The sequence below is a fragment of the Nicotiana tabacum genome, chromosome 24 (assembly GCF_000715075.1).
Source record: "Nicotiana tabacum cultivar K326 chromosome 24, ASM71507v2, whole genome shotgun sequence".
Classification (NCBI taxonomy): domain Eukaryota; kingdom Viridiplantae; phylum Streptophyta; class Magnoliopsida; order Solanales; family Solanaceae; genus Nicotiana; species Nicotiana tabacum.
The window spans coordinates 22878770-22950858 of NC_134103.1; the positions used below are offsets into that span (position 1 = coordinate 22878770).

Here is a 72089-nt window from a genome sequence, read left to right on the forward strand (position 1 = left end):
AGCTAAATATGAAGGCTCCAGAGGTAATATAAGGAACAATTGAAATTTATTTATGATTTGGGACTACGAGGAGGTACCTCGGGAGTGCCCTTTGTTGATATTTCTCTGTGGTTGTACTTGCCTTTGGTTATTTTATTTTTTCGTGATGTGTAAATTCTTATGTTCTTCTATGATGTATTATTTGATTTTATTATGTGTTTTGTATTTTTTGTCGTATTGTATTGGCTTTGGCTTTTTGTACAAGACTCTGAGGATTTGTGTTTCTGGTTTTTACTGATTTTTTAGGTTTGAGTTATTTTGAATAAAAGAAATTGCTATTATGTTTTAATTTAATAAATTTTGCATCCAAATCAGTAGCTACCAGATGCTTCATTGTAATTGAAATGTCATTTTCTTTACCCAAACGAGTTCAAAAATAAACTCATTTCTTTGTTGATTTCTTACTTGGTTTAAAAAATTGTAAACTTACTTTATTGAAAATAAATTGATCAAGTGGTTCTTATATACATTGATATTTTAGTACATGAATTGTCCGTGTGATTGTAGTTGTAATAGAGATATTGGCACGAAGTGCCGTAAAAATAAGAAAGTGGGCTGAGACCCGTGTTTTATGATTATGAAATGAGGTGTCACAGAGTGACTTTTATTTGAAAGAATTATATTCAAAAGATTTTTATTTGAAGAACTTATATGTGAAAGATTTATATTTGAAGGAATTACATTTGAAAGATGTATATTTTGAAGGACTTGATTAATTGATTGTACTTGTGTTCATTATTCTCTTGAGCAATATTTATGGTGTTCTTGCTGCTTTGTTATTTATATCACTAGTTGATTATTATTTCTATAACTGCTATTTGTCTTTCTATTATTTTTGTACGCTATATTGCACATGTTATTTGACTAGTGAGTGTCTTGACTATACCTCGTCACTACTCCACCGAGGTTAGTCTTGATACTTACTAGGTACCGACTGGGGTGTACTCATACTACACTTCTGCACATTTTTGTACAGAGCTAGGTATTTGGAGATATCAGATTCAGAAAGAGGTAAGAGTGTGATCGCAAGGATTTAAGGTAGAGCTGCTTGGCCGTCGCAGTCCTTTGGAGTCTTTTCATTTTTATTGTACTGTCAACTCTTATCCAAACAGTATTGTATACTCGATCTTTGACATCATTGCATGTATTTAGTTAGAGTTCGTGACTCAGTATTACCAGTCTTGGGAGGTTTTTATATTGGTTTCCGCTTTTGGTTTCGACACTTGTATTAAATTATATGTTTCAAAAAAAAAATGGCTCGAGATGTAATTGTAATCGGCTTACCTAGTTTTAGAGACTAAGTGCCATCACGACGCTTGTGGTGGGATTTTAGGTCGTGACAAGATGGTATCAGAGCTCTAGGTTCATAGGTTCTACGAGTAACGAACGAGCCTAGTAGAGTCTTACGGATCGGTACGGAGACATCTACACTTATCTTTGAGAGGCTGCAGAACTGTTAGGAAATTTCCACTTCTTTCATTCTTGTCGTGCATAATTTTTTGGTTTTGGAATTTGTATTTCTTTAACTCTATTCTCTCATATATGGTGAGGACACGTGCTACCGGGTCAGTTGAGCAAACACTCGTGCAATTTGCTAAGGCCGCAAGAGGACGGGGCTGTGGTAGAGGCCGAGGAAGGGCACATGCGGCAGCTAGAGCACCTGTCAGAGCAGCAGTTTAGGAGCCGCCAGTAGCTCCAGTTGGGGGACAGGCACCAAAGACACCTGTTGTTACCCTCGGACTTCAGGAGACTTTAGCACAGTTCCTGAATATGTTTGGTGCATTAATTAACTCAGGCAGGATTGATCTCCGTTTCACCAAATATTTAACAGATTTGGGGAGGAGTTCAGACCCCTATCGCCCGTACTCCAGAGCAGCAGGTTCACATTGGTCAGGTTCACGGGTATAGTAACAGTACAACCTATTATTCCGGTTCAGCCTGAGGTCAGGCCAGGGACATCAGAAGAAGAACAAAAAGACTTGAAAGATTTAAGAGGTATAGTCCACCTACCTTCAGTGGCATAGCTACCGAGGATGCCCAGGGATTTCTAGGAAAAGTGTCATTGTATTCTCCGCACCATGGGTATTGTGGAAGTGAGCGGAGTTGCCTTTACTACATTTTAGCTATCAGGAGCAGCGTATCAATGGTGGAAAACTTATGAAGACAGTAGACCAGTCGATGTCACACCACCAACTTGGGATCAATTTTCGGAGATGTTTTTGAAAGAGTTTGTTCCCCAGACTCTCAGGGATGCATGGTGCATAGAGTTTGAACAGTTGCGTTAGGGCACCATGACAGTGTCAGAATAAGCCATCGGGTTCAGTGAGTTAGCCGTCATGCACCTATCTTGGTTCCTATAGTTAGAGAGCGAGTCCGCAAATTCATTGAAGGGCTCGATTATGATTTTAAAATATGTATGGCTCCATATTTGCATATTGACATTCCATTTCAGCAAGTAGTGGAGATTACCAGGATGTTAGAACGTGTTCGAAGTGAGGAAAAAGAGTCTAAGGAGGTCAAAAGGTCTTGGAACTCTAGAGGATTCATTGGATTCTACTCTGCAGCTATGACTCATCATGGTAGAGGCTCGGGCAATCGGTCAGCCCAATCTGCAATTCAGAATTCCCGTAGTGCTCCAGTTAATACTCCAAGTGCACATCCAGTTAGGGGTGGAGGACAGGCGGGTAGAGGGCGCCCTAGAGGGGGAGGCCTAGCCCATTGATATAATTGCTATGAATTGGCTGAGGCAGATACACCAGATGTTGTCGTTATTGTTACGATCTGGATTTGTTATAAAGGAATATTTTCCTTAATTTGATCTGGTTCTATGTATCGAGGTGAGTCCTCCTATCATGCTCCACTTATGGGCGAGCTTCGTAATTCTGTAATCTACTTTTGTGTTTACCCATGCTGGGAGATTCTATGGCGATAGCAGGATCTATCATTCGGTTTTGATCACTATTGAGAGCTATGAGGCTAAAAGTGACTTTTTGTTACTCATTACGGTGAGTTTTGATGTGATTTTGATATAATTGATTTCAATTTTATGAATTATATGCCCTACCGATATGGGGGTTCATTATGGGTTGTGAAATTATTTCACGGAAATTATTGAATAGAAGAAAGAAAAGATATGAAAAATTTTAGTTTGGCACAATGTGCAAAGTACTTATGATTCAGAGCTGAGGACGAGATCCTCCCATTTTAATGTGATGTGAAATTTTTAAATTGGGATATAAGTTGCGGTAGAAGTTATATAAGGACTAGATCCTTGTGATGAAATTTATGTGTTTAAATTCTCCATTGTGAAATTAAATTTGTACTATAGTACTAATAGGAAGTCATGCCTATTAGGCTTATTTGATAATTCTTGTATGTATTTTTCTATGCATATTTAGCCATTTTGTGGTGTAATTATTGAGTTTTAACCCACGAGGTGAGTGCCTAGGCGGCGTTAAATGTGACTTGTTAAGTCGGGTAAATAATTATGAAGTCTTCAAGCCTCATATTTTGCTGTTAGTGTTGTGGAAATTCGAAACGAGATTTTGGTTAATATGAGGTTAATTGACGATGTTGAAATTGATTATGAACAATTATTATAACCGGTGATGTAGTTATGGGCATACATATGACGTGTGCGTAGGCACGAGTTGCTGCAACCGGTTGAGACTACTACCGTGTGTTGATGTAAAAAATTAAGCCTTTTGGAAATGTTTGGAGTGTAAGAAACTGGTTTTAAAGTTTATAAATGTGGATAAAAAAATAATCACAACTGAGATGGTGTTGTCGGACCGTGTTAAAATTTTGGTGATGTAGACTCACTGCGAGTAGGTGTGTAATAGTACACTCAGTAATTTAATGTCCTCAGAATAATTCTTGGCACGTTCGAGGATGGACGTATGATTTAAGAGGGGAAGAATGTAACGACCCAACATGTCGTTTTGAGAATTTACGTTTTGCTTAGTGACTTAAGGTCCCAAGCAACTTCGTAATATGTATTATGACCCGCGTGTGGGGTCGAGTTGGTTTTCGGAAGATTCGAAATTTAATTGAAAGAGCTTGAATTTCTAAAGTTTGACCGAAGATTTGACTTTTGAGGAAATGACTCTGTAATGAAATTTTGATGATTCCAATAGCTTCGTATGGTGATTTCGGATTTAGAGGCATATCCGGATTTGGATTTGGATGTCTGTAAGATAATTTGACACATTTTGGCGAAAATTAGAAAATGGAAGATTTTTAGAAAGTTTGACCGGGAGTTGGCTTTATTGATATTAGGGTCGGAATTCAATTCTGGAAATTTGAACAACTCCATTATGTCATTTATGATTTGCATGCAAAATTTGAAGTCATTCCAGATTGATTTGATACGTTTCGGCACAAGATATATAATTTGGAAAATTTCATAAACTCATAAGTTCGATTCGAGGTGCGATTAGTTATTTCGGTGTTGTTTGATATGATTTGAGGACTTGACTAAGTTCTTAGTATGTTTTGAGACTTGTTGATATGTTCGGACGGGATCCCGAGGGGGCTCAGGTGAGTTTCGGAGTGGTTTCAGACCATTTCTAGGCCATTTTTAACAATTGGTTTTTGGCTACAGCGGTGTGCATCGCAGAGGTTTCTACTGCACAGAGCTACTTTTGAAAGCTTATATCTCGTAATCTGTAAGGAATTTGGAGATGATCCAAAAGTAAAAGTTGTAGCCCTTTGAGTCTAGTTTCTAGAAATGTAAACTATTCATCATTTGGACATTTGTACAGAAATTTATAATCGAATAACTGAAGCCTGGTACTACAGTTGTTTTGCCTAGCAGTGTGCATCGCAGAAATTTCTGCTGCATAGGACTGACTTTGGAAGCTTATATCTCGTAATATATAAGAAATTTGGCGATGATTCAAAAATGAAAGTTGTAACCCTTTGTATCTAGTTTTCAAATATTTAAACCATTTGGAAGTTGGAGTTGGGTATAAAAACTTATGGTTGATACACTACAGGCTATCTGAGAAGAGTTTGGTTTTTTGAGCATAAGCATGTAATGATCCAAATGTCCATTTTTAGTTCTAGATATCGAAATTTAATTTCGATACTTTCGGGAGTTTGATAATGAATTATAGGAATGATCTAGAATGTTTGGTCTAATTTCATCAAGTCGCGATTGGGTTTTTAGTGCGAAACATGAGTTAATTGTTTAACGAGTGAAATTGGTATCGCATTGAGCAAATGAGCTCCAAATTGAGTTTCGATTGAACGACAAAGTTCGTATTATTATTGTTGACTCATAGGAATAAGAATCGTCAAATTTTTAATTTATATGATGGTGTTAGAGACTTTTTAGTGAAATATTAAATTGCTGGTGCGGACCTTTAGTCACGAAAAATGGACTTTTAGTGACGGGGAATGGGAAAAGGGTTTTTATTGAGGAGTTTTGTTTTTTTAGCTCATTTCAACATTTTTAGAGCTAGGGAACTTAGATTTGGGCGATTTTTTAGGGGATTTTCACCAAATGGATTGGGGTAAGTGTTTCCTACTCGGTTTTCATTATATTTCATGATTCCATGATTATTTTCATCTTTTATTAGTGAATCAATTGGAAGAAAATGGGATTTCTGAAAAATCGTTCAAAAACGAAAATTTAAGATTTGGAAGTTGATTTGTTATCGAAATTTGATAAATTTAGTATGGTTGAACTCATATCGGAATGGGTATACGAATTTCGTAAAAATTCTGTCAGGTTCCAAGAGGCGGGCCCCACGTTGACTTTTTAGAATAAAATTTTAAGTCGACGTTTTATTATCTGAAATTATTTCCGATGAATTTTAATGAAGTTATACAATTAATTTGGATAGATTTGAGCTGTCCGGAGGTCAATTCAAGCAAGAAGGCTATTTTGAAATATCGGCCTAATTTCAAAAAGGTATGTATCTTGCCTAACCTTGAGTGGGGGAAATTACTCCTTAGGCATTGAGTCTTATGTGGAAATTGTGTAATTGGAAACTATGTACGCAAGGTGACGAGTATGTACTTGGTTTATATGTGAAAATTACATTGGTTGAAATTCGTAAACGTCCTTATGTATTAAATTAGAAAATTATTGGAACATAGTAAATCCTTGTTTGTTAAATTTATTTTTATATGATAATTTGGTGTGATTGCCAATTTGATTTTTATGTGAATCCCGTGTTTTTGTTGAGTAGATATATCCTGGAGATAATTTCATTATGGATTATTCATTTGCAAATAATTTATTAAGTAAATTTAAAAGGAGGCATTAATCTATTTGCCAAAAATTTTGATTAAAGAAGGCATTCTTCCTTGATGAATTACTTTCGAGTTCATGTTGTTGAAATTGGTATTGAGTTATAAAGGTCGTAAATCACATTGAGGCAAAGTGTTAAATTGTGAAATATTATTTTGTTGAGTTGTTCACTCCCGGATATCTTGTTAAGATTTTGTGCACATTATGGTCGAGCCATGGGCTCCTTATTGTGGATAATATTGTACTGTTAATTTCTGTGGCAAGTTGTAATATTTGAGCACTTGAGGTACAATTTGTGATATGTTTTGATATTTGAGCACTTGATGTGCAATTTTTGAGTTGTTATGTTTTTGGCATACGTGTGTTGTTGAGAAAATTGTTATGTGTTTGCACGAGATTTCTGTCGTGCGGTTGTTATGTGTTTGCACGAGGTTTTTGCCTTGTGGTTGTTATTGTGTTTGCACGAGGTTTCTATTGTGTTGTTGTTATTGTGTTGCACTATGTTTCTGTTGTGTTGTTGTTATTATTGATACACATGCGGTGGTATAAGGTCTGGGTGTTGAAACACATGCGGTGAGATAAAGTGGGCTTAAAACGCGTGGCTAGTAGGAGAACTACTAAAAGCCATGCGGTGTGATAAGGTGGGCTAAAATGCGGGAAGCTATTTCAAGAAAAAAAATAATTTTTAAAAACTAAATGTGAAGGCTCCCGCGGTGATATAAGAAAAGATTGAAATTTATTTATAATTTGGGACTATGAAGCGGTACCTCGAGAGTGCCCTTTGTTGAAATTTCTCTATGGTTGTACTTGCCTTTGGTTATTTTGTTTTTTCGTGATGTGTAAATTCTTATGTTCTTCTATGATGTATTATTTGATTTTATTATGTGTTTTGTATTCTTTGTTGTATTGTGTTGGCTTTGGCTCTTTTTACAAGACTCTGAGGATTTGTCTTTCTGGTTTTTGAGGTTTGAGTTGTTTTGAATAAAAGAAATTGCTATTATATTTTAATTTAATAAATTTTACATCCAAATCAGTAGCTATCGGATGCTTCATTTTAATTGAAATGTCATTTTCTTCACCTAAACGAGTTCAAAAATAAACTCATTTCTTTGTTGATTTCTTACTTGATTTTAAAAAATTGTAAACTTACTTTATTGAAAATAAATTGATCATATGGATCTTATATACATTGATATTTTAGTACGTCAGTTGTCCGTGCGGTTGTAATTGTAATAGAGATATGGGCACGAAGTGCCGTGAAAATATGAAAGTGGGCTAAGACCCGCATTTTATGATTATGAAATGAGGTGTCACAGAGTGACTTTTATTTGAAAGAATTATATTCGAAAGATTTTTATTTGAACAACTTATATGTGAAAGATTTATATTTGAAGGACATACATTTGAAAGATGTATATTTTGAAGGACTTGATTAATTGATTGTACTTGTGTTCATTATTATCTTGGGCAATATTTATGGTGTTCTTGCTACCTTGCTGTTTATATCACTAGTTGATTATTGTTGCTATAACTGTTATTTGTATTTCTATTATTTTTGTACGCTATATTGCACATGTTATTTGACTAGTGGGTGTCTTAATTTTACCACGTCACTACTCCATCGAGGTTAGTCTTGATACTTACTTGGTACCGATTGTGGTGTACTCATACTACACTTTTGCACATTTTTGTACAGAGCTAGATATTGGAGATATCGGATTTGGACAGAGGTTAGATTGTGATCGCAAGGATTTAAGGTAGAGCTGCTTGGCTGTCGCAGTCCCTTGGAGTCTTTCCATTTTTATTGTACTGTCAACTCTTATCCAAACAGTATTGTATACCCGATCTTTGAGATCATTGCATGTATTTAGTTAGAGTTCGTGACTCAGTATTACCAGTCTTGGGAGGTTTTTATATTTCTTATCGCTTTTGGTTTCGACACTTGTATTAAATTATATGTTTTAAAAAAAATGGCTCGAAATGTAATTATAATCGGCTTACCTAGTCTTAGAGATTAAGTGCCATCACGACGCATGTGGTGGGATTTTAGGCCATTTCAAGTTGGTATCAGAGCTCTAGGTTCATAGGTTCTACGAGTCACGAACGAGTCTAGTAGAGTCATACGGATCGGTACGGAGACGTATGTACTTATCTTCGAGAGGCTACAGAACTGTTAGGAAATTTCCACTTCTTTCATTCATGTCGTGTAGAATTTGTTGGTTTTGGAATTTGAGTCTTTGTATCTCTATTCTCTCACATATGGTAAGGACACGTGCTACCGGGTCAGCTGAGCAAACACCCGCGCAATTTGCTAAGGCCGCAAGAGGCCGGGGCCGAGGTAGAGGCCGAGGAAGGGCACGTGCCGCAGCTAGAGCACCTATCATAGCAGCAGTTCAGGAGCTGCCAGTAGCTCCAGTTGGGGGACAGGCACCAGAGACACCTATTGTTACCCCCGAACTTCAAGAGACTTTAGCACAGTTCCCGAATATGTTTGGTACATTAATTAACTCAGGCGGGATTGATCTCTGTTTCACCAACTATTTAACATATTGGGGGAGGAGTTCAGACCCATATGACCCGTACTCCAGAGCAGCAGGTTCACATTGGTCAGGTTCACGGGTATAGTATCGGTACAACCTGTTATTCCGGTTCAACCTGAGGTCAGGCCAGGGGCATCAGAAGAAGAACAAACAGACTTGAAAGATTTAAGAGGTATAATCGACCTACCTTTAGTGGTACAACTACCGAGGATGTCCAAGGATTTCTAGAAAAAGTGTCACTGTATTCTGCGCACCATGAGTATTGTGGAAGTGAGCGGAGTTGCCTTTACTACATTTCAGTTGTCAGGAGCAGTGTATCAATAGTGGCAAAGTTATGAAGAGGGTAGAGCAGCTGATGCCACACCACCAACTTGGGCTCAAATTTCGGAGATATTTTTGAAAGAATTTGTTCCCCAGACTCTCGGGGATGCATGGTGCACAGAGTTTGAACGGTTGCATCAAGGCACCATGACAGTGTCAGAATAAGCCATCAGGTTCAGTGAGTTGGCCGTCATGCACCTATCTTGGTTCCTATAGTTAGAGAGTGAGTCCACAGATTCAATTGCAAATAATTTATTAAATAAATTTAAAAGGATGCATTAATCTATTTGCCAAAAATTTGGATTAAACAAGGTGTTGTTCGTTGATGAATTACTTTCTAGTTCATGTTGCTGAAATTGGTATTGAGTTATAAAGGCCGTAAATCATATTGAGGTAAAGTGTTAAATTGTGAAATATTATTTTGTTGAGTTTTTCACTCCCGGATATTTTTTTAAGATTTTTGTGCGCATTATGGTCGAGCCGTGGGCTTTTTATTGTGAAAAAATAATGTATTGCTGATTTATGTGGCAAGTTGTAATATTCAAGCACATGAGATACTTAGTCTCTTTATTAGAAGCTTAGGTTGGAAAAGTCAACTGGATGTTGACTTATGTGTAAACGATCTCGGATTTGAATTTTGATGGTTTCGTTAGCTCCGTTAGGTAATTTTGGGACTTAGGAGTGCGTCCAGAATGTGATTTGGAGGTCCGTAGTGAAATTAGGCTTGAATTGGCGAAAGTTGGTAATTTGGCGATTATGGTCGGCAGTGGAAATTTGATATCGGGTTAGGAATGGATTTACGGAAATTGGAGTAGGTTCGTGGTGTCATTTGTGATGTGTGTGTAATATTTTAGGTCATTCGAATGTGGTTTGGTAAGTTTCGACATCATTTGTGGAATTCGGAAGTTAAGAAGTTCTTAGGCTTGAATCCGAGGGTAATTTGGTGTTTTGATGTTGTTTTGAGTGATTTGAAGCCTCGGCTAAGTTCGTATGATGTTATAGGACATGTTGGTATGTTTGGTTGAGGTCCCGAGGGCCTCAGGGTGGTTCTGGGTAGTTAACGGGAGGTTTGGAACTTGGAAAATACAGCTGAACTACTGCTGCTAGAGTTTTCCGCACCTGCGGAGAGGGAGCCGCAGGTGCACGACCACAAAAGCGCATGGGAGGTCGCAGATGCAAGCAATGTTGAGTTGGACTAGAACCGCAGGTGCGAGAAGGGTGTGTGCGAGCCCACTATGAGTCGTAGATGCGGTAGTGAGGAGTTGGTCGATTTCCGCAGAAGCGGAGGGAGACGCGCAGGTGCGCTATCGTAGGTGCGGTATTTGGCTGCAAATGCAGAACCTAGGATTTTAAGTGAGTTCCGCACCTGCGATGGAAATTCCACAGCTGCGGCATCACAGAAGCGGAAAAAGGGTCCACAGGTGCGGTTTCACTGGGCAGAAAGTATAAATAGAGGACTTCGAGATTTTTCCTCATTTCCACCATTTTTAGCTCGGACTTTGGAGCTTTTGAGGTGAACTTTGAAGGGGATTCAAGGAAATTCACTGAGGTAAGTCCCTTGATCCTAAGTACCCTTAGCTATGGCATTTTCTCGTTGATTTCTCATCTAATTAGTGGGATTTTGAAGTGAAAATTGGGGGTTAGGGCTTCGGATTTTGGAGAGTGTAATTTGGAGATTTGAATGATCAAATGAGGTCAGATTTTGATAAATTTGGTATGGTTAGACTCATGAGTGAATAGGATTCCAAGTTTTGTGATGTTTGTTGGATTTCGAGGCGTGGGCCCGGGGGCCGGGTTTGAGCCAATTTTGGATTTTTGGCTATAATTTGGTATTTTGCTTGTGGAATTGATTCCTTTAGCCTATATTGATCGTATTGTATTACTTATGACTAGATTCGAGATGTTCTGAGGCCGAATTGAGAGGCAAGGGCATTCCGACTTTACTTGGTTTGAGGTAAGTAACGCTTTCAAACTTGGTTCTGAGGGTTCGAAATCCCGAACTATGTGTTATACGATTGGTATTGAGGTGACGCACATGCCAAGTGACGGGCGTGCGAGCGTGCACCGTGAAAAGGTGGCCTGGTTGATTCCATGGCACTATATAGTGACTCTATTTTGTTGATATCAGTGTTTTCATCTTGTGATAAAGTAATTGAGCTGTCAATCATACTAGATATTATGTTTAGGCTTTATGCCGGTACTGCTGGGACCCCTAGTGGTCATTTTTTGCTGTCATCTCACTGATTTCATTGATATTATGTACTCAGTAATGTTCATGCATTCTATATCATATCTCCGTCTCAGTTGTTGTTTATTGATACATCATATCATTGTTTCGGGCTAGTTTTCATGATATTGTGAGCCCATGAGTGAGACTGGTGAGATTGATGACTGAGTGAGGCTGAGAGCCTGATTATGAATGACAGTTATGGGATCGGGCTACACGCCGCAGTGGTTATACTGATTTTGTGATAGTGCTTGGGCTGTAGGAGCCCCTCCGGAGTCTGTAACACACCCCCAGTGAGCGCGGTTGATATTATTGAGGGATGGATCTTTCCTGGACATGGATCTTGTCCAAAGTACTTGATACCCGTAGATGGATCTTCTCCACGATGCTAGATTGACCTTCTTCGGTACTAGGTGACTTATAGTCAGTGATGTATATATTCGTGGATGGATCTTCCCTGGGCTGTATGGGCCATATATAGTACCGAGTGGTTGAGCATTTGTGAGTGTGAGCACATGAGGCTAACAGCATGGTGCATCACATACAGCAGGTGCATTGGCATATAGAGATAGCAGAATTATATTCTTTACACTGTTCGGATCTTCCTCACTTTACTGTTTTGAGTTGCCTATCTAATTTGAAAGCATGCCTACATTTCTGTTTAGTTATTTCTATTTTATATGTATCAGTTGAGTTCGTCACTACCTTTCAGTCTAAAGTTTGGACTTGTTACTTACTGAGTTGGATGCACTCACATTACTCCCTGCACCTCGTTTGCAGATTCAGGCATTTTTGGTTGCAGCGGCGGTTGCTGATTGCAGCTTCAGAGTTTGGAGACTACCAAGGTAGTTGCACGGTGCTCGCAGGCCTTGATTCTCCTTCTTTATCACTAGTTGTATTTTCAGGTTATTTATGTAAACACTGTAGTGGACAGTATTCTGATTTAGACGCTCATGTACTCTGTGACACCCTGGTTTTGGGATGGATTGTCTCGTATTTTGGATATTTCTGTTTTCAAAAAGGATTTTCCTAAATTTCTAAATTCCTTCTGTCTTTATGTTCAAAGATTTTTCTGTGTTGGGATGTTGAGTTGTGGCTTGCCTAGTTCCATGATAAGCGCCATCACGACGGGGTAGGTTTTGGGTCGTTATAAGTTGGTATCAGAGCCCAGGTTACATAGGTCTCACGAGTCATGAGAAGGTTTAGTAGAGTCTTACGGAATCGGTACAGAGACATCTGTACTTATCTTCGAGAGGCTGTCGAACCATTAGGAAACTTCACATTCTTGAATTCTTGTCATACGAATCTTTTGATTGTGGTAACCAAATTTCTGTTGTTCTAATTCTCTCACAGATGGTGAGGATGCGTACTACGGGGCAGGATGGACAACCACCAGTACCACCAGTCAGAGCCGCAAGGGGCCGAGGTCGTGATAGAGGCCGCGATAGGGGCAGAGGTGCAGCCCGTACAACAGCTGGGGCAGTACCTGCAGATCCACCAGTTGCCCCAGGTCAGGACCAGATTCCAGTTGTTGATGCACCAGCTCAGGCATCACCTATGCCTATTAGGATTCCAGGCCTTCAGGAAGCCTTAGCTCAGATTTTGACCACATGTCAGTATTGCTTAGGCGGTCTCTATTTCGACCGCAGTAGGCACTTCTCAGACCGGGGGAGGTACTCAGACTCCCGTTGCCGCACACCAGAGCAGGTGGTACAGGTATTCCAGACACCGGGGGCACCACCAGCCCAGCCGGTTGCAGCTGCTCAGGACTACGTGGTTCCTGCTATGCCTGATGATGAGCAGTGTAGATTGGAGAGGTTTGGGAGACTCCAGCCGCCATCGTTCAGTGGTGCAGAGGGAGAGGATGCACAGGGTTTCTTGGACAGGTGTCAGAGGATACTCCATACAACAGGCATTCGGGAGACCAGTGGGGTAATCATTCGCTACCTTTCAGTTCTCTGGGGCTGCATTCAGTTGGTAGGAGGCTTATGAGAGGTGTAGGCCGGTCGGCGCAGCGCCCCTTACTTGGCAGCAGTTCTCTGTCATCTTTCTAGAGAAGCTCGTGCCTCAGTCCCGTAGAGAGGAGTTGCGCAGGCAGTTTGAGCAGCTTCGTCAGGGTGATATGTCTATGACACAGTATGAGATGCAATTCTCGGAGTTGGCCCGTCATGCTATCTAGTTGGTTCCCACATACAGGGAGAGGATTAGGAGGTTTATAGATGGCCTCACTTTTCAGCTGCGATTGCTTATGACTAGAGAGATAGTGTATGGTGCTACATTTGATGAGGTTGTCAATATTGCCCGTCAGATTGAGATAGTTCGCAGTTAGGAGGGGGTTGAGAGGGAGGCCAAGAGGCCTCGTGGACAGGGTGGATTCAGCGGTGTTCCTTCTGAGGGTCAGTTCCACCACAGTAGGTGTCGTCCTTTCGGACATGCTCAGAAGACTCGCACGGTACACCGTGGTGCACCATCTGACCATGGTGCACACAGCTATCAGCAGGGCCAGTCTTCATTCAGTGCACTACCAGCTCACAGTTCGTCTCATGCACCATCAGCTCAGGGTTCATCTGTGTCAGGACCATCTAACAGTTATTCCGGTGCTCAGGGTTCCCTTCAGTCCCCACCGCCATTTGTAGAGAAAGGTTGCTTTGAGTGCAGAGATTGGGGTCATATCTAGAGGCATTGTCCCCGTCTTTCAGGAGGTTCATCTCATCAGGGGAGTCAGCCTTCGACTTTGGCACCAGTTACTTCACCACCCGCCCAGCCAGATCGGGTTGGAGCTCGATCAGCTAGGGGTCGCCCTAGAGGGGGAGGCCGATCAGGTGGCGGTCAGGCCCGTTTCTATGCATTCCCTGCCAGACTAGATTCCATTGTTTCGGATGTTTTGATTACAAGTATTATCTTAGTTTTCCATAAAGGTGCCTATGTATTATTTGACCCTGGTTCCACTTATTCATATGTGTCCTCGTATTTCGCTCATTATCTGGATATGCCACGTGAGTCTCTAGTTTCACCTGTTCATGTGTTTATGCCGGCGGGCGATACTGTCATTGTGGACCATGTGTATCGGTCATGTGTGGTGACTATTGGGAGTCTGGAGACTAGAGTAGATCTCTTATTGCTTAGTATGGACAATTTAGAGGTTATCTTGGGTATGGTGAGTTATCAGATGTTTTGTTATATGGTTTTGAGCCAAGTCGGGGAGTCTTCTATCTATGATTTGATTGCACGATTTTGTACGTTATTAGTTTTTGGGCTGATACATACTTGTTGGTTGGTTATGACTTGTAGAGGTTGATATCGGGGGTGACTTGAGTAAGAAAATTTCTTGAATGCGAGTTATATTGCACTTTATAAAATAATGAGATGATTAAATTATTATTTTGAAGGATGTAGTGCGCATAGGGTGTGAATTTGATCGGTGGTGTTAAGGCAAGGTTACTCCTTCGAGCATTGTTGTGCTAATGAGGCACGTGTCTTTCAGCCCGCTTGGGCGATGAAATTTAGAATCTGAAATTACATTTAATGGTGCCGAGATTTGCGGTAATTCTGTATAATTATGGATTCTACATTTTTGTATAAGAAAGGTAATAAGAAGAATTTTAAATTCGCATAACGTATTTTCAGAGTGAGCGTCACCGTTGAGGTATTTATGGAGGTACTTAAGAAGAGTACAATGGCTTACGGGCCTTATGGTCATGTGGTGTTATGTTAGGGTGTCTTGTAGTTAGCTCTAGGTAAGGATCGTAGAGTTCTGACATGGCAAAATATCAAATTGAAGATAATTCAAAAGAAACTCGAAGTAAATAGGACAACTGGGTAGTAGGCTAGACCAGTGTGTTGATGGCATGATAGATGTGGTGTCGTGCAGGATTAAGATTTACATGTACAAGGTGGCAGTTCATTCTTGAAGGCAAGTTCACGAATTATGGATAGAATGGTCAGTGTTGTATATTTAGAACAATGTTATAGTTGCTCGGTAATCCCTGAGAGGGGTGTGCGGTTGAAGGGGTTGTGTTTTAATTTACGGATGTGTCATTTGGTTGTTGTTGAGCTTATTCGTGTTTTGATATGTTGGGTGAGTTGCTCTTCTATGCTATGAGGGGTTGTGATTCGTTGGTTGTATGCTCCCATGGTGTAGTTTTATTGGGGCCTTATAGCGAAAATGTGCGCGAGATGGGTATTTGGGTGATGCATGAGTGGTTGCGCATTAGTTATGTTCTTTCGGGTTTGTGTGGAATTGTGTCATTTGCTCTCCATGGTTATGGTAATGCGCTTCGAGTACTTGATGCCGGATTGCGTGTGGTTATTAATTTTGAGAATGGTGGCTGAGGTATTTCATGCGGATCAGTGTTTGAATGGGGTCGCGTATTGTGGAAGAGTTATGTTAAGATATGATCCTTGCGTTAGATTCGTGTGTTATGGTTCTAAGGTATGTAATGGGTTCTTAGCAATGTGTTGGGGTGGTACCCGTCGGGCTTACGGGACAATTCTCTTATTTGAGGCATTATCGTGATTGAGTACATTTGGAAGGTTTCTTATTGGTGCACGGATTGCACGGGTTGTGGCTTTAGATAGTATGGGTGTGGCATGTCAGTAGGGTAGCTGGTATTTGATAAGAAGAAGTCGTCGGATCTAGGATGGGTGCTATCAGATTTGATTGTGGCATATTTGGAAGGATAATATTGAAAGTCGGCTTAGGAATTTGCTATGGTTCTTGTCGAAGGAAAGGGAGCTCCACGACTGGTAGATCTGGTGAATGGATACGAGTCTCTGCGTGTTTCTTTCATCATCGGTGGTGTACGAAGGTTTTAGAATAGAGTCTTGCTTGATACGAGGTTTATTACCGGCATGGAGTTGTTTCAAGCAGCTACGGTGATTAGAAATCATTGCTTCGAGCATTTGAGCTATGTGGTATTTGAAGTTTTGAGAATTTAAGTTATGGTTATGGCTTTTGGTACAGCTTGCCCCGATTTATACAGTGTATAGGCTGCGGGATTCTGACCTTATAAGAAATTTTGGATGTTGAAAATTGGATTCTAAGGCTTGTGAGTTAGGTAGAATTTAGAAAATTTCAGTTATGTGGTGTTATCAGACTTATATGGGATAGGGTGACGTGGGATCACCCCCAGGTACGTGGGTGGTTAAGATGGAATAGTGATTTTGTGGCCTGGAAACAACTCTTGGCACGTTCGAGAACGAACTTATGTTTAAGTGGGGGAGGATGTAACGACCCGGCCGGTCGTTTCAAGAGTTATTGCCCCATTCCCCCATTTCCTGCTTCTTTTTGTGTTCTTCAGATATATTATGATGTACCGGGTTAGTTGGTTCGAGTCCAGAGTGGTTTCGGAGTAAATTGAGACACTTAGTCTCTTTATTATAAGCTTAGGTTAGAAAAGTCAACCAGATGTTGACTTATGTGTAAACGATCTCGGATTTGAATTTTGATGGTTCTGTTAGCTCCGTTAGATGATTTTGGATGTAGTAGTGTGTTCGTAGCGGAATTAGGCTTGAATTGGCGAAAGTTGGTAATTTGGCGATTATGGTCAGCAGTGGAAATTTGATAATGGGGTCAGAATGGATTTTTGGAAATTGGAGTTGGTTCGTGGTATCATTTGTGACGTGTGTGTAAAATTTAAGTTCATTCGGACGTGGTTTGGTAAGTTTCCACATCGTTTGTGAAATTCGAAAGTTTAAAAGTTCTTAGGCTTGAATCCGAGGATAATTTGGTGTTTTGATGTTGTTTTGAGTGATTTGAAGGCTCATCTAAGTTCGTATTATGTTATGGGACATGTTGGTATATTTGGTTGAGATCCCGAGGGCCTCGGGGTTGTTCCGGGTGGTTAACGGGAGGTTTGGAACTTGGAAAATGCAGCTAAACTACTATTGCTGGTGTTTTCCGAACCTGCGGAGAGGGAGCCGCAGGCGCGACCGCAGATGCGAGGCTGAGTCGCAGATGTGGAAGTGAGGAGTTGGCCGATTTCCGCAGAAGCGGAGGAAGAGGCGCAGATGCGCTATCGCATGTGCGGTATTTGGCCATAGATGCGGAACTTGGGATTTTAAGTGAGTTCCGCACTTGCGATGGAAATTCCGCAGGTGCGGCATCGTAGAAGTGGAAAAAGGGGCCGCAGGTGCGGTTTCACTGGGCAGAAAGTATAAATAGAGGACTTAGAGATTTTTCCTCATTTCCACCATTTTTAGCTCAGACTTTGGAGCTTTTGAGGTGATTTTTAAAGGGGATTCAAGGAAATTCACGGAGGTAAGTCCCTTGAGCCTAAGTACCCTTAGCTATGGCATTTTCCCGTTGATTTCTCATCTAATTAGTGGGGTTTTGAAGTGAAAATTGGGGGTTAGGGCTTGGGATTTTGGAGAGTATAATTTGGGGATTTGAATGACCAAATGTGGTCGGATTATGATAAATTTTGTATGGTTAGACTCACGAGTGAATAGGCTTCCGAGTTTTGTGATGTTTGTTGGATTCCGAGACGTGGGCCCGGGGGCCGGGTTCGAGCCGATTTCAGATTTTTGGCTATAATTTGGTATTTTTCTTGTGGAATTGATTCCTTTAGCCTATATTGATCGTATTTTTTTACTTGTGACTAGATTCGGGACGTTCGGAGGCCTAATTGAGAGGCAAGGGCATTCTGGAGTAGGACTTTGCTTGGTTTGAGGTAAGTAACGCTTCCAAACTTGGTTCTGATGGTTCGAAACCCCGAACTATGTCTTATACGATTGGTATTGAGGTGACGCACATGCCAAGTGATAGGCGTGAGAGTGTGCACCGTGAAGAAGGTGTCCTGGTTGATTCCATGGCACTGTATAGTGACTCTATTTTGTTGTTATCCATGTTTTCATCTTGTTATAAAGTAATTGAGTTGTCAATCATGCTAGATATCATGTTTAAGGTTTATGCCGGTACTGTTAAGACCCCTAGTGGGCGTTTCTTGCTGTCATTTCACTGATTTCATTGATATTATGTACTCAGTCATGTTCATGCATTCCATATCATATCTCCGTCTTAGTTGTTGTTTATTGATACATCATATCATTATTTCGGGCTAGTTTTCATGATATTGTGAGCCCGTGAGTGAGACTGGTGAGATTAATGACTGAGTGAGGCTGAGAGCCTGATTATGAATGACAGTTATGGGATCGGGCTACACGCCGCAGCGGTTATATTAATTTTTGTGATAGCGCTTGGGCTGTAGGAGCCCCTCCGGAGTCTGTAACATACCCCCAGTGAGCGCGGGTTATATTATTGAGGGATGGATCTTCCCTGGACATGGATCTTGTCCGAAGTACCTGATACCCAGAGATGGATCTTCTCCATGGTGCTGGATTGTCCTTCCTCGGTACTGGGTGACTTATAGTCAGTGATGTATATATTTCGGGATGGATCTTTCTAGGGCCGTATGGGCCATATACAGTACCGAGTGGTTGAGCATTTGAGAGTGTGAGCACATGAGGCTGATAGCATGGTGCATCACATACACCAGGTGCATTGGCATGTAGAGACAGCAGAATTATATTCTTTACACTGTTCGGATCTGCCTCACATTACTATTTTGAGTTGCCTATCTAATTTGGAAGAATGCCTACGTTTCTGTTCAGTTATTTTTATTTTATCTGTATCGGTTGAGTTCGTCACTACCTTTCAGTCTAAAGTTTGGACTTGTTACTTACTGAGTTGGATGTACTCACGTTACTTCCTGCACCTCGTGTGCAGATTCCGGCATTTTTGGTCACAGCGGCGCTTGTTGATTGCGGTTTCAGAGTTCGGAGACTACCAAGGTAGTTGCACGGCGCTCGCAGGCCTTGACTCTCCTTCTTTATCACTAGTTGTATTTTCAGTTTATTTCTCTAGACACTGTAGTGGACTGTATTCTGATTTACACGCTCATGTACTCTGTGACACCCTGATTTTGGGATAGATTGTATCGTATTTTGGATATTTCTGTTTTCAAAAAGGCTTTTCCTAAATTATTAAATTGCTTTCGTCTTTATGTTAGAAGATTTTTCTGTGTTAGGATGTTGAGTTGTGGCTTGCCTAGTTCCACGATAGGCGCCATCGCGACGGGATAGGTTTTGGGTCGTGACAGAGTTGTTCACTCCCGGATATCTTGTTAAGATTTTGTGCACATTATGGTCGATCCATGAGCTCTTTATTGTCGAAAATAATGTATTGTTGATTTATGTGGCAAGTTGTAATGTTTGAGCATTTGAGGTGCAATTTGTGATATGTTTTGATATTTGAGCACTTGATGTGCATTTTATGATATGTTGTAATATTTGAGCACTTGAGGTGCAATTTGTGATATGTGGTGATATTTGAGCACTTGAGGTGCAATTTATAATATGTTGTGATATTTGAGCACTTGAGGTACAAGTTGTGTTATACTGTGATATTTGGGCACTTGAGATGCGAATTGTGATATATTGTGATATTGATACACATGCGGTGATATAAGGTCTGGGTGTTGTAACGCATGCGGTGAGTTAAGGAGGGCTTGATACGCGTGGCTAGTAGGGGAACTACTAGAAGCCATGCGGTGTAATAAGGGTGGCTAAAATGCGGGATGTTATTTCGGGAAAAAATGATTCTTAAAACTAAATGTGAAGGCTCTCGCAGTGATATAAGGAAATATTGAAATTTATTTATGATTTGGGACTACGAGGCGGTACCTCGAAATATAATTGTAATCAGCTTACCTAGTCTTAGAGATTAAGTGCTATCACGACGCCTGTGGTGGAATTTTAGGTCGTGACAAGTTGGTCACAAAGCCCCTGATTGTCATCTCCCTAAAAATGTCATGACCCAAACTCCCTCTGTATAATGTCGTGACGGCACCTAGTCTCTACGACTAGGTAAGCCTAACAAATTGCGGAAAATAACAAACGAAAGTAAAACTTGGCAACTAATAGCAGTGGATAACTGAATAACTAGTAACAATGCCGCTCGGCATGTACAATAACCAATACTCTATAAATACACAGTCTTCCTAAAACTCGGAACATCATAAGTCACAAGCTACAGAAGGAAATTAATATCTCTACACACCAGAGTCTAACAAAAAAAGTACGGAAGGTAAATGGCATAGGAGTGAATAGAGGGGGACTCCGAGGTCTGTGGATGCGGCAAATGTACCTTGAAGTCTCCGTACAACAACAAGCACTCCCAGCTAGTAGCGGGGCTGATAAGAAGTACCTGGATCTGCACATAAAAACATGTGGAGAAGAGTAGCATGAGTATACACAACGGTACCCAGTAAGTGCCAAGCCTAACCTCGGTCAAGTAGTGATGAGGTCAGGTCAGGCCCACTAGTATATAATAAATAAAGCAGGAAAATATACAGTATAATAAGAGACTAGAATTTGACAAAAGGAAACACAGCAAGGCAACAGTGCAACACACAGGGGTAAACAGCAGGGATCTCCCGAGATACCGTCTCGTAGTCCAAAAAATAATATATAGGGAGAACTCCCGAGGTACCGCCTCGTAGTCTCAAAAGTAAATATGCAGGGAGAACACCCGAGGAACCGCCTCGTACTCTCAAAAGTAAATGTGCAGGGAGAACTCCCGAGGAACCGTCTCGTACTCTCAAAAGTAAATATACAGGGAGAACTCCCGAGGAACCGCCTCGTAGTCACAAAAGTAAATGTGCAGGGAGAACTCCCAAGGAACCACCTCGTAGTCTCAAAAATAAATATACAGGGAGAACTCCCGAGGAACTGCCTCGTAGTCTCAAAAGTAAATATGCAGCTCAAACCGACAAATACAATAGTTAACAGCAAAATTTCTATAGTTATACTGATAAAGAACAAGGAAAAGCAGGGAATCAACTAGGCATGCTTCACAGAGTTCAAATAAGCAGTTAAAGCACGAAGACATGCGATATTAGACTAAACAGGATAACTACACATATTAGAATAGCTCAATTAAGAATGAAAACAGATTAATACTCATTTAAACGATATTACTCAAATTAAAGGAAAATAGGTTGCTACTCAGTAAAAATACCCGTGTACGTACTCGTCACCTCACGTACACGGCGCTCACATATCACAACAGTACCAAATCCTAAGGTGATTTCTCCCACACAAGGTTAGGTAAGCCACTTACCTCAAACCAAGCTCAATCAATCGGTAACAATGCCTTTTCCATGAATATCCGACTCCGAATATTCCAAATCTAGCCAAAAATAATTACATATCATAAATACAACTATAATAGACTAATCTAATTAATGAAATCAAGACTTTAACAATAAATTTTGAAAATCGTCCCAAAAAGTCGACCCGGGCCCACATCTCAGAATCACGTAAAAGTCACAAAATATGAACGCTCATTCACTCACGAGTTCACTCGTACCAAAGTTATCCAAATCCGATAACCAAATCCGAATCGAAACTCGAAAATTTATTTGAAGAACTTCTCCCATTTTTCCCAAATGTTTCAACCCAAATCCGAAATTAAAGGATGGAATTAATGATAGATTAGTGGGATATAACCAAAATGGAGTGTAGAATCATTACCGAATCGATGTCTCTGAAAATCCCTCAAAATCTCATCCAAATCCGAGCTCTCAAACTCAAGTTTTGATAAAAATGGCCAAACCCTTGTTTTGAAATGATATAAGTCTGCCCAGTGATTCCTTAATCGCGATCGCGGAAATAGCCTTGTGATCGCGAAGAACAACTTCGCTGCCCCAGGATTTAACCCTATGCAAATGCGTAAAACACCAAGCGAATGCGATGTACTGGCTCTCAGACTTACGCAATCGCGAACGTCCTCACACGTTCGCGATGAGCAAAGCGCGTGGCCCAGCTTTAGCCTCCTAAACTCTACGCGAACGCGACCTTGGCCATGCATTCACGAAGCAGCACTTCCTCTGCCCAGTTAAGCCTACGCAATCGCGACCCCTCTCTCGTGATCGCGTATAAGGAAATCGGATGCACCAGATCACAGAACTTCAGCCATTTCTCTAAGCCCAAAACGCATCCGATAATGATCGAAACACACCCAAGGCCCCCGGGACCTCAACCAAAGATACCAACAAGTCATAAAACACCTTACGAACTTAGTCGAGCCCTCAAATAACATCAAACAACACTAAAAACACGAATCACCCTCCGATTCAAACTTAATAAAATTGAAACTTCCAATTTCTACAACCAATGCCGAAACCTATCAAACCACGTCCGATTGACCCCAAATTTTACACACAAGTCATATTCAACCCTACGGACCTACTCCAACTTCTGAAATCAGAATCTGACCCTGATATCAAAAAGTCCACTATCGGTCAAAATCTCCAAAAATTTGACTTTCGCCATTTCAAGCCTAAATGAGCTAGAGACCTCCAAAACACAATCCGGACATACCCCTAAGTCCAAAATCACCCAATGGAGCTAACGGAACTGACAGAACTCCATTTTGGAGTCGTCTTCACACAGTTCTGACTACGGTCAAAATTCAAAGGCTTAAGCTTCCGTTTAGGGACTAAGTATCCCAAAACACTCTGGAACCAAAAACAAAATCTCCCGACAAGTCATATAAGCAGAAAATGATATGGGGGAAGTAGTTAATAGGAAATCGGGACTATTACACTCAAAACGACCGGCCGGGTCGTTACAAAAAAGGACAAGAAAAAGGGACATGCCAATATAGTGGAGAAGAATGATGACATTGATGATCTGTGTTCAATGCTTTTAAGATTGTAACTTAGTTGGAAATCTGAAGGAGTGGCAGATTGACTCTAGAGCCACTCGACATGTTTGTGCTGTCAAAGAAGCATTTGCAACTTGCTCTATTGCTAGTCCCAAAGAAAAGTTTTCCATGGGAAATACTGCAACAGCCAAGATTGAGGGTTATGAGAAGATATTTCTGAAGATGACTTCCGGCAAGGTGTTAACGCTCAACAACGTTCTTCATGTTCCTACTATTAGGAAAAAATTAGTTTCAACTTCTTTACTTGTTAAGAATGGATTCAAATATGTATTTGTATCTGACAAAGTTAGTGTAAGCAAGAATGGTATGTATGTTGGAAAGGGCTACCTCATAGAGGCATAGAGGGCCTTTTCAAACTCAATGTAATGGTTGTTGACAGTATTAATAAAATTTCAGCTTCTTCTTATTTATTGGAGTCGAATGATTTATGGCATATTCGTTTAGGATATGTCAATTACAAAAACCTTATAGAAGTTAATTAATTTAGAAGTATTGCCTAAATTCGAGTGTAATAAATTAAAATATCAAATATGTGTTGAATCTAAGTTTGTCGAACATCCTTATAAGTCTGTTGAAAGGAATTCAAATCCTTTAGACTTAATTCATACTAACATTTATGATATGAAGTCAAGACCATCTCGTGGTGAAAAAAAGTACTTTATAACTTTTATTGACGATTGTACTCTATATTGTTATGTTTATTTGCTTGATAGTAGGGATGAAGCAATTGAAGTATTTAAGCAATATAAGAATGAAGTAGAGAATTAATTTAATAAAAAGATTATAATGATTAGAAGTGATAGGGGTGGAGAATATGAATCTCCTTCTGCAAAAATATGTTCAGAATATGGAATTATCCATCAAACTACTGCCCCTATATACCTCAATCCAATGAAATTGCGGAAAGAAAAAATTAGACATTAAATGAAATGATGAATGCTTTATTAATAAGTTCCGGCTTATCGCAGAGCTTGTGGGGGGGAGCTATCCTTACAGCTAACCGAATACTTAATAGAGTACCCCCACATCAAAATGCAATCTATTCCATATGAAAAATGGAAAGGAAGAAAACCCAACTTGAAATATTTCAAAGTGTGGGGGTGTTTAGTAAAGGTACAAGTACCTTTACCCAAAAAGGTAAAAATCGGACCAAAAACTGTGGATTGTGTTTTTATCGGATATGGTACAAATGGAAAAGCATGTCGGTTTTTGGTTCATAAGTCTGATAATCCTGAAATTCATGTTAATACGATAATTGAATTAGAAAATGCTGAATTCTTTTAAAACATCTATCCGTATAAAACTGAATGCGAATCGTCAAGTGAAAGACCTATACGACCACGAGAAGAACCAAAGGAAAATACTCCAAGTGTAGAGGATCAATGGCATAGCAAATGTCAAAGAACATCTACTTCCTTTGGACCATATTCTGTGACATTCTTGCTTGAATGGCATGCTGAATTTGATCAAGTTTAAGTCTCTATGGACTTAAACAAGCACCCAAATAATGGCATGTTGAATTTGATCATACAATGTTGGTAAATAGGTTTAAAATCAATGAGTGTGACAAATGTGTTTACATTATAAATACCTAAAGTCATGAAGTCATTGTTTGTTTATATATTGATGACATGTTGATAATGAGCAAAGATATGGCAGATATAAATGCTACTAAGCACATGCTAGCTAGAAAATTCGACATGAAAGACTTAGAAGTTGCTGATGTGATCTTAGGAATTAGAATTCACAAGACTCCACAAGGTCTACATTATCACAATCTCACTACATTGAAAAAGTATTTGACAAGTTCAAGTATTTGAATTTCAAGATTGACAAGACTCCAATTGATGCAAGATATGCACTTCAAAAGAATGAAGATGAAAGAGAGTCACAACTGGACTATGAAAAAGTATTGGGAAGTTTGATGTATATCATGAATTGTACGCGACCAGATATAACATGTGTTATTAGTAAACTAAGTCGGTTTACAAGTAATCCCAATCAAATACATTGGATGTAAATGAAACGAGTTTTGGGGTATCTGAAACATACCCAAGACTATGCTCTGCATTATAATAAATATTCCTCCGTGATTGAGGTATATAGTGATGCAAATTGGATCACCGGATGATCTTAAGTTAAATCCACGAGTGGATATGTTTTCACAATTGGGGTGGATCAGTGTCTTGGAAATCATCCAAACAAACGTGCATCGCCTGTTCTACAATGGAATCTGAATTCATAGCTTTAGACAAGGTTGGTGAAGAAGCTGAATGGCTCTAGAATTTCCTGGAAGATATTCCATTTTAGCCCAAACCTTTGACACATATATGTATACATTGTGATAGTCAAGCAGCAATAGGTAGGGCAGGGAGCGTTATGTATAATGAAAAATCTCGTCACATACGACTGAGACACAATGCCGTTAGGCAACTACTCTCTAGTGGTGTTATCACAATTGACTATGTGAAGTCAAGAGATAACGTGTCAGATCCACTTACAAAAGGCCTATCTAGAGATGCAGTTGAAAGATCATCGAAGGGAATGGGTTTAAGGCCTAGGGCAAGTCATCATGGCGGTAACTCTACCTAGTAGACTATAGATCCCAAGAGCTAGGTTCAAAGAGATCAAACAAAGTTATGAATGACGGTTCAACATTATCAAGTAACTCAACCCATTCTCGTGATGAAGACAATGTTCAGGAATCAGGGTAAAGCATTAAGGCTTTTTGATGAGTCAATAAAGCTTAAAGTTTTTTAATGATTTGCTAAGTCTTGCAGGAAATAACCAGATAGTGTGTCTATAGGACTACACGTTTAGAAATCACATATGTGGGTGTGAAGTATAAGCAGCTTCAAGGGGAATGAAAGTAAAGGCCCATTCCCTAAGCACTCATGAAACCAGGAGGTGTTCATAGCTAAAACGAACATAACCATAAGAACTATAGATGGTTAATTATTGATTGTGTGACTTATGTTGGATAGGTATACAACAAAGCTCGACGGTTCAATGATATAAAATCTACCGATTGACTGAGTATATCTGATATATGTTCACTACAAAAACCTACTTATCAGAATTCAATTAATCCTTGCATGTAAATCACACACTCGTCCGTGCATTCCTTTGTCTTATAGCCATTCCCCATTCATGTGGAGAATTATTGGGATTAAAGGTTGGTGAATGAGAAATTGAGGGAAGAAATGTGAAGGGAAAGTGAGCTCCCTTATGCTTTGGAAAGGGAAATTGTCCCACATTGGTGGTGGAAAGTAAAAAGGGAATGTTCTTATATTTAGAAAGCACTTCCCTTGGTATTAAATGGGTTGGAAAGAAGGTAAGCCTCGCGTCGTCACCGTCGTCGCTCGCTCAGTCGGCTTTGTAATGACCCAACCGGTCATTTTGACTTTTAGAACCCTGTTCCCTAAAATAAAACTTCTCGTATGTGCTTTTAATGATTTATGACTTGCGGGGATAGTTGGTTCGGGATTTGGAAGTGTTTGGGTTGAAATTGGAACACTCGGTTCCTTAAGTTGGCTTTAAAAGGCCAAGTTTAACTTCGGTCAATATTTTAAGAAAATGACCTCAGAATAGAATTTTGATGATTCCAACATCTCCGTATGGTGATTTTGGACTTAGGAGCATGTTCGAAATTTTATTTGAAATTTCGTAATTAAATTAGGCTTGAAATAGCTAAAACAAGAATTTAAGTTTGGAAGTTTAACGGGGGAGTTGACTTTTTGATATCGGATTCGGAATCCAGTTTCGAAAATTTTCATAGCTTTATTATGTCATTTATGACTTGTGTACAAAATTTGAGGTCAATTGGACTTGATTTGATAGGTTTCGATATCGAATGTAGAAGTTGGACATTTTAAGTTTCATTAAGCTTGAACTGGAGCATAATTCGTGGCTTTAGCATCGTTTTATGTGATTTGAGGTTTCAAATAGGTTTGTATGATGTTTTAGGACTTTTTGGTATATTTGGTTGAGGTCCCGACGGCCTCGGGTGAGTTTCGAATGGTTAACGGATCAAAAATTGGACTTAAAACAGCTGCTGCAATTTTTCCTTTCTGCTAGAAATTTTGGGTTGTGATCGAGCCCAAATTTAAGCCCAAGATCGAGGACATGATAAATCATGTTGATCTAGATATTGCTATTTTTATTTTATTTATTATTATTGACTCTTAGTGAGTGTCAAAGTCGGTCATCTCGTCTCTACCACTTCGAGATTAGGCTTGATACTTACTGGGTACACGTTGTTTACGTACTCATGCTACACTTTCTGCACTTTTTGTGCAAGATCTGAGAAAGGAACTAGTGGAGGACCTATCATCGCACATCCATGTTATCCAGAGGCATAGTGGTGAGCTGCCGTTCTGCAGCTACCAGTGTCTCTTCTTGTATTTATATTATGTCTATTTTATTTCAGACAGTATTTAGAGTTTTGTATAATCTACTAGATTCTCATACACTTGTGACACCGGGTCTTGGCACACACATTGGTAGAATTTGGAATTGTATTATTTTCTTGGATTTAAGTTAATCGCTATCTTTTCTAGTTTCTTTAATACTGTTAGTAAAATAATAAAATTTCTTATAAAATCATTCTGAAAATAATTGATATATGTTTAATTTATTTGTTGGCTTGCCTAGCTGTAGTGTTGGGCGTCATCACGACCTATAGGTGAAATTGGGTCGTGACAACATGGTATCAGAGCACTAGGTTCACGTAGGTCTCACAAGTTATGAGCAGACCTAATAGAGTCTTACGGATCGGTACGGAGACATTTGTACTTATCTTCGAGAGTCTATAGGGTGTTAGAAAACTACCTTTCTTCATATTCCATCGTGCAATTAATGTAGTACTAAATATCCTTCTCGTATTCCCTCACAGATGGTGAGAACGCGCTCTAATGAGGTTCCAGACTAGGGAAGAGCTACTCCCCCAGTTGCTAGAGACCGAGGCAGAGGCCGAGGGAGAGCTCCAGCCCATGGTAGAGGGTCAGGACGTCCCAGGACTGTTCCAGTTATGCCATCAGTGGGTCCAGTAGAGAACCCTATTGTTGAGGAACAGGATGAGGTGCGTGTGGCAGATCCAGCTCTGGTGGATTTCACATCTGCACCAGGATTCCAGGATGTTATGGGTTGTATGCTGTGGTTCATGGACAATATGACTCATGCAGGTTTATTTCTGGCAGACCTAGCCGCATCCCAGGCGGGCGGGGGGAGCACAGACCCCTACCGTACAGACTCATGGGCAGACAGCTACTGTATATCAGACCCAGGGTGCACTATCCGTAGGTGGAGCCCAGCCAGTGGCAGCAGCTACATCTGAGCCCAGGCCAGCTGTAGCCGCTGATCCGCAGAAACTATTGGACAGATGGACTAGACTTCCTCCTGTCTTTGGGGGTGCGCGACATGAAGATCCCCAGGATTTCATTGATCAGTGCAAGGATAGACTTTACAACATGAGGATATTGGAGTCTCATGGGGTAGACTTTTCTACTTTTCAGCTAGAGGGCAGAGCCCGTAGATGGTGGCAGTCTTATCTTCTTGGCAGACTAGCAGATTCTTCTCCCATGACTTGGGACAGGTTCACCCGTATTTTCTTGGATAGGTATATTCCACCCTCTCAGAGAAAAGAGTTGCGGTTTCAGTTTGAGCAGCTCCAGCATGGTCAGATGTCAGTGACCGATTATAAGGCAAGGTTCTCTGAGTTATCTCGCCATGCACTTATGATACTCCCTACTGAGGCGGAGAGAGTGCGGAGGTTTATTACGGGTTTACATACTGGCATTCAGGCCACTATGGCTCGAGAGGTTGAGATGGGTACTTATTATTAGCTAGTCGTGGAGATAGCCCGCAGGATTTAGGGTGTCTGTCAGCGGAGCCGAGAGCATATTATGAGAGATAAGCGGTTCAGGTATTTTGGAGAGTTCAGAGGTGCTTCATCTGGGGGCAGAGGGCAGTTCGTAAGAGGGCAGTCCAGCAGGCCCCCATATCCAGCACCACCGCCTCCTCGAGGTGCTCTAGTGCGACCCTATCTTAGTGCTATACCAGATAGTTCTTATCGTCCACCAGCTATTCAGGGTCATCCCAATGGGTATTCAGTTCCCCAGGGCCAGACTCTTAGTCAGCAGCCCATCGCACCGAAGAGTTGTTATGAGTGCGGGGACCCCAGTCACATACGGAGATTCTGCCTCAGGCTTCGGGTAAACTAGTGCAACAGGGACAACAGCCTATGATTACCGGACCAGTTGCTCTACCAGTTATTCGACCACCAAGAGGTGGAGGACAGATGGGTAGGGGCCGTCCTAGAGGTGGAGGTCAGCCAGGTGGAGGCTAGCAGTTAGCGCTCCAACTCGATTCTATGCTTTTCCGGCCAGACCAGATGTAGAGGCCTTAGATGCCGTGATTCCAGGCATTATTTCTGTTTGCGGCAAAGATGCCTCAGTATTATTTAATCCAGGATCTACGTATTCATATGTGTCATCTTTATTTGCTCCATTCTTGGGTGTTTCTCGTGAGTCCTTGAGTACTCATATTTATGTATCCACTCCTGTGGGCAATTCTGTTGTTGTGAACCAGATCTACTGGTCCTGTATTATTACATTCTTTGGTTATGAAACTAGAGCGGATCTCATATTTCTTGAGATACCGATTTTAAAATTATCCTGGGTATGGACTGGTTATCTCCATATCATGCTATTCTAGATTGTCATGCCAAGATGGTTACATTGGCTATTCCAGCATTGCTTAGGCTGGAGTGGAAGGGTTTGTATGTTAGTTCATTTAATCTAGTTATTTCTTTTATGAAGGCTCAACACATGGTTGAGAAGGGTTGTTTAGCTTATCTAGCCTATGTTCGGGATACTACTACAAAGACTCCGGCTATTGATTCAGTGCCTGTAGTTCGGGAGTTCTCCAATGTATTTCCTTCAGATCTTCCAGGTATGCCACCTGATCGTGATATTGATTTCTGTATTGACTTGGCTCCAGATACCCAGCCTATATCTCTCCCATCGTATCACATGGCTCCGAAAGAATTGAAAGAATTGAAATACCTAGTTGAGGAGTTACTATCCAAATGGTTCGTCAGACCTAGTGTATCGCCTTGGGGTGCACCGGTATTATTTGTGAAGAAGAAGGATGGAACAATGCGGATGTGTATTGATTATCGGCAATTAAACAAAGTCACTATTAAGAACAAGTACCCGTTGTCGCGTATTTGATGATCCATTTGACCTGTTGCAGGGTGCTAGGGTGTTCTCTAAGATCGACTTGAGGTCGGCGTACCATCAGTTGAAGATTCGGGATTCCGATGTTCCGAAGACTACTTTTCGGACTAGATATGGTCATTATGAGTTTTTGGTGATATCCTTCGGTTTAACTAACGCCCCGGCAGCATTTATGGATCTGATGACAGGGTATTCATGCCATATATTGATTCGTTTGTCATTATCTACATTGATGACATTTTCATCTACTCGTGCAGTAAGTAGGATCATGAGCAGCATAGGAGAGTAGTGCTTCAGACATTGCGGGAACAAAAGCTATATGCTAAGTTCTCTAAATGTGAGTTTTGGCTATAGTCTGTAGCATTTTTGAGGCATATTGCATCGGGCGAGGATATTAAGGTTCATCCCAAAAAGATTGAGGCAGTTCAGAATTGGCATCGTCCCACTTCGGCGACTGAGATCAGGAGTTTCCTAGGTTTAGCAGGTTATTATCGTCGGTTCGTGGAGGGATTTTCATCTATTGCGACACCTTTGACCAAATTAACCCAAAAGGCTGCTCCATTCTGATGGTCCGATGATTGTGAGGTGAGCTTTCAGAAGCTCAAGACAGCATTGACTACAGCACCAGTGTTAGTGTTGCCTTCCGGTTCAGGGATGTATACATTGTATTGTGACGCTTCACGCATTGGCTTGGGATGTGTATTAATGCAGGAAGGGCGAGTTATTGTATATGCTTCATGTCAGCTGAAGCCCCACGAGAAGAATTATTCGGTACATGATTTGGAGTTAGATGTGATTGTTCACGCTCTAAAGATTTGGAGGCATTATCTTTCTGGGGTGTCTTGTGAATTTTACACTAATCATCACAGTTTGCAGCATTTGTTCAAGCAGAGGGACCTAAGATTGAGGCAGCGCAGATGGCTGTAATTACTGAAAGAAAATGATATTACTATCCTCTATCATCCGGGCAAAGCAAATGTGGTTGCATACGCCTTGAGTAGAAAGGCAGAGAGTATCGGTAGTTTGGCTTTCATTTCAGTAGAGGAGAGCCATTAGCTTTGGATATTCAGTCCTTGGCCAACAGACTTGTGTGGATGGATATTTCAGAGCCTAGTCGAGTTCTTGCATGTGTTGTAGCTCAGTATTTACTATTTGAGCAGATCAATGCTCGCCAGTATGATGATCCATACTTAATGGTTCTTCGAGAAACGGTACTACGGGGTGGTGCCAAGGAAGTTACTATTGGAGCAGATGGTGTTCTGCGACTCCAGGATCATCTATGTGTTCCTAATGTGGATGGACTGAGGAAAAAGATCCTAGAGGAAGCACATAGTTCTCGGTATTCTATTCATCCAGGTGCTACGAAGATGTATCATGACCTGAGGCAGCATTTTTTGTGGCGATGAATGAAAAAGGACATAGTTGAGTATGCAGCTAGGTGTCTAAATTGCCAGCAAGTTAAATATGAGCACTAGAGGCCAGGTGGCCTACTTCAACAGATGACTATACCAGAGTGGAAATGGAAACGCATCACTATGGAATATGTAGTTGGGTTGCCGCGGACCTTGCGGAAGGTTGATGCAGTTTGGGTCATTGTTGACAGGTTAACCAAATCGGCACATTTTATTCGGGAAGAAGGGCAAGTTGAGCCCAAGGTTTATAGGCCCATTTGAGGTGTTGAGACGAGTTGGGGAGGTTGCTTATGAACTTGCATTTCCTCCCAGTCTATCGGGAGTTCATACGGTTTTCTATATATCTATGCTCCGAAATTATCATGCCGACCTGTCATGTGTTGGACTTCAGCACAGTTCCACTAGATAATACTTTGGGCTATGAAGAAGAACCAGTTGCCATTGTTGATAAACAGGTTCACCAGTTGAGGTCCAAGAGGATTTCTGCAGTAAAAGTCCAGTGGAGGGGCCAACCAGTCGAGAAAGCGACTTGGGAGGCTGAGGAAAATATGCGGAGCAGATATCCACACTTATTCGGCACTCCAGGTACAATTCTAAACCTGTTCGAGGACGAACGTTTGTTTAAGAGGTGGAGAATGTAATAACCCAACTAATCATTTTGACTTTTAGAACCCTGTTCCCTAAAATAAAACTTTTCATATGTGCTTTTAATGATTTATGATTTGCGGGGATGGTTGGTTCGGGATTTCAAAGTATTTGGGTTGAAATTGGAACACTTGGTTCCTTAAGTTGGCTTTAAAAGGCCAAGTTTGACTTCGGTCAACATTTTGAGAATATGACCCCGAAATAGAATTTCGACGATTCCAATAGCTCCGTATGGTGATTTTGGACTTAGGAGCGTGTTCGAAATTTTATTTGGAAGTCCGTAGTTAAATTAGGCTTGAAATGGCCTAGGCCGAGGATCGAAGCCACGATCGAGACCGAGGATAGAGGCCATAATCGAGGCCGATATCGAGGCCATGATCGAGGTCATGATCGAGGCCGAGGATCGAGGTCATGATCGAGGGCTGCCTGGGTAGAATTATAAAATAGGGCATGAGCAGAGGCGATTTTTGATAGATTTTCAAGGAAAAGATATTGGGGTAAGAGATTCTAACTCGGATTTGGTCAATATACACGAATATATTATTTTTTTCACCATTTAATTAGTGTTTTGAGATTGAAATTTGGGAAATTTTTAGAAATCTCATAGAAACGAATTTTTGAGATTTCGGTATCGGTTCGGAGTCGGATTTGAGTGAAACTGGTATGGTTGGACTCGTAATTGAATGGCTTGTTAGATTTCGTAACTTTTGCCGGATTTCGAGACATGGGCCCCATGGATGAATTTTTAATTAATTTCGGATTGTTATTAAAACATATGTAGTATTTTCTTATGGAATTGATTCCTATATTTTTTTAGTGATTGTATCGAATTATTTTGGCTAGATTCAAGCCATTCAGAGTTGGATAATCGAGGAAAAGGCCTTCTAGTAGATTAAATTGGAGCAAATTGAGGTAAGTCTCTTGTCTAATCTTGTGAGGGAAAAATTACCACATAGGTAATTAAATTAATAATTGTTGCTAATTGTGGGGGCTACGTACACACGAGGTGACGAGAGTCCGTGCGTAGCTACTATTAATGCTAAAATTCTGGTAGTTTAGGACTCAAAGCATGAATTACTTGTGTAAATTATATTCTTTATTTAATCGGATTATTTGATATATTTGATATATATTGTGAATTGTTAGGGAATAATATTAAAGATGAAAATCTCATATGCTTAATTTTCTGTTTAAATTAACTAATTATTAAAAGAAATTATTTATTCTCTTGAATTGATTTTATAATAAATATAATCTCTTCCCGGAGGTACATAAGAAAATGTCATCCTTTCTTGTAGAGCGGGCCAAACGCCTCGGCATGATAGATACATCTATGGATCGCGCCGCATGTCCCTCAACAGTGTACATGACACTCTGGATCGGGCCGTACGACCTCGGCAGAAGTCGTGCCTAATAATAAAAATTATACGATTCTTTGATAGTTTATTACAGCTTGTGAAGCTAATTGATAAATTGAAAATCTTTGGAATTTAAAGAATTAATTATCTCTGCTTGCTAAGAAAATTATTGTTATTCTTGTAAATGAGGCTAATTGATAAATTAGAAATTTATTAGAATTGAAGTAATTTAATTAATATATCGAAAATTGTTGCATTTGAAGGAATTTAATTATTTCTGCTGGTTAAAAAAAATTATTGTAAATTCTATAAATCATGTTGATCTAGATATTACTATTTTTATTTTATTTATTATTATTGACTCTTAGTGAGTGTCAAAGTCGTCCATCTCGTCTCTACCACTTCAAGATTATGCTTGATACTTACTGGGTAATCATTGTTTATATACTCATGCTACACTTGCTGCACTTTTTGTACAGGATCTGAGACAGACACTAGTGAAGGACCTATCATCGCACATCCACGTTATCCAGAGGTGTAGTGGTGAGCTGCCTTTCTGAGCCGTTATGCAGCTACCAGTATCTCTTATTGTATTTACATTCTGTCTATTTTATTTCAGACAGTATTTGGAGTTTTATATAATCTACTAGATGCTCATACATTTGTGACACCAGGTCTTGGCACACACATTGGTAGAATTTGGAATTGTATTATTTTCTTGGATTTAAGTTAATCGGTATCTTTTCTAATTTCTTTAATATTGCTAGTAAAATAATAAAATTTCTTAGAAAATCATTCTGAAAATAATTGATATATGTTTGATTTATTTGTTGGCTTGCCTAGCTGTAGTGTTGAGCGCTATCATGACCTATAGGTGAAATTGAGTCGTGAGAGGCTTCGAATTCGAATTTGGTCAAAGATCGATTGATTGATTAATCTTTTTGGATAAAATTTCTTTCAACTATTTAATTAATTATTGAAAAGTCAACCCGGAATAACCCAGGACCCGCGCGCGATGCCACCCGGTATGTTTCTTTCCCGGATTATTTTTTAAATTTTTTTCCCGGAATATTTTGAACGTTCCCACCTGTTCCAACAACCATGGCTGATTCTGAAAGGTTACAAACTTTACAAAAATAATGCTAGAAAATGGCTATAAATATGTCTTGATCCCACAATCTTTCGTTACGAAATTTTCTGAACTTCTTTTCCTTCTTCTGCACAATTAAAATTCCAGTGTGATTTACAGCCATTAAGTGGTTCGCTGTTCACCAGCGTTTTTGGTACCGATACTCTGGTTAGTTAAAATTATTTTATCCTGGGAGGATAATATTCCAACACCTCGGGTACTTGAGGAACAATTTTCTTAAGGACACACTGTGCATTCAGTGGGCTCGATTTCATTCTAAAAATTATTTTCTGATTCTGGTTTCTGACAATATCCAGTTTCTGCCTTATTTCTATTTTTCTTATTTTTGTTATGTGTTAGAGAAATTTGCTGTTTCGTAATATTATATTATAGTAATACAATTTTGACTAACACTTTTACATACAGTCGGAAAGTCTCTTAGGCGCGACTGCAGTTCTTTGTGGTAGGATTTTTCTTATTAGAAAAAAGTCCCATTTTCTTTTGCATTGCTTTGACTTTTGATTAAAATTAAAAGTGGAAGGATATATACCATCCAACCAACATCTTTAGCTGTAACTTTTGTCATACCTTGTACATATATATATAAAGAAATTCACTAAATATTTATAAGTTTTTTATTGTGAACCTTGTTATGATTGTAATATTAATTTGAGGTTATTGGAGGCATCCATAAACTTTAAATCCTGAATCCACCTCTGTGCACTCCATGAGAAAGAGATTTTCTACTTTTGCATATGACCAATTTGCTTAGCAAACCACAAACTACCTGAAGCAGATTTGATCCAAATTATCTATACTTCTGGCTTTCCTTCTTCTTCTAACGTACGTACAGGAAAAAAAAAGTTTGCAAAAAGAAATCTTTATTTAAAAAAATCTAAAACGAAGGAGAATCGTGGATTCAACGAGTTCCACAAGTTAGAGACAAATTATCGCATATTGAAAGAAATGACTGAAGGACAAGTACATCTCATAAAATTTCATCTCTCTGACCAAATGGATAAATTGGTTAGGATAGTAATCAGTCTTTAATTAAAAAGGACGAAATGCCTTCAATGATCAGTGAATAAACCTGGTCGGAAATATCACATGTCATAATAATGGTTTTACAGTTTATAACATATTGCTGGCTTTTCAAATGTCAATTTGTATAATAATTGTTTTACAGTTTAACATATAGCTAGCTTTTCGTGCAGGAAAAAAAAAGAATTTATAGCTAAAACTAACGATAGATTCGGTCTGTCGCTAATTTTAGCTCCCGCTAAAATTCATTTCCTAAATTCTTAGTTATGGTAGTTTCTATATACAGATCGAAATTCATCACTAATACATTGCTAATTCTAATATAATGTAGACACCCTGCTCTAATGCAAATATTAGTGGCGTCTTTCACGGCTCGAACCCATGACCTATAGGTTACACAGAGACACTCATGATCTATAAATCACACTCTATAGTGAATAATATAGATGACATGTAAATTATGCGTTCCCTTTACTATTTCGAAGAATCTATTTTTTTTCAACTTCAAAGAATCTAGTTAATAGAGATGGTAATGGAGCTGGACGGATTTAAGTTTATAATTAGAACGATTTGTACATTAGGGACAAATTATATTCCCAACTCAAAGAAAATATAAGTTGCGAACTCATTTGGTGACTTTATATAATTATTGATCAAAATTAAACTATCTATATACTTGTTGCTTTCCTTCTTCTTCTAACGTACATACATATGTTCCATCCTTTTTCATGATTAAGCTCTCAAAGATAGTTCCTGTTTCGCCAATAATAATAATAATAATAATAATAATAATAATAATAATAATAATAATGCCCTAATGTCACACACCGTATAGGAGTGGGGTGGATGAAATGGAGGCTAGCGTCTGGTGTCCTATGTGACAGGAAGGTGCCTCCGAAACTTAAAGGAAATTTCTATAAAGTGGTGGTTAGACCGGCCATGATGTATGAGGCAGAGTGTTGGCCAGTCAAAAATTCTCATACCCAGAAGATGAAAGTTGCAGAGATGAGGATGCGAAGATGGATGTGCGGACACACTAAGCTAGATAAGATTAGGAATGAAGATATTCGGGTGAAGGTGGGCGTGGCTCCCATGGAAGACAAGATGCGAGAAGCTAGGCTTAGATGGTTCGGGTACGTGAAGGGGAGAAGCATGGATGCACCGGTAAGGAGGTGTGAACGGCTGGCCTTGACGAGTATGAGAAGAGGTAGAGGGCGATCTAAGAAATATTGGGGAGAGGTGATCAGGCAGGACATGATGCGGATGCAGATTTCCGAGGACATGGCCCTTGATAGAAAGTTATGGAGGTCGAGCATTAGGGGTTGTAGGTTAGGAGATAGGAGGCTAGTATGATAGTGTTTTGTTTTAGGCTGCTAGTGGCTCCAGTTGTGTTCTTAATACTTCATTAGGGTCGTAAGTTATGTTTTAGCATGTTTAGTGGCCCTTTGTATACATATTATTCCCTTGCGTCTGTAGTACTGTGCCTTTGTTACTGCTTAGTGTTACTACTTTGCTCTCTATTTTCTGATTATTGTGTTGCTAGTGTTATCTTTCTGGATTCCGTTGCTGTTACTGATACACTGTCTCTTTCCTTCTTGTGCCGAGGGTCTACCGGAAATAGCCTCTCTACTCATCCAGAGTAGGGGTAAGGTTTGCGTACACACTACCTTCCCTAGACCCCACTTGTGGGATCTCACTGGGTTGTTGTTGTTGTTGTTGTAATATCGATGCTGAAAAAAATCTTTACTTTTGAAAAATCCCGAGGACAAGGAGAGTGATGAGCGAGAGTTGATTACCGTAGCTATTAAAAGAAAGCATATATTTAATTGACTTAATTATGTATTCAACACGTCTTGTCACATGCCTTGCTGATTCGATCTCTTTCATGGTTCAGATACCTGAAAATTCTTTTTATAATTAGGTGGTAGTGAGATTTAGAACCTTTGCCTGCTCTGATACATGTTGGAACGTGTGGCCATCTCATTTAACTAGGGGTGCTTATCGGGCGGATTGAGCAGATATTTATACTAACGGTTTGGCTTAGCGGTTATCAGTTTATAAATATAGTAACATCTCCTTTGTCTTTGCTATAATTCTGGATGAAGTAAATGAAGCCCTATGTATTGAAAACTGAACTAACCGAGTAAAACTAAAAAATAGAAATTGAACCCAATAAATATAGATCTCTTGTAAAAAAAGACATAAACTAAACACAAATTTATAAAGGACTACAAAAATCAATTCTCCTGACTAACCATAGTGTGGCAAGTTGTTGCTACCATTAGATTATCCATTGTTTCATTTCTGTTTAAGCTTGGATGGAGCTGATTCTTGTCTTCGGTTATATGAAGATTATGCAACTGTATTTGTTACAAGCAGTACTCCATGAGCAATTTTGAGACATAAGTAGTATGTTTCTCCACCTATTTCTAGGCAATGAAAAGCACACTGCATTGAACTGTAGTTGTTAAGTAACTTCTCCTTGCACCACCCTAGGACTAGTTCAAACTCCAATTTTAAACTTTTATTTAGTTTTTCACCTAATTTCCCGAAATTGTTATGCTTATTTACGTGTATAGATCTTTTTGTATATATGGAATGGGACTCCCTTAAGTACTATGTTAAAACTGAACTAACTGAGTAAGCTTAAATTTCTTGACTTTACTTTGTCTTTGCAAATCAAATTCATTCAAAGTTGGAGTGCGTGTAGTATTTGTGCGACAGAATTATCTATGACCTTTAGCTTAAATCATATGTACTTGTATATATGGAAGTAGCAGACTAGCAGTACTACTCTGCCCCAACTAACTTTGGTTCGATCCTACATCAAGGTCTACATTTGTTACCGGATCATGGCGGGTTTCATATACCTTGGACCGACCAATAAATAAATCTTTATATACATAGAGGTAAAAGTGTAAATATAAAAAATTTTAACGGGTTAACGGTTTATACGATAAGAAAATTGAGTAATCCGCTCCCAAATCGTTAAGCCGTTAATTATAAAAATTCAATCCGTTCACCAACCATTACCCCAATAATTCAATACGAATAAGCGAATAAGCCATTTTTGTGGTTCGGTTAACGGTTACGATTCGATTTTGAACAACCCTACATTTAACAATTTAAGCTGTTAGAGAAAGCAGAAATATATTTACTTAATTATATTATGTCTTCAACATAACTAAACCGTTCCAATTAGTGGAGTTTTAACTTGTGAGATGTTTAAGGAGGGATAATATATAGATTAGACAAATACTCTATCTGATTAATTATAAAGTATGTGACCATCTAATATAAAAGTTTAACATGTTAGAGATAACATATTTTTATCTATTTAATTATGTCTTTAACACGCACCCGCCACGTGCGAGCTTATGAGTGACGGTGAGAATTGAACTTATAACCAAGTTAAAGTGTGTGACCATCTCATATAAAAAATCTCATTTAAAAATTTAATTAAGATATGAATCGTCATTCTTAATTAAGAAGTATAAAACTTTAAAAGACCAATAATATGGACCAGATGCAATAATAATTTTAATCTAATCATACTTAATTAAAGTAAGATAGGCCAGCTTCAAATTCAGTGTACTATATGACCGGCTGCCAAAATTGCGTGCATGCATGCAAAAGTCATACTTGCGAAATCGTATTTATGCGTTTGTACAATAATGAAAAAGCAATGCGCTTTACGGTATATACCCTCCATGTTCCCTCTTGTTAATGGATTTACGACACTTCAAACTAAGGCTGGCAACTGGGTCGGGCCGGGACAGTGAGTTGGGACCGTTTGGTCCGTTAGAGGTGGGCTCGTGCCGGTTTCGTGAGCCGATTTTTAGCTAGGAACCGTAAGGACCGGGCCCGTTTGGCCCGCCAAGAGATCGGGACAGGTGGGCCGGTTTTTAGCTAGAAACCGTTAGGACCGGACCGGATCCTTGGCGGGCCAAACTGTCCCAACAAATATATTTAAAAAATAAAAAAAAAAACCGTTTAGCTTTTGAAAAAAGTAGTCGTTGAATATTTAAAAAATAGTCGTTTGGTATTTAAAAAATATAAAGCCATTTAACCCCCCTCCCCAAATAATATTTAACCCCAAACCTTTTTTTTTTTTGATAAATAAAAGATTTTTATTACCAGTGAACTGTCTGTATAGAAAGAAAGAAAACCAATCTAGTTGTTGGACATGAAGCCCCAACATCAGAAGAACTTCACAAACTAAACCATACTACCAGCCTCACCTATTTATCTACACCCCTATCCAGCGACATTTATCTTAGTTCTAAGGATAAAAATTAAGTAGATCAAGCTTCCTAGCCAATCTTGCCTTGACAACACTACAACAGACTTCTTAGATGATTTGCTTCACAATACCCTTTATTCTTTTATTTTTCTTACAAAATCAATATCAATCTATCAAAATCTCTATTTAATTTTTTTTTCTATACTAGCTACAATTATTTATTTTATCAAAAAAAATAGTGAAAAAATTGTGAGGTTGCTACTATTGCTTAATTTATTCCAGAAAATAGTCAAAAAATATTTAGGTTGTTCAATTTGTGAAAAAAATTGTGAAGTTGGTGAATTGGAGCCTTCAAGTCTTCAACGATAATCAATTTTTAACAAGTTGTTCGTCAATTCGGTAAACTCGTTCCAACTCCTTCTTCTTCTGATTCTCAATCTTCTAAAAGAACTACAGGAGTAGGAAGACTTAGTGTTAGGGCGGGGTTTAGGAGTTCTTTTAGTTCTAGTAGTAATAATTTTTTACAACTAAATGAGTTTGAAGTTTATTTATCGCAGCAACTTAAGGAAGTGAATCCTGACGACACCTTTGATATTTTGCAATGGTGGAAGGACAAAGAAAAATACTTTCCGGTTCTTTCAAGGATGGTCCGAGATATTTTAACTATTCAAGCTTCAATAGTGGCACCAGAGAGCGCTTTCAGTCAAGAAAGATTTTAAATCGGTGATCATAGACAGTCTATGAGGGATAACTTGGAAAAATTAGTACTTTTCAGAGATTGGATCCTTTCAGAAAGAAGAAATTTTGGACTTGTTGAATCACAACCAAAGGTAGACGAAGCTTACGAAGAAATGCTAGCTGAACTTACTAAGGATGCTGCTTCGCCCGACAATGAAAGCGGCGATGAACAAGCTACTTTTCCTCCACCACCAACGAAACTTCCTCCGAACTTTGATGAATTTATGAAGTTTGTAAGAGATAGCATGTAACTTGTATGAATAAAAATTAGTATGTAACTTGTATTTTGGCACTTTTTGATTAGTTCATTTTTCTTCTCAATGGTGGTATTAGCACCTTGTTGTGCTCATTCCATAGGGGTGAGGAAGACTAAGAAAGATAATATTGTCATATATTTTATTGCTATAATAAAATTACAAGGCATTGCTTTGAATATTGTTTTACAATATTTTTGTCTTTAAATTTGAATTAAAATATTAGGTCATTATTCTATAATAAAATTACAAGGCATTGCCTTAGCTGTTTTTTTAACATCTTTTTATCTCTAAGTTCTATTTAATTTTACAAAAACAAATTACTGCTTAGCCGTTGGGCCCATTTAGTCTGTTTGGATAGCGGGCCCGGCCCGTTTAGCACCGGACCATGAGTTCGTGGGCCCGATCCCGAAAAAAAGCATGTTTAGTCCGGGATAGTTTAGCCCTTTTATTTAATTAGGTACCGGGATCAGTCCGAGACCGCGGCCCGCGAGACCGGCCTGTTTGGGGGCCGAGCCGGCCCACTTGCCACCCTTACTTCAAACCTCTCATTTGTTTTATTTTTTTCAAATTTCATATAACAAATTACCAACTCTTGTTGTTATGTATTTGGAATCATTAATCACAATTTACTTCACATTTATATGATAGTGTGAAAAGAGTAAATGCCTAACAGATGATGCCATTTAAATTAAATGTTGCAGTATTATTTTGAAGAATCTAGTTAGGTTTGTTACTCCCATTTAAATTCTAGCTTGCTAAACATTATTAGGCCATATAGGTCACCCGGTGTACAATGGTAAAAATTTATCCGTACTAGATATTTATACCAAGTCAGTAAAAACATGACATATGTTTGCACATTCAGTTAATGTAATCTTCACATTAATGTACAACTCTATAACATCAATAAATGTGATCTTCACATTTTTATTTGAATTATTTGCCATGGCAAGAATTTGTGCGTTATTCTTTTGTCTTGTTCTAGTGATCGTATAGAGTATGTGATTGGTATTTGGATCCCATTTGTACCTAATATTAATGTACAAACTGTTCTTATGTAGTATTGGCTCTAAGTCCTTTCTTTCTAATTGGTCCACCCTAGTCAACACCAATTAGATTACAGGTCGAAAATTTTAACTTCTCCCGAGATAATTTAACTTTCAATTGGTCAAACGTAATACTTTGTCTACCTCAATTATTTAACATAGTTTGAATAGATGCGGAGTTTAAAGAAAATGGAAAATAACTGACACATGTTAAATATGAATAAAATACCGAACTACCCATGTGATAAACAATATTTTTTTTGTATTAAGTGGATTCGTGACGCAATTGACAAAAAACAGTTAAGATTGCAAATAGTATTTCTTTAAAAGGAAAATTAGATTTTTTCATACATATATATATACGCACACATACATACAGGAGAAGTAATAACAGAATTATGATTCAGTTGTTGATTTATCAATTCGAAGCCCTGTTACAAATACCAAGATGACGTACGTTGTCCATATATAGCCGACCCCTACGGATGCAAAGGGAAAATGATGTGCACTAGTCATATATAAAATAATGTTGATATCTGATCCACGTGGTTAGAGTCCCACGTCATAAATGTGTTGAGATGTGAAGATATATTATACTAGCGCTTAATTAGTTCTAGGAATTTTTAAGCAGTAATATAAACAACATATGCCCGCAAGGGTTGAGTTGGTTGTGAGTGATATCCTATATTGGAGACTTAGAGATCGTTTTTCCTAACCAACAGTCTCCTCATGGTTCGTCGCACCGCTGCCTAGTTACTGCAATTCATATCTCTTGTGCGGTTTGTGAGTTATTGTACAATGAGCAAATTATCTAATGCACACCCGAAAGATAGCGGCTGCGAATTTTCCTAGAAAATTTCAAAAAAATATAAACAACATATTGTCCTATGTCTAGATGGTCAAACTTATACCATTGGAAAACTATCATTTGCTCTATTTTATGATATACAGGGCCAGTTATAAATCTTACCTGGTTAACGAGTCTTTAAACTGCCTTTAAAAATTGTTGTTAGTGTCAAACAGGAACATTTTTGGGTTTTTTTCACACTCAACTGCTATTTCATTATAATTTATGTGGTGACTGGTGACCATATAAACATATTGCATTTGTAATGGGTCTATTTTTTCAGAGAAACTAATTTTGTTATGGGTTGCATTAACTTGTTCGACAGTGGGACAACAGAACTTAACATCAAGCTGCTGGCAAGAAAGCATTATCCTCAAAATTGCAGAAAAGACCTAAACTCTGTACTGAGTGCATATAATATGAAGACCTTAAATTTGTGTCTCTAGCATCGACACTATACTTGAAGAGTTAGACGTTGCATGGCTTGAGAAATTATGGAGCTAGCGTATATGATGTCACATGTAACCATAACTGGGGAGAAAAATAAATGTCGACGAAAATGATAAATGAACATGAGTTTCCTATGGTGATGACAAGTGATATGAATCTTGAGCTATCCAAATTAGGGTCATATGGTGACGTGTGTTAGTAATTTGTATTCAAAAATATATTCAAAAATAGAAACAATGTAAAACCAGAAATGTAGAAGAACAGAATTAATCCAAACCCACTGAATTCATAGTGTTTCATTAAGGAACTTAATCCCCTCCTAGTACCCGAGGTTTAGGATTATTTTCTCCCAAGATAGAACGGATTACCCTCATTGGTATAGCGGTATGTCAAACCCCAGTGACCAACGGACTCAAAGATCAGTAGCAAATCACACTTACTGCTTTCTTTCTGTTAAAAATAATGTAGAAGGAAAAGGGAGAAATCAGAATTTCCATGTTTGCAAGGTACCTAGATACTTGCAATGAAATGGATTCTTAGATACTTGCAAGGTACTTCAAACACATGTTTGGAGTTTGGGAGAAATACTAACACTTTGGTTGATTTTGTAGACTCAGATTATGCAGGTGATCTTGACAAAAGAAGATCACTAACAGGCTATATATTTTGCATTGGTAGTTGCACTATCAATTGGAAAGCTGCATTACAACATGTAGTAGCTTAATCTACTACCGAAGCAGAATATATGGTAGTGACCGAGGCGATCAAAGAAACCTTATGGTTAAAGGGTCTATTTACTGAACTCAGTTCACACCAAGGTGGTATTACCATTTTCTGCGATAGTCAAAGTGCCATTCACTTGACTAAAGATCAGATGTATTATGAAAGGACGAAGCATATCGATATCAAGTATCACTTCATCAGAGAAACTATTGTTGAAGGAAAAGTCTCTATTCAGAATATCAACACTAGAGACAATCCTGCTGACATGTTCATGAAACCTCTTCCAGTTGTCAAGTTTAAGCTTTGCTTAAACTTGATTGGCATTTATGAAGAATGATTTCGCCCACTGGGGCTTTAGCGGAGAAGGAGAAGAAATTTTATTATATCAGCCAAAACCAGTCCAAGATAGAGATTTATAATATATGTGGCCTACTTTTGGCCATAGGTTATATGCCTTGTTGGCTTCTGTATAGTCTTTCATTGGTCACCTTGTTGGATAATAATTCTATGTCCATTCATTAAAGGCCTTGTTGGCTAAAGATATTCCATACGTGACCATCCTATTTTCTTATAAATAGTTTATCAAATGTCTATATCAGATACACCAAAGTTTGAGACAAACGTCTCTCGCCTTTCCTTTCTTTCATTATAGAGGTTTTGTAAGAGAGTTGAGTGTTAGGAAACACTTGTATGAACCTTTTCTTTGGAGTGATCTTGTGAGGTTATTCTCTTGGGGTATTTGGAATTAATTAGAGTATTTACTCTAATTTTGTATTCTTGTTGCTATAATGAAATTGTTCCCCTCCGCTTGTGGACGTAGGTCACACTGACCGAACTACGTTAAATTGGTGCCTTCTTTATATGCTTTAAATACCATTATTATCAGCTTGCATTGTTTTTGTTATTGTCATTATAATATTATTTGGCTAAATTCTGCACTACCTGGGTTCCGATCTTTGGTATATAAAACATTGTTTTATGTTTTTTGTAGCAATATTGAAGCTGAAAAGGATGAAAAGGCAACCAAAACTCAACCAAATAGTCAAAAGATGCTGAAGTTCTGCGGGCGGAATAAGACATGCTCCTAGTTCGCGCATAACTGATTCGAGAGCTGAACGTCAAGTATGAAGATTCCACTATTGCAGGTGCCCAAGACAAGTTCTCTACCCGTCTACCGTATGCAAATTAAAGTTCTGAGCAGGAAAATTGGACCATTGCTACCGTAAGCGAGGAAGTCTAGTTGCAACCGTGCACACAAAAAAACATCAGAGAGGTGCAAAATAACTTTTGCTACTGCTGTTGGTGAACTTTAGTTTCTGAGGCCACACTACTCCAGTTCCTGCCAGCTCGATCACCAACGAACACGTACAAAAGATCTGCAGGCGGTGCTAGCATGCCTCGGTGCACACACAATTCTGGCGGCCATGGTAAGTATAAGTCAAAATCCAAACCTATAGATACCCATGTAAGGCTCTATTTTGGAGGACGACTTCGGAAAGGATGTTAGACTTTTAGAGAGTTTAATTTCCTACTTTTCTTAGGTTAGTTTATAGAGGATCAGCCCTAATTTTCATTGTTGAAGAAGGAAGACAATTTCATCAAGCTTTTGAAGTTAAGATTCAATTTTCAGATTTTCTTCTATTTCATAATCTTCTCTTATGTTCTTCATTGTTATTTTTGATTCTTAGTCTTATGAAATCTTCCATGGGTATGATTATGTATGACAACTTGTTTGGATGGTTGTTACATGTTGTATGGTATCGTAATGTTACTTTAAATACAATATTTATTTTGATTGTTACTTAAATTTTATTGTAACGTATCTTCAAATCCATCGTTACGTAACGATGAATAGTGCCACTTTATGTAACGACCGATGATGCCATTATTGTGGTCGCGTCATTGCCTTTTCGATGATGCAACCTTCTATTAAAATCTGGTTATCTAATATAATTATGCAACTTTTCGATGATGCCAAAAGGGGAAAGATAGGTTGTGCTTTTTTGCTGTGGACTGTGATGTTTATAACCTAATGAACCTGGTCCTTGATGATTTGTGACTTTAAAATCGAAAGTGTTCTAACATTGTGTTGATGTTGAGCTAAGTTGACACATGACCTATGCTTATGAAAAGCATAGAGTTTATCATCATTAAAAAGGGAGAATTTATTGGCCCAAGTGAAGTTTGTTTTGATGATATTGACAGAGGAACTTAAGCATGAACCAGGCCCATACACAGTGTACACAGACACGGGCAGATTCAAGCATAAGGGATGCACGTGAAAGAGATAAGATTAAGTTGTTATATTTGATATCTCCTGATAGAAAAGGTTACATAAATGATAAGGAGAAGGACTCCTTACTCGAAGAGAACTTTATCCAAGATAAGGGAGGAGTTAAAAGTTGAAGATAACTAGAACTCTTCCACCAATGAAGACACTACTAAAAAATAAGATTTTAGCGACGGACAAATTCTGTAGCTAAACAGAAAACTCCGTCGCTAATCTTATTTAGCGACGGATTAACAATGGATTATCAAGAAATTTTGCTTGCCACGAGCGGTTTAACGACATATTAGTGACGGTGTTCCTAGCTAATTTTTTTTTTTTTTGTAGTGAGAGTATAGCATTAGAACTTTAGTTATTTCCCATTCTACAAACTCTATAAATTACAGGATGTTCTCATTTTACAGGGGACGCACAAACACTAAAGTTAAACTTGAGTTGAGAGCAAAATAACAAGGCATTTTGTAAACAATTCTTGTGTGACTCAAGTGTGCGAACCCAAAGCTACATGAACTAGATAGAAGAACCAGTTCTAAGTGTCTTTCTTTTATTCTAGTTCAAATGTAGTAAGGCTTTTCAAATTGTACCTTTTAGCTTTATCTAGAGGCAATTGTATTAGGTACTCTAAGTATTCAAGTTAGAGTTAACTTGAAGTTGTCGCAACAGTTAAAGGCTGGTTGCCATAACGAGATCAGAGGTAATCCTTAGGTTTACAAAGAGTGTTGTAAATGCTGTTTTGGCTCAGTGATTTAGTGAAGTGTTGGAGAAAATCCTACTGAGTAGTAGGTCGTGGTGTTTTTCACCTTTTGAGCCAGGTATATTTTTCACGTAAAAATACTTATGTTCTTTACTTTTCGCATTTATTATTTCCGCAACAGTAGTATTAGGAACACTTAAAAGAACCAAGTCCTTCTATAATCAGTGCATGTGAAAATTGGACACCACACAATTCATCCCCCCTCTTGTGTGGCATTGAAGTATATAACATCAAGTGCACTACAACGGTACCCAGTAAGTGCCAAGCCTAAACTCAGTAGAGTAGTGACAAGGTCAGGTCAGGGCACTACTGGAAATAATAGGAAACAAGGCATAAGATATAATAATATAATGAAATAACTAAGAAGTGAACAATGAGAATTTACAAAAAGATAACAACACGGGATTCAAGAATACTACAACAAGTGAGGAAAAACAAGATACTTACAAGTTGAGAAACAACAAAAACAACAACAACACAACAAATAGAGTTAAACAACAGAGGCGCTCCAAAGGTACCGCATCGTAGTCCCAAAAGTAAATATGCAACAGGAGCGTTCCCGAGGTACCGCCTCGTAGTCCCAAAAGTAAATATGCAACAGGAGCACGACAGAAACCTCAATCAAAGAATGATAACCGCACGACAGAAAGATCGTAATATAATAACACTCAGCATGGCTGAAACCTCGTGCCACAATCAAACAATCATCTCAATCAAAAATCATGAAAACAACACATAACAATTGGAACAATGAAATTACAGCAAGGAATCCTACAGTTAAAGAATGAATACAAAATCAAGAAAACATGTAATTCAACTAAGCATGTTGCACAAATTACAAATAAGAGATAAGACACGTAGACATGTGATATTAGGCTAAACATGATGGCTACGCGTGCTAGAGTAACTCAATTAAGGGAATAAAAGGAACTATTTAGCAAAAAACCAAATTTTTAACATAACGCACTCGTCACCTCGCGTACACATCCTTCACGTATTGCAATTTACCATAACAGTACCAAATCTTAAGGAAAATTTCCCCCACACAAGATTAGACAAGTTACTTACCTCAAATCTCGCTCATCTAATCACAAAGAAGGCAATTCCATCGATATTTTTCCAACTTCGATCGGCTCGAATCTAGCCAAAATAATTACATACTATAAATATGACTATAAGAAACTAATTTAAATAATGAAACTACGTCTTTAGCAAAGAATTGAAAAATCGCTCCAAAAGGTCGACTCAGGCCCACATATCGGAACCCGATAAAAATTACAAAATATGAACACCCATTCAACCACAAGTCCAACCATACCAAATTTACAAAATCCTAACATCAACTCGACCTCCAAATCTTAAATTCTTATTTTGAAATCCCTAAGCCCAAATTATCGAATTACACCTCAAAAATACGTAATCTAAGAATGACAAAAACTAACCTCAAGATTTCCGTGAATTCCCTCTGAAAAATCGCCCCAACCGAGTGTTTAAACTCCAAAATGACAAAAATGTTGGAACCCCTCTGTTTTTAACACTGACAGTGTTTTCGTATATGGGATACACTTGGCCGCATCTGCGCTCTCGCAGATGCGATGCTCCCCTTCGCTTCTACGGATAAAATGTCTGCTTTTGCGGACTCGCTTCTGCGGCAACACTGCCACTTCTGCGAAGCAACCCTCCTTCTCACTTTTCGCTTCTGCGATCGACCCGTCGCAGGTGTGACTCCACTTCTGCAGTCCACCTGCCCGCTTCTGCGACCACTGCCTCAGTCATGCCTGGCCCCTTCGGTGAAGCCCATCTCACTTCTGCGAGCAAAATTCTGTAGGTGCGATTGCACCAAAAGGCAGAATTCCAGCAAATGCTTAAAGTCCAAATCTGATCTGTTAACCATTCAGAATCTACCCGAGGCCCTCGGAACCTCAATCAAATATACCAACAAGTCCTAAAATATCACACAAACATAGTCGAGGCCTCAATTCATTCCAAACAACGTCGAAATTACGAATTGCGCCTCGAATCAACTTATAAATTTAAAATTTCCAAATTCTACAACTTGTGCCGAAACATGCCAAATCAACCCGGAATAACTTCAAATTTCACACACGAGTCATAAATGACATGGGAAGCCATTCCAAGGCTCGAAACCCCAAACAGACATGGATAATACCAAAGTCCATTTCAAATCAAACTTATGAAGTTCTTAAACTTTCAAAAATTCCAACCTTCCATAATATGCGCTGAAATTCTCCCGGATCATCCGATACTCAACCCAAACATACGCCCAAGTCCGAAATCATCATATGAATCTGTTGGAACCTTCAAATCCCGATTCAGATTTTTTTTACTCAAAAGTCAAACCTTAGTTAATTCTTTCGACTCAAAGCTTCTGAAGTTAGAATTTTCCATCCGAATCAACTCTGAGCTTCCCGACCACACATACAAGTCATAATGCCTGAAGTGAAGCTACTCAAGGCCTCAAACCACCGAATGATGTGCTAGAGCTGAAAACGACCGGTCGGGTCGTTACATTCTCCCCTACTTAAACATAAGTTCGTCCGCGAACGTGCCAAGAACCGCTCCGGATTTGTCCAAAATCACTGTTTAACACCTCGTGCACCTACCCGTGTCGCCACCACCCAGTTGAGCACATTAACTCGAGCCAGACTAGAGATACTCCTTATATCTTTAGCTAACAAGCTTTAGAACCAAATTCCAACATTCGAAATTTTCCACGAGACCGATTCTAACATACGAACACCGCATCAATTACCAGACATTCTGCTTAGCATGACCATGCTCCTCCGCTGAAATCACACCATGCACCATATAAATCGCTTGATCAAAATAACATCATCCGACCACAATAGCTGTAATTCCATGAACACGGCCCGCAATACACCTCATAACACATATAAGCCAGATCCAGCTCTCGCAATAATGCCACGACAGAAGAGATGCGTAGAAACTCATTTACACCTGCCGAAGCAAGAAATCATGGAGTCTCTTCTACTGACAAGGACCATTACCTCATTCTGAGCTGAATAACGATATTTGCTCTTTAATATACTTTATATAGATCTGATTGCACTAATTTCAGGACCAATAATCTTGTCTCACCTAGTACAAACTGCCCAGGCAATAAGCCACCTCAAACACTGCCCAGGATTTCATACGATGCCATCGATGCGCCAACAAGCTACAACTCGAATATGATACATAAGGGAAAAACTAAACTCTGGAAAGGAACTTCCCATGCCGCATAACGAATAAAATGGCCGAACAGACGCTATGAACTCTTCTCAGAGAATGGGAAACAAAATTAAACAGAAATAAGTACATGGAACCGTACTCAATATCTCACCATTGCGGCGTGCAACCCGATCCACACATGGTACCGTTGCAACATGCAACACGATCCAAACATGACAATAAATAAGGTAATACCCATCAAGAAAAAATGCTTATACCTACGAAATACAGAATATCGACCATAAGCATGCCAAGTGCAAAAACAAAAATACAACGTTGGGGAGACATATAGCGCCATATGCTACAAAACCCAAGCACAATTAAGGTACGATAAATGACTTGTATCTCGAGAGCCATCCTGCTCATATAACACCACAAGCTACACGGAATCACAACACATGTGTGAATAATCAAGCTGTCTCATAACCTACGTGGAACAATAGAGTATTACATAGAATAGCTGATGAAGGGAATAACATCCAATGCCAGAAGATTCCTCCGCAAGCAATGTTATGCCGAACGAACACATCCGGCCTGATGTAGAGCACAAATTCGCATTAGACCTACCAACGGACCTCTAGCCGATTCTGATTATACCATACTGGGCCAACCAAGAGTCCACAATTTAATACACAAAGCCTCTTACACAGGACACCATTCTCCGGTGATATTAAAGGAAATGCCAGCTTATTTTGAACTTCTGGATCCTCGCCCCCCCTCCCCGAGCTCGGGACATTCTTATCAAACTGAACTGTAACCTTGATCCCTAACCTCCAATTTCAATAACTGTAGAAAATACAAACCTCAAGTTGTGGTCTAAATCGCCATAACTCTTTCGGGATCCATTTACACATAACAAAGCCATTTGAATCAAATATCTCCCAAATCAATCAAATTATGGTGGCTGTCAAGCCCGCACGTAAAACCACCAACCACATGTATAACTTCACACGCTGAAGAAACTGATCATTGCCACAATCATGCTGATTCAACCATTACTAACCGACCAAACATCTTCTAGTTTATTCTCCACTCGCCTTAGAAATAATAATAGCTCCATTCAAAAACATAACGAACTAAATCTGCACTCATCCCGAGTGACCCCGCATCACAAGACCACATCATCTCAATACTCATGAACCATCTCATACCCTCCTCAAGCGCACAATGACATCTCCAATTAGCGCACTCATTCTGCAAGACCTTTCGCGAATCCGAAGTTATTTCAACTTTTCCTCTAATACTGTACTGCAGACCCGATGATAACATAGAGCACTCTAAGACCCTTTTATAACCCACTGCAAAAATCGATCCTTAAAAACACAACGGACCCAAAATCCTTAGGCACTGCACTTAAATTCTTGAACCCGCTAGGACCGTTATTAAGAGTCATCCACTCTGACCTGGTCCCGAATATAACCAAACTCTAACGCTTTGCTAGCACTTGAACACTCCCTCAAAGAAGCAATCGACTGAATTCTTTTCCTTGTACATCACATCCACAAGAAGCATAAACTCTGAGTCTTCCCAAAACTTGCACGTGGACCGATAAAAAAAATATAGCACACACTCAACAAGTTCTTTGCTCGAATTACCCCTGATATTTTCTTTTCTTAGCCATAAATGATCCACCAATGCACCAATAACTAGAACCCGCACAAGCAGATAACCACGCGATCCAATCGTAGAAGGTGGGCTCCCCCACTTAGCCTTAAGCTACCATCACATAATGTAGAGCCCACAAAGCTTTCTCCTTCTTAGTTACTATGATCTTGCATCGTTAACCTGCCAAATTTCTCGAAGTCTTTTTTTAAGCTTTTTATGAACATTCTGAATCATCAGCCACAATCACATATTCGACCTCTTATCGGGTAGCAAGTAGAATTCTTCATAGAAGCTTCATCAATATCATGCAACTGCTAACCTGCTCATAGTAGATAACCCACTTGTGGAATTCCATGCCGACATCTTCCGGCGGCACTGCACTGGGTACAAATACTACGAAATCAGTAAACCCTCCTCAGCCCACGCTCGTCCACGGGCTGTACAAGTTCGTTCATTTCCCGTTAACATCAACTGAAAGTCCGACAACACATTCCAAACTCGAAGTCATGATGCATCCAAATCGATAATCAAGTTTTCACACCCCTCTTCATTTCAAGCAAACTCCTCCTTGCCATATTCAATCTTCCCCGGTACAGTAGCCACCATCCCAAATAAAATCCATAGACCAAATCACATTCTATCACGATTCCCAAATCGCCCTAAACTTTCTCAAGGAAAGTGGTTTTCCTGCTACAGAATCCATATGCTATTCTGCCACTTCCACTTCAGTTAAACCACCTCCTTTAAGCAACTCATCGACCTCTACTCTTCATAGTTTGACCTGCTAGTAATTCAACCATCGCAAGACACCTTCCATATGTCCTTCCTCATTCTTCGCCAACCTATTACTTCCCAGATCAAAATCTATACATGTAGCACTTGAACTAATAAATTTCTACCAATTCTAAACCTCTTAGAAGATCATCTTTCTCGAGCCATCAACATTAGAAACACCAATTCGATTTTTGAAATGGCTACGTACCGCCATCTCTGACAACCGCTTCTCAGGCACCACTTTACAACACCCTGCCCCAAAGGCAAATTGAAGAAGACCCTAACATCAACGAACCTTAATGCATTCAAACAAGGACGGCGACACCACATCACAAATGAAAATTCAACCACGCTCGAAAATATCATGTCTCGTTACTTTATCAACCAAGGCCTGGATATTTCCTTTCCTCCGTTTGAATTAAATGTCGAACCCCTAAACCACGCACTGAGATATCCTCCTTTCGAGTCATTCACTGCCTTGACACATAGACAAGCACCCTACCATTACACTAACACTGTGCGACAACAATGCATGAACATCATAGCAATCCGTGCATAGCCTCAAAACTATAGGAAATATATCTACTGAACTGAAATGATAGAACATCCTTCCACAAGGTGATGATAATAGCCTGCCCGAATACGCAGGGAAAAATATCCGGCACCACGTCTGCAGTACCACTACAACTCCTCGATGCCTAATCAATAAGAAAGCATTTTCCTTGATATTTTTCCAACTCCGATCGGCTCGAATCTAGCCAAAACAATTACATACTATAAATATGACTATAAGAAACTAATTTAAATAATGAAACTTCGACTTTAGCAAAGAATTGAAAAATCGTTCCAAAATATCGACTCAGGCCCACATCTCGGATTTGGACAACAATTATAAAATATGAACGCCCATTCAACCACGAGTCCAACCATACCAAATTTACCAAATTTCGACATCAACTCGACCTCTAAATCTTAAATTCTTATTTTGAAATTCCTAGGCCTAAATTCTCGAATTACACCTCAAAAATACGTAATCTAGTCGAAATACTTGATGATAATTCAATATTATCGACTAGAAAATGGTCACAAGTGACTTACCTCAAGATTCCCGTGAATTCCTTAAGAAAAATCGCCCCCAGCCGAGTGTTTGAACTCCAAAATGACAAAAATGTCGGAACCCCTCTGTTTTTAACACTGCTAGAGTTTTCGCATCTGTGATACACTTGGCCGCATCTACGCTCTCGCAGATGCGATGCTTCCCTTTGCCTCCCGAAGATAAGTACATATGTCTCCGTACCGATCCGTGAGACTCTACTAAACCTGCTTGTGATTCATAACACCTATGAACCTAGGGCTCTAATACCAACTTGTCACCACCCCAATTTCCCCTCGTAGGATGTCGTGATGACACCTAGTCTATAAGACTAGGTAAGCCTAACAGTTATGCGGAATAACTGAATATAAAGCTGAAACTCAACCTCAACATTTGAAATAAATAAGAACTGCGATTTCAATAGTTACAACTCCCAAAACCCGGTGGAAATAAGTCACAAGCTCCAAAGAGAAAAATACTAAATATCTCTATACATCAGAGTCTAATGAGGAATTAGGAAAACAACATAATAAAGATAGAGAGGGACTCCTAAGTCTACGGACGCTGGCAGATGTACCTTAAAGTCTCAACATACGGGCTAACTCACTGGTACCAGGTCTGGTAAGCAGTACCTGGATCTGCAAAAAATAATGTGCAGAAGTGTAGTATAAGTACACCACAACGGTACCTAGTAAGTGCCAAGCTTAACCTCAGTAGAATAGTGACGAGGTCAGGTCAGGGCCCTACTGGAAATAATAGGAAATAAGGCAGAAGATATAATAAAATAATAAAATGAATAAGAAGTGAACAATGAGAATTTATAGAAATATAACAACACGGGATTTAAGAAGACAATTACAACACGTGAGGAAAAACAAGATTCTTACAAGTTAAGAAATAACAATAACAACAACAACAACAACAACAACAACAATAACAACAACAACAACAATAACACAACAAATAGAGGTAAATAACAGGGGCGCTCCCGAGGAATCGCATCATAGTCCCAAAAGTAAATATGCAACAGGGGCACTCCCGAGGTATTGTATCGTTGTCCCAAAAGTAAATATGCAACAGGGGCACTCCCGAGGTACCGTCTCATACTCCCAAAAATAAATATGCAACATGGGCGCTCCCGAGGTAGCACATCGTAGTCCCAAAATTAAATATGCAACAGGGGCGCTCTCGAGGTACCGCCTCATAGTCCCAAAAGTAAATATGCAACAGGGGCAAGACAAAAACCTCGTGCAAACAATGATAACTACACGGAAGAAACCTTATACCATAAAAACACTCTGCAGGGCAGAAACCTCGTGCCACAACCAAACAGTCATCTCAACCAAAAATCACGAAAACAACACATAATAATTGGAACAATGAAATTACAGCAAGGAATCCTACAGTTAAAGAATGAATACGAAATCAATAAAACATTTAATTCAACTAAGCATGTTGTATAAATTACAAGTGAGAGATAAGGCACGTAGACATGTGACATTAGGCTAAACATGATGGCTACACGTACTAGAGTAACTCAATTAAAGGAATAAAAATGAACTATTTAGCAAAAAAATGGATATTCAACATTTAGCCTGAGTACGCACTTGTCACCTCGCGTACACGGCCTTCACATATTGTAATTTATTATAACAGCACCAAATCTTAAGGGGAGTTTCCCCCACACAAGGTTAGACAAGTCATTTACCGCAAATCTCGCTCATCCAATCACAAAGAAGGCATTTCCCTCGATATTTTTCCAACTCCGATCGGCTCGAATCTAGCCAAAATAATTACATACTATAAATATGACTATAAAAAACTAATTTTAATAATAAAACTATGACTTTAGCAAAGAATTGATAAATCGTTCCAAAATGTCGACTTGGGCCCACATCTCGGAACTGGACAAAAATTATAAAATAGGAACGCTCATTCAACCACGAGTCCAACCATACCAAATTTATCAAATTCCGATATCAACTCGACCTCCAAATATTAAATTCTTATTTTAAAATTCATAGGCCCAAATTCTCGAATTACGCCTCAAAAATACGTAATCTAGTCGGAATATTTGATGATAATTCAATATTATCCACTAAAAAATGGTCACAAGTGACTTACCTCAAGATTTCCGTGAATTTCCTCTAAACAATCACCCCAACCGAGTGTTTGAATTCTAAAATGACAAAAATGTCGGAACCCCTCTGGTTTTAACACTGCCAGTATTTTCGCATCTGCGATACACTTGGCCGCATCTGCGCTCTCGCAAATGCTATGCTCCCCTTTGTTGCGGACTCGCTTCTGCGGCAACACTGCCGCTTTTGCGAAGCAGCCCTCCCTCTCACTTTCCGCTTCTCCGATCGACCCGTCGCAGGTGCAACTCCGCTTCTGCAGTGCACCTGCCCGCTTCTGTGACTACTGCCACAGTCATGCCTGGCCACTTTTGTGAAGCCCAACTTGCTTCTACGAGCTTGCACCTGCGAGCAAAATTCTGCAGGTGCGATTGCACCAGACGGCAGAATTCCAGCAAATGCTTCATTCAAATTTGATCAGTTAACCATCCGAAATTCACCCGAGGCCCCAGGGACCTCAACCAAATATACCAACAAGTTCTAAATTATCATACAAACTTAGTCGAGGTCTCAAATCATGCCAAACAACGTTGAAATTACGAATCACACTGAATCAACTGATAAATTTAAAATTTTCAAATTCTACATCTTGTGCCGAAACGTACCAAATCAATCCGGAATAACTTTAAATTTCGCACGCGAGTAATAAATGACATAGCGAAGCAGTTCCAAGGCTCGAAACCCCAAACGGACATCGATAACACCAAAGTCCACTTCAAATCAAACTTATGAAGTTCTTAAACTTTCAAAAATTCCAACCTTCCATAATATGTGCCGAAATTCTCTCGGACCACCCGATACTCAACCCGAATATATGCCTAAGTCCGAAATTACATACGAACCTGTTGGAACCTTCAAATTCTGATTCCGAGATCGTTTACTCAAAAGTCAAACCTTAGTCAATTTTTCCAACTCAACTTTAGAAATTAGAATTTTCCATCCGAATTAACTCTGAGCTTTCCGAAATTTAATTCCGACCACACATACAAGTCATAATACCTTAAGGGAAGCTACTCTAGGCATCAAATCGCCGAATGACGCGCTAGAGCTCAAAACAACTGGTCGGTTCGTTACAAAAAGCGCTTTCTAGAGTAGATCAGCACGTACAATCGGAAGTGCATTGATAAGAAAATCAACAAGATAGTCAGTTAAGCGGATCTGTTGAACAAAAATCTCACTTTTCTTGTGAATACTATCAATTTTTGATAAAAATATATTTCCTCATGTCTTCTTTGTTGAATCCTACCATCAGCTGATATATACATACAATATTATCTTTATACAATATAGTTGGTTCTTTCTTGCTAGGTAGGCTACATGCACTTTGAATATGTTCAATTATTGATCTCAACAAGACATTCTCAGCGTCTCTTATGAATCGCTAATATTCTTTGTATGGCTGAAGTAGTAGATTCTAGTTTTATAGAACACCACAAAATAGATGCACCTCCACATATAACAATAACTGGTATGCTGATACTGAAAATATATGTCATGTGTTAGATGTACATTCTTAGTATGATTGTTTGATTCTTGAGTATATTTAGTGCTATTTGGTATATAAAACGTTGTTTTATGTTTTAGATGTACATTCTTAGTATGATTGTTGATTACTTTGTCAGTTCTTTGTTTCCTTGGTGGCACCTGAGACTTTGGAGTAAACAGATGAAGAAATTGGTGATCACTAGAACAAAACTTGGTTGCATACTTGTCATAAGTTGTTAGTTTTGTGGAACAGAGGAATACAAGTCTCTTTTATAGTTATTCTTTTTGATTAATTTGTTCATTCCGAGAAAAAGTCAGCTGTTTTAAACATTCTTTAGAACAGTTTCCTTTTGTTTTGAAATTTTACTATACCTAGAGATAGATGCTGATAGGTGCCCTTGTAAGAGTCTATGAAGCTCTTATTTGTTGATGTTTGTTGAATTTATCACTCTGTTAATTTTATAGAAACGAGTTACTTTTATCTCTCCGCCAAAGATGGTATCATGAAAAACCCTTCGTCTTCTCATCTTTAATTTTGTCATCTTTAACAATATTTCACATGACATTATCTTTTTTATGTTTTTCGTCTCTGTTATCCTATAGCTTTCTGCATGTTGGGAAGAATGTAAAGTATGATCAACTAATGCTAAGTTGATAAAAGAAATGTTGATACTGCTAAGCTGAGAAAAATGTGAAGTATGATGGGCTACTTGTCCCCACAAAAAAAAAATGGAAAAAAGAGAAAAAGAGATAAAAGGAGAAAAATAAATATGTGAGTATGCAAAAACTTTTTAGTTTACTGGCTTGTTGTGCTTAAGCTTTCAATTCCCTTCGGCGGCATTCATTGTGGAACATGTCATAGTTGTTTGTCTTCTTGTGATTCAGGTTGTGGCAAGCCCAGCTGATCTTGTCAAAGTTAGGATGCAAGCAGAAAGTAGAATGGCAAGTCAGGGTATGGAACCTCGATATTGTGGGCCATTTGATGCTTTTAACAAGATTATTCGGACGGAAGGCTTCCTAGGACTTTGGAAAGGCGTGCTCCCAAATGTCCAAAGAGCTTTCTTAGTTAACATGGGAGATAAAGTACTTGACAAGTTCAAGTTTGTTATCAACAACAACATAGCGAATGATAATATTTACGCACACACTTTATCATCTATAATGTCAGGCCTGTCAGCTACTACATTGAGTTGTCCGGCAGATGTAATTAAGACAAGAATGATGAATCAGGCTGCTGACAAGCAAGGGAAGAATAAGTATAGAAACTCCTATGATTGTCTTGTCAAAACTGTCGGAATTGAAGGAGTCAAAGCATTGTGGAAGGGATTCTTTCCTACATGGGCAAGACTTGGCCCTTGGCAATTTGTATTCTGGGTATCATATGAGAAATTCCGACAAATTGCTGGTCTCTCTTCATTTTAACCAATTCATCATGCTGTGCGTATAAAATAGCGGAACAAAGGTTAGGTTTTCACGTTTTTCCTTTGGACTGATCTTGAGTTACGTATGTTGTATCATGGTGGGTGTTTGAGAAAGCCCAGTATGCTTCTTGACTCCCTTTCACGAGAAAATTGGGGAGATAGATTCATTCAGTATTGGCTAAGCATGCACCAGTTTTCTCTGCTCGAGTCATTTAAACTGTTTTGCTGTCTGTTCTTCATCCAAATATTAGCTGGTCGATCTGAAAATATGGCTGTGCCAGGGACACTAGGAATTTCTCATATTTGCCGGGAAGTTCAGAAACAACCAATTGGGAGGTATCAATATGAAGAAGACATCACTATTCTTTTTCTTAAACTGAGCTGGAGAGCAATCCGTTGGAACAAGCAATACATGTGCCAGTTGGGTGTTAAAATTGTAGCTTGAGGCATTATTTCTCACGTTATGAAATAAAACTAAGAAAACACTAATATTAAGAAAGATAGCAAGATGAAAAAAAGAAAAAAAAAGATAGCAAGATATTGAGACCTAAGTTGCTCGGACACGGGTACGGGTGTCCGACACGAGTACGGATCTAGAGGTTGGATCCTTTGAGATGTAAATTCTAAGATCTGGGGATACAGATCCTAGCACGAATACAGGTGCGGGAATCCTGGCTAAAAACAATTCAAAAAGTTAATAAAATAAAAATATCTCTAAATTATGAATAATTTTGTGGAATACTTACTTATAGCTTGTAAAGTGTGGATTTCTTTTTTATTCTCAAGTTGTAGATAAGTAAAGGATTGATTTCCTAGATAAGATATGTTATTTTCTTCAAATTTACCCTAGTTTTGATTTTGATTTCGGGAATCAAATTGTATCTCGTCTCTAATTCTTCCGTCCGTAGTGGTCAAAGTATTCAAAATTATTTGATTAAATCTGGTACGGATCCCATACACATACCAGTGTCGTATTGACACGGGTGCGGCACCTAAACTGCCGTGTCAGGACTCTTTTTTTTCTTCCTTTTCTAGTATTCACAAGATTAACAGAACGCATCTAATAATAGTCATACATTGGTGAACGCCAAAGGATGTCGCCAACATTTATATAGTTGTGAGTAGTGGCGATTATGAGTATTATAGGCACTATTAGGCAGTACTAGTGGGGGTTATAGACATTAGAGTGGAGTAGGAAGGGGTATAGTTAGCATGAAGAGGTGTGGAGTTAATAATGCAAATGAACATTCACAAATAATTGTATCCATAATTCTCCCCTATAGATGTCTATGCATTAAAGAATATGCCTCGTTAAAGTATTACAAGAAAAACATCATGGTGGATGAAAAAGAATACCTAATTCTATATAGAATATGTGATGAAATATTGTCTCGTTAAAATCATTACTCGGAAAAATCCTCGGCAGATATGTGCATATTTACTCTCCCTAGTGAAGACATCAATTAAGATTTATGAGTCGTTGCATTCCAATTTCATATACTAGGTTCTTAATACCTGTAGTGGGAGGATCTAGAGTAGATCAGCACGTACAATAGGAATGTTTATCCGAAAAACGGATAGAGTTGAATTTATACGTAGTTCTAAGGATATGTGATATAGCTTAATACAAATCGTAAAGATAAAAGGAAATATCAAATATGAACTGCAAAGAATGTAAAATAAACAAAGTTATAAAGAAGACGATTTTTAGGACTAAGCAAGACAAATCAGTTTTTTAGGCTTAAAAGAGTAACTCTTGAATATAAGAGGATATGGTGCTTGAATTACAATGTGAGCTCTATCCAAAAACTTCCCTTACAGAAATGATAACCCTCCACCTTTATAGTAGAGGGATCTTACTTTAAATATAATTAAAAATACTCAGTGGGAAGTCCATGATAAATCAGCTTTTTCACAATTCCTGCAAAGATTCTCTCCTCTAGTGGGATTGCAACGGTTTTTGTCTGTGAGCTCGATCTTGACTCGAGCTCTCGATCTTGGCTTGAGCTCGATTCTGACTCGGACCCTTGAATTGATTCGGAGTCAATGTTGGTCGGTCTCTGGATCATAAGCTTGATAGCTTTACTTTGCATCATAGTTCGATTTGGATTCGAGCTTGATAATGATATCGAACTCGACATTGATTGGCCCCTCGGGTTAGAAGCTTGTTTGTACCATCTTCGGAGCCCATCTCGAAGTCTCACTTCGATCACTTATCTTTCGAACTCGATCAGATGTACGAAGGCCGAAATCTATTTCGATCGTATACAGATAGTCCCCTCATTTCTCAAGAAGAATGTGGTGAGAAACGATATGATTTTTCAACGGCTCGATCAGATTATAAACTGACATTTCCATCGGGCTCGATCATGACGCACGTGATAGTTGTCCCGTCGATTTAGTCTTTCAAGGCATTTAATGTATGTCAGACGGTGGTCAGCCACCACTGATACTGAACCACCATCGCTTAAACCTATAAATAACCCTTCCTTTCATCATTTACCACTTTTACATCTCCAATCTTCCAAATTTCTCATGTCCCTTTTTGTATTCTCTGACTTGCCCGCAAATCTGTGATTTCACTTTGCAAAAATCCCCTCTTCAATTTTACCAAATATTCGTCACTTTCTTCTATTCCTCACCTTTAAATTCGAAAATGGCGAAAACATCACAAACCATTCCTCAAAAAGAGAAGGCTTCAACTTCATATTGTGCCGCCGATAAGACATCGGCAGAACCACGGCCTGAGGAGTGCGTTCCCGGGGTGTGTGTTCTTACTTCTGATTTTAAGGTCGATTAAGGCTCATCGGTCCCTGGCCGATGTGAGCCAGTATCGATGTACATGTGTTCGATAACCGAGAAGCACCTCAAACATCTAAAGAAAGATTGCAATTGGGATAAAAAAAGAAATAATAATTCCTACTTCTAACGAAGATATCACCACTTACGTGAAAGGGTTTATGAATGTGTATACTTACCCTTTCACTTTAGGTCCCCTCAATTCCGTTATTATTAACTTATGTTGTCTATACCAAATAACCCTAGGCCAGGTCCATCCTTCTTTTTGGCAGATCATTATCTTGATCCGATACTTTGTGAACAAAATCGAGGGGATGCCGTTCACCCTCGACCATATTATCTGATTGTACCGTCCTCGACTTTTTCGAGGAGGGTTAATAAAACTTCAGCGTCGGGCTACCAAGGGTCTGTTCTAAAGCATTGATGAGGACATGGATTGGGGATGGATGGGTAGGTTCATTCGAGTAAGGACTTTGGACCTGATTCTGACTGAAAAGATGCCCTTTCCCGAGGGGTGGAATATGAAACGTAAGTGTGATCCTGCTGTTACTTCCTTCTATTTTGTTCTTTCATTTCTTTTCTCATCGATATCTTCTTTTTGTGATGCAGCGATTCCCTGGATGCCCGGAGCAGTTACCGATCTCAAGAACTGGGTACGAGCTCTTGTTTCGACCTCCACATATGCCGAGCGCTCATGGCATGATTTGTAAAAGGATTGGTGGGAGGCCCAAAATCATGGTAAGCCCCTTTCTAGTACTTTGATAATTCAAACGAGATGCTTTCCATAAATTTTAATAAAATTTCCATATGCAGGTTTGGGAAAAGATGCGGTTTTGAGGCCCTTTTCCAACGAGGAAGAAACTTTGGCCTCCGTCCCAAAGCCGGTGAAGGAAAATAAAAGGAAAAGATCCTCCATTCCCGAAGATCAAAAACCAAATAAGAGGACGGCTCGTAAGCCGAACAAGAATGCCATTCCTTTGACCGTGGAATCAGTTTTGCGTCTAAGGGATGAAGACGACGAAGAAGAAGAAAATGATGGGTCCGCGCCGGCGACCCGAACGAAGAGAACCACCGATGCCCCATCGGTAGCTAGATCGATGATGCTTCATGAGGCTCCGCCTCGAACTGAGTATATGCCGGAGAAAGATTCGGGCGGAATCCATGAATTATCGGAGATCGAAGACGCATCCCATCGGAGCCAAAGAATGGGGGATATGTCTGAAGGGCCCCCTCTTGAATCCCTTCGAACCAAAGAGAATGCTCCAAGTGATTTATATGGGGCAGCAGCAATCGAAGATTCGCCCACCTTCCCCGCTTTTTCTGCAGGGGTGATTCGGGAAGCTTCGTGAGGAGGTCGACGTGATAAAAGCGGAGTCTTTGCAGTGGAAAGAAGGTATGGACCGCTTTGCTGCAGAGAAAGAAACTGCTCGAGCCCAGTTATCATCGGCCGAAACCCAACTTCAGAGAATGAATGGAAAAGGCCTGGTTCAAGCAAGAAGAATAGAGGAGCTCGAGGCTCGGTTGGCCTCTGTACTTGCCAAGGCCGAATCTGATACCGAAAAGGCAAAGGCCGATGCGAATGCACTCGTGGCCGTCTATCTGGATGATGCTGAAGCTGCCCAGGTCCAAGCAAGAGAGGCAGTCAAGACCGCAAATACTCAAGCACATTGGGTGGCTGAACTTTCTAAGTGCCGATCTCGGAGGGAAACCCTCGAGGAGATCCATGCCCGTGGTTTCGACCTCGCTGAAAAGATAAAAAGGGCCAAAGAACTCGAAGCCGATACTGAAGCCTTGGTTTTCGATGACGATGATGATGACAATGATGCTGACGATGGGAGTAAGAGCGGATCTGAGAACAGAGGGAGGAGCCCGATAGAGAAGAGACCTCTCCTGGGGATGATCAGGAAGCTTAGTCCTTAATTTTTACGTTGTAATCAATCATGTAAACAATTTTGTATATAAAAATATCCCCTTTTTTGCCGACTTACTTTTGTTTTATTTCCTGTCTTGTGAAGACTTTATTCACGCCTTATGAATGTTTTCACAAGGATTTAAACAACTTAATCAAATTCGGACTTCGTAGCCTCTATAAGCGAGCGAGCGCTTGCTCAAACTTGAAGTGATGTAGCACTTAAGCTTATTAGTTGAGTCAATGATTCGAGCTCGAAGAAATATAGCCCGTAGGCATAATGGTCGAGTGAGTGCTTGCTCAAACTTGAAATAAAAGTAGCCCGTAGGCTTAGTAGTCGAGTGAATGATTCGAACTCGAAGTAATGTAGCCCATAGGCGTAATGGTCGAGTGAGTGCTTGCTCGAACTCGAAATAAAAGTAGCCCGTAGGCTTAGTCCAGTGAAAGATTCGAATTCGAAGTAATGTAGCCTGTAGGCGAAATGGTCGAGTGAGTGCTTACTCGAACTCGAAATAAAAGTAGCCCGTAGGCTTAGTCGAGTGAAAGATTCGAATTCGAAGTATTGTAGCCTGTAGGCGTAATGGTCGAGTGAGTGCTTACTCGAACTCGAAATAAAAGTAGCCCGTAGGCTTAGTAGTCGAGTGAATGATTCGAACTCAAAGTAATGTAGCCCGTAGGCGTAATGGTCGAGTGAGTGCTTGCTCGAACTTGAAATAAAAGTAACCTGTAGGCTTAGTAGTCGAGTGAATGATTCGAACTCGAAGTAATGTAGCCCGTAGGCATAATGGTCGAGTGAGTGTTTGCTCGAACTAGAAATAAAAGTAGCATGTAGGCTTATTAGTCGAGTGAATGATTCGAACTCGAAGTAATGTAGCCCGTAGGCGTAATGGTCGAGTGAGTGCTTGCTCGAACTTAAAATAAAAGTAGCCCGTAGGATTAGTAGTCGAGTGAATGATTTGAACTCGAAGTAATGTAGCCTGTAGGCATAATGGTCGAGTGAGTGCTTGCTCGAACTCGAAATAAAAGTAGCCCGTAGGCTTAGTCGAGTGAAAGATTCGAATTCGAAGTAATGTAGCATGTAGGCATAATGGTCGAGTGAGTGCTTGCTCAAACTCGAAATAAAAGTAGCCCGTAGGCTTAGTAGTCGAGTGAATTATTCGAACTCGAAGTAATGTAGCCCGCAGGCGTAATGGTCGAGTGAGTGCTTGCTCGAACTTGAAATAAAAGTAACCTGTAGGCTTAGTAGTCGAGTGAATGATTCGAACTCGAAGTAATGTAGCCCGTAGGCGTAATGGTCGAGTGAGTGTTTGCTCAAACTCTAAATAAAAGTAGCATGTAGGCTTATTAGTCGAGTGAATGATTCGAACTCGAAGTAATGTAGCCCGTAGGCGTAATGGTCGAGTGAGTGCTTGCTCGAACTTAAAATAAAAGTAGCCCGTAGGATTAGTAGTCGAGTGAATGATTTGAACTTGAAGTAATGTAGCCCGTAGGCGTAATGGTCGAGTGAGTACTTGCTCGAACTCGAAATAAAAGTAGCCCACAGGCTTAGTAGTCGAGTGAATGATTCGAACTCGAAGTAATGTAGCCCGTACGCGTAATGGTCGAGTGAGTGCTTTCTCGAACTCGAAATAAAAGTAGCCAGTAGGCTTAGTCGAGTGAATGATTCAAACTCAAAGTAATGTAGCCCATAGGCATAATGGTCGAGTGAGTGCTTGCTCGAACTTGAAATAAAAGTAGCCTGTAGGCTTAGTAGTCGAGTGAATGATTCTAACTCAAAGTAATGTAGCCCGTAGGCATAATGGTCGAGTGAGTGTTTGCTCGAACTCGAAATAAAAGTAGCATGTAGGCTTATTAGTCGAGTGGATGATTCGAACTCGAAGTAATGTAGCCCGTAGGCATAATGGTCGAGTGAGTGCTTGCTCGAACACGAAATAAAAGTTGCTCGTAGGCTTAGTAGTCGAGTGAATGATTCAAACTCGAAGTAATATAGCCCGTAGGTGTAATGGTCGAGTGAGTGCTTGCTCGAACTCGAAATAAAAGTAGCCCGTAGTCTTAGTAATCGAGTGAATGATTCGAATTCGAAGTAATGTAGCCCGTAGGCATAATATTCGAGTGAGTGCTTGCTTGAACTCGAAAAATGAGTAGCCCGTAGTCTTAGTAGTCGAGTGAATGATCCGAACTCGAAGTAATGTAGTCCGTAGGCATAATGGTCGAGTGAGTTTTTGCTCGAACTCAAAAAAAAAGTAGCCCGTAGGTTTAGTCTTCGAGTGAATGATTCGAACTCCAAGTAATGTAGCCCATATGCGTAATGGTCGAGTGAGTGTTTGCTCGAACTCGAAATAAAAGTAGCCCGTAGGCTTAGTCAAGTGAATGATTTGAACTCGAAGTAATGTAGCCCGTAGGCGTAATGGTCGAGTGAGTGCTTGCTCGAACTCGAAATAAAAGTAGCCCGTAGGCTTAGTAGTCGAGTGAATGATTCGAACTCGAAGTAATGTAGCCCGTAGGCGTAATGGTCGAGTGAGTGCTTGCTCGAACTCGAAATAAAAGTAGCCCATAGGCTTAGTAGTCGAGTGAATGATTCGAACTCGAAGTAATGTAGCCCGTAGGCGTAATGGTCGAGTGAGTGCTTTTGTCGAACTCAAAATAAAAGTAGCCCGTAGGTTTAGTCGAGTGAATGATTCGAACTCGAAGTACTGTAGCCCGTAGGCATAATGGTCGAGTGAGTGTTTGGTCGAACTCGAAATAAAATTAGCCCGTAGGCTTAGTCGAGTGAATGATTCGAACTCGAAGTAATGTAGCCCGTAGGCGTAATGGTCGAGTGACTGTTTGCTCGAACTCAAAATAAAAGTAGCCCGTAGGCTTAGTGATCGAGTTTATCTTAATTCTGTTTGCATTATAAATCTCCAAATAGAGGAAGTTTTCTTGGATATAAGATATTGGTAAAGATGAGAACTTTCTTTGCAAGTCATTATACATGTGTTCATGTTTCGCGTCTGGGTTCGGGCCAACTACATGAGCATGGTTCGTTTTGACCATTTGTCTCTTACAACCTTTCCTATTGGAACCCCATTGTTGCGAAATAACTTTCTTGCATCAGAACTTGATATATTTGAGGGTTAATGCCTCCCAGTATTCGAGATCAATTGTAAAGAGGCCTCGGATACTGTTGTAAGTATAACGCGATCATTGGTTGCCTCATTAAAAATCTTACCAAAAAACCCATTTGGGATAAAATCGGTCTAAGGAAAAAAGAGTGCAACGCGTGCTTTCAGACCTAAGGCTTTGTATTGAAGGATCCATCTTAGCTCCTGATCGGACTTCTGCAGGGGTTAGTAGTATCGTTTTAGATGTGACACATTCCAATTGCTTGATAGTTGTTTGCCTTTTATAATGCCGAGCTTGTATGATCCCTTTTCGACGTTCTTGAGAACCTGATATGGTCCATCCCAGTTCGGTCCTAGTTTTCCTTCTTTCGGATTTCGGGTATTGAGGGTGACTTTTCTTAGCACTAAGTCCCCGAGCTTAAAATGGCGGAGCTTGGTTCTTCGATTATAGTATCTTTCGATTCGTTGCTTTTGGGTGGCCAATTGGACGAGAGTAGCTTCTCGTTTTTCGTCCGATAATTTGAGGCTAGTGTTCATAACCTCGTTATTTTTCAGTTTTGTTGCATATCGAAATCTGGCACTGGGTTCACCAACTTCGACGGGTATCAAGGCTTCAGACCCATATACTAAGGAGAACGGGGTTGCCCCCGTACTAGATTTTGACATTGTTCGATATGCCCAAAGGACTTCGGGTAGGATTTCTCTCCATTTTCCTTTAGCGTGGTTCATCCTCTTCTTTAGGTTTTAAATGATAGTTTTGTTCGTTGATTCGGCCTGTCCGTTCCCACTGGGGTGATACGGTGTTGATAATATCCTTCTTATTTTATGATCTTCGAAGAATTTTGTCACTTTGATGCCAAATAATTGTTTCCTATTGTCACACACTATTTCGGCGGGTATCCCGAATCGACATACGATATGATCCCAGATAAAGTCTATAACCTATCTCTCTCTTACTTTATCGAATGCCTGTTCTTCAACCCATTTAGAGAAATAGTCAGTCATAAATAAAATGAATTTAGCTTTACTTAGGGTCGATGGCAGAGGGTCGACGATATCCATTCCCTATTTCATGAATAGCCACGGGGATAGGACTGAGTGAAGTTACTCCCCGGGTTGATGGATCATTGGTGCAAACTTTTGACATTTGTCACATTTTCTAACAAATTCCTTCGCATCTTTTCCCATATCGACCTAATAATACCCTGCCCTGATTATTTTTCGGACTAGTGGATCTGCACCAGAGTGATTCCCACAAGTGCCCTCGTGCACCTCACGTAGGATGTAATCGGTATCTCCTGGACCAAAGCATACTGCCAATGGTCCATCGAATGTCCTTCGGTATAACATTCCATCTGAAGCCAACGTGAATCGAGCAGCTTTAGTGCGTAGTGCCCTTGAATCTTTAGGGTCCGATAGGAGCTTTCCTTTCTTTAAGTATTCAATATACTTATTTCTCCAATCCCACGTTAAGCTCATAGAATTTATCTCGGCATGACCTTCTTCGATCACGGATCTCAAGAGTTGAACGACAGTCCTTGAGCTCAAGTCACCTTCCTCGACCGATGAACCCAAATTCGTAAGTGCATCGGCCTCACTAATTTGCTCTCGTGGAACATGCTGTAAAGTCCATTGGTTGAAATGGTGCAAAGTGACATGTAGTTTGTCCAAATACCTTTGCATTCTATCTTCTCGAACTTCGAAGGTTTTGTTTACTTGACTTACCACCAGCAAAGAGTCACATTTGGCTTCAATTACTTCTGCTCCCAAGTTTTTATCTAGCTCGAGATCTGAAATCATGGCCTCATACTCGGCCTCGTTGTTAGTCAACCTGGTAGTTTTAATAGATTGCCTAATAGTGTTGCCCGTGGATGGCTTTAAAACTATGCCTAGCCTGGACCCCTTCACGTTCGAAGCCCCGTCCGTAAAAAAGGTCCATAACCCCAATGACGTACCCGATTTCAACAGGAGTTCTTTTTTGACTTCGGGTACGAGGTTTGGCATGAAATCGGCCACGAAATCTGCTAAAATTTGAGACTTGATGGCCGTACGGGGTTGATATTTGATTTCGTACCCACTGAGTTCGACGGCCCATTGGGCCAATCGGCCAGATAGTTCGGGCTTGTGCAAAATATTATGAAGCGGGTAAGTGGTTAATACGCATATGGGGTGACATTGAAAGTGCGGTCTTAATTTTCTAGAGGTGCTTATCAGTGCAAGTGCCAATTTTTCTAGGTGCGGATATCTAGTTTCTACTTCAATCAAGGTCCGACTTATATAATAAACGGAAAATTGCATACCTTGCTTTTCTCGAACTAGGACACCGCTTAATGCGATTTTCGATACTGCCAAGTACAAGCAAAGTTTTTTGTCTATTTTTGGAGTGTGAAGTACTGGTGAGCTCGATAGATATCGTTTTAGTTCCTCTAATGCATGTTGGCATTCCGGGGTCCAAGCAAAATCGTTCTTCTTTTTGAGTAGAGAGAAAAATTTGTGACTTCGATATGATGATCTCGAAATGAATCGGCCTAAGACTGCAATCCGTCCCGTTAGCCTTTGTACAGCTTTCACGCTGTCCACGATGTTGATGTATTTGATGGCCTTGATTAAGTCGGGGTTAATCTCGATTTCCCGATTTGACACCATGAAGCCGAGGAACTTCCCCGAACCGACCCAAAAAGCACATTTTTCGGGGTTGAGCTTCATGTTGTATTTCCTCAAAATCTCGAACGTTTCCTGCAAATGGGTCAAATTGTCCTTTGCGCGTAGGGACTTCACTAGCATGTCATCAATATAAACTTCCATTGATTTACCTATTTCTTCTTCGAACATTTTATTTACTAGGCGTTGGTAAGTAGCCCCTGCATTTTTTAGCCCAAAGGGCATCACATTATAACAATATGTTCCATATTTTGTGACAAATGAAGTCTTTTCCTGGTCCTTCGGGTTCATCTAGATTTTATTATATCCGGAATAGGCATTGAGAAAAGTGAGGATCTCGTGGTCGGTCGTGGCATCGATCATGCGATCGATGTTGGGCAGCAGAAAGGAATCTTTGGGGCATGCTTTGTTCAAATCCTTATAGTCCACACACATTCTAAGTTTGTTCCCTTTTTTAGGGACTACAACTATGTTGGCTAGCCATTCGGGATATTTCACCTCCCGAATAGACCCTACTTTGAGAAGCTTGGTTACCTCGTCCTTTATGAATGCGTGCTTTCTCTCGGACTAGGGTCTTCTCTTTTTCTTCACCGGTCTGAACCTAGGGTCCAAGCTTAGCCGATGCGTCGTTATGTCCGGTGGGATCCCTGTTATATCTAAATGGGACTAGGTAAAGCAATCGATGTTATCGATAAGAAGTTGAATAAGTTTCTTCCTGAGTTCGAGGCTCAACCCCATTCACAGGTATACCTTCCGTTCGGGCCAGTGCTCGATTAGTGTGACTTGCTCCAGTTCCTCAATCGTTGATTTGGTGGCGTCGGAGTCATTGGGAATCACGAAGGATCGAGGGATCCTCTGATCATCATCTTCTTCGATCTTCTGGTTATCTGGTTGGGTCAAAGCCGATGTCTGTGATTGCTATTTGGTATCTCGTTCCCCTTCTAATCCCGATCCCTTTACTGGTGAAGGTGAGGATATTGGTTTCGCTTCCTCGATGACAAACATTTCTCTTGCGGATGGTTGTTCTCCGTACATTGTTTCGACCCCTCTCGATGTTGGGAATTTGAGGACCTGGTGTAGGGTCGAAGGTACAACTCTCATGTTGTGGATCCATGGCCTTCCGAAAAAGGCGTTGTATCTCATGTCGCCTTCGATCACGTGGAACTTTGTTTCTTGGATGGTTCCGGCCTCGTTTATTGGTAGAATTATCTTGCCTTTAGTGGTTTCACATGCCTTATTGAATCCGTTTAGAACCAGGGTTGCGGGTACGATCTGGTCCTGCAGGCCGAGCTGTTCTACGACCTTCAATCTGATGATGTTGGCCGAGCTACCTGGATTAATCAACACATGCTTAACTTTAGTTTTATTCATGAGTACGGATATTACTAGTGCATTGTTATGAGATTGTATGATTCCTTCTGCATCTTCATCATTGAAGGACAAAGTTCCTATGGGTGTGTTATCTTGAGTTCGAGATTGCTTTTCTCTCACAATTGATGTCTTAGTGCATTTAAGCACTGGTCCCTGAGGGATATTGGCGCCGCCGATGATCATGTGAATGACGTGCTGTGGTTCTTCTTATTCATTTTTCTTGCCGAAATCCCTGTTTTTAAAATGGTTCTTCGCCCTATCGCTCAAAAATTCTCGAAGGTGCCCTTTGTTGAATAACCGGGCTACTTCCTCTGTTAGTTGCCTGTAATCTTCCGTTCTGTGGCCATATGTGCCCTGATATTCGCACATTTGATTGGGATTCCTCTGGGCAGGATCGGTCTGCATGGGTCGAGGCCATTTAGTATCTTTGATGCGTCCGATAGCCGAAACGATGGTGGATGCATCAATGCTGAAGTTATATTCCAATAGCCGAGGTGCTTCCTTAGATTCAGCAAGCCTATTGAAACTACTTCTGTTCATCAGCCCCCGGGACCCTTGACCTCGATCACTTCTTTTGTTATTTTGCCCGAGGTTATGTCTCGATTCACTGACTCTGTGGCTTCCGTTGTACGGTTGGTATCGATCCCTGATCGGACCTCGTTCTCGATTAGTATCCCTTCGAATAACGGGTTCAGACCCCAATTGATCATCTTCGACCCTAATTTTTGATTGTTACCGATTGTGCACGTCGGCCCATGTGATGGATGGGTATTCGATCAGGTTATGCTTTAATGGCTGTGAAGCCGTCGAACTTCGTTTGTTTAAACCTTTAGTGAAAGACTGAACAACCCAATCGTCTGTGACTGGTGGTAAGTCAATTCGTTCCATTTGAAAATGAGATATGAACTCCCTCAGCATCTCGTTATCCTTTTGTCTTACCTTGAAGAGGTCTGATTTCCTTGTTGCGACTTTTATGGCGCCGGCATGTGCTTTCACAAAAGAATCTGCTAACATGGCGAACGAGTCGATGGAATTTTGGTGGTAGGTTGTGATACCAAATCATTGCCCCCTTCGAGAGGGTCTCTCCGAATTTTTTTAACAACACAGATTCGATTTTATCGTCTTCTAAATCATTGCCCTTGATGGAACATGTGTAAGAAGTGACGTGTTCATTGGGATCGGTCGTTCCGTTATATTT

The 72089-nt window shown here is 39.7% G+C and overlaps 1 protein-coding gene across 1 annotated transcript; it reads left to right on the forward strand.

Moving 5' to 3' along the window:
• Positions 1–28143: 28143 nt before the first annotated feature.
• On the forward strand, positions 28144–59578 carry LOC142178060 (mitochondrial uncoupling protein 3-like). Its single transcript, XM_075247382.1, has 3 exons — positions 28144–28297; positions 58230–58251; positions 58445–59578. Exons 1-3 carry the CDS (start codon positions 28144–28146, stop codon positions 59046–59048), a joined length of 780 nt encoding a protein of 259 aa, XP_075103483.1. The 3' UTR covers positions 59049–59578.
• Positions 59579–72089: the final 12511 nt, after the last annotated feature.

What these genes read in the sequence shown, in the direction of transcription:
- LOC142178060 (XM_075247382.1), top strand. Translation starts at nt 28,144, where the DNA reads ATGCCATCAGTGGGTCCAGTAGAGAACCCTATTGTTGAGGAACAGGAT. An exon ending in GGACAATATGACTCATGCAG is followed by an intron (nt 28,298 to 58,229) that starts GTTTATTTCTGG and finishes GTTATCCTATAG; the next exon opens with CTTTCTGCATGTTGGGAAGA. An exon ending in TTCTGCATGTTGGGAAGAAT is followed by an intron (nt 58,252 to 58,444) that starts GTAAAGTATGAT and finishes GTTGTGCTTAAG; the next exon opens with CTTTCAATTCCCTTCGGCGG.